Source organism: Benincasa hispida, chromosome 4 (assembly GCF_027475165.1).
Source record: "Benincasa hispida cultivar pf3 chromosome 4, pf3_genome.v1.1, whole genome shotgun sequence".
Lineage (NCBI taxonomy): Eukaryota > Viridiplantae > Streptophyta > Magnoliopsida > Cucurbitales > Cucurbitaceae > Benincasa > Benincasa hispida.
The window spans coordinates 47,040,223-47,112,311 of record NC_143481.1 but is presented as its reverse complement, the minus strand read 5'-3'; the positions used below and the strand labels follow the sequence as shown (position 1 = coordinate 47,112,311).

The 72,089-nt window shown below is 36.3% G+C and overlaps 1 protein-coding gene and 3 pseudogenes across 1 annotated transcript; 1 reads left to right on the top strand and 3 right to left on the bottom strand.

Moving 5' to 3' along the window:
* Positions 1–18,043: 18,043 nt before the first annotated feature.
* Positions 18,044–21,218, bottom strand: LOC120076759 (wall-associated receptor kinase 1-like). The gene is made up of 3 exons (XM_039030661.2): positions 20,123–21,218; positions 19,603–19,767; positions 18,044–19,497 (listed from the first exon to the last, which is right to left on the bottom strand). The coding sequence occupies exons 1-3, from the start codon at positions 20,979–20,981 to the stop codon at positions 18,284–18,286; spliced, it is 2,238 nt and encodes a 745-aa protein (XP_038886589.1). The 5' UTR covers positions 20,982–21,218; the 3' UTR covers positions 18,044–18,283.
* An 18,117-nt stretch (positions 21,219–39,335) lies between these two features.
* Positions 39,336–52,674, bottom strand: LOC120076657 (wall-associated receptor kinase 2 pseudogene; annotated as a pseudogene).
* On the top strand, positions 48,540–49,954 carry LOC150036765 (uncharacterized; annotated as a pseudogene).
* Positions 52,675–58,206: 5,532 nt separating the features above from the next.
* LOC150036764 (secreted RxLR effector protein 161 pseudogene) lies at positions 58,207–58,920 on the bottom strand (annotated as a pseudogene).
* Positions 58,921–72,089: the final 13,169 nt, after the last annotated feature.

Sequence of the window (72,089 nt, the reverse complement as noted above, 5' to 3'; positions counted from 1 at the left end):
AGCTAAACGATCACTGAACTTTATCTAAACGATTGGGCATCGACCTATGCGATAGGTTTCATTCTTCTCCCACTTGCCAAATCAGGTACACAATTGTTCATTCCTCCTTCATCTGCCTCATTCCAAGTCCATACAGAGCCCACCCTTTGGATTGTCACACCGAGAATACCAACGTAACCTTTTTAGTGGTTTCATACTCAACTCGACACCGTTGTGGTTCTGTGGAGGCCATTCGTGTTGCTGGGGAGTTCGTGACCGAGGCTATCATAGAGGACGAGTACACGGTGTTCTTGATGCGGAGCAATCGTGTTGTTCGAGCATTCGAGATTGTTGTGTTCGAGCGTTCGTGAGCAAGGAGCAAGAAGATGAGTCCACAAATGTTCGTAGCATTCTGCTTGTTTATTTGATTGTTCATGCTATAATTTCTGTATTAATTGAATAACTGTATGTTTTGTTTAGGACTGTAATTTGTAATGTTCATTCATGATTGTAATTTGGAATGATCTATTTTTCGCTACTCATGAAAATCTCCGATTTGATTTCCTTCAATTGGTATCAGAGTTAGGTTGTTCTGATATTCCAAATTACAACTCTGTTTTGAACTTCATTTGACAGTCGCGGTGGGTTTCTTCATTTGTGGTTAATTGTTTTCTGCATTTGTGGTTGAGTTGATGAATGTTTTGGGTTTAATTTCCTTTTGTTAAAGCTTTCTGGATTTGCAAAGTGTTACTTAAAAGGGACCCTGTGTTTTTGGGCATAATTAACTTTGCAATCGAGTCTATAATTCAAAAAGTATAAGTTCGACAAGTTGTTCTTAATAAGGTTTCAAAGCATGGAGATACGATTCTCAATGAACAAGAAGACCAAGCGTTGGTCATATCGTGTAGCCTCATGTAAACGATCATGGGGATTTAACTAAGCGATCATTTAGATTTTTCTAGACGATCATGTAATATTTTCTAAACGATCATTTAACTAATGCTAAGCGATGGGTTAAATCGTTTACTGTATCGCGTAGCGTTGGTTGCCCGATCACGTAGGCACTGCAGGTAGACGATCGCAGTGGGAGCATGTGATGCTCATCATTTAGTAAAAGGCGCATGCTACACAATTGTGTAGTTAGCAAGCTTCATCGTTTAGTTACTACGTACACGATCGCTCGTATATGATACGAAGGCACTAGCTAAGCGATCGCTTATCACGGCAACGTAGTTGTTTAGATGATCATCGAAGGCGGGCATTGTGCAGAGCGCACTAAGCGATCGTGTACCTCAAGCTTCATTGCTTAGTAAAGGTACACGATCGTGTAGTAATAGCTAAACAATCGTTTAGATTTTTTCTATACGATCATGTAGTAAATGATAAACGATAATTTAACTCTGGAAGCGCTGGTAAGCAATAGAGCAAAGCGTTTTTTTTATCGTGTAGATGATCGCGGCGTGCTTAGTACACGATGGTTGGAGACGCGATGCTTTGCCCGAGTGGTTCAAGACCCGATTCGCCTGCTTGAAGTAGAGACTCCTTGTCTTTGTAATAGTTAGCTTTATTTTTGTGTTTTTAAGGCAATTTCACTTGGTTCATCAACATTTGTTTATTATGCATGTGATGTATGGTGTATATGCCAAAGTGTTTGACATATAGTTCAAAACCCACCTTAGGTTGTCCGATTATTCATGCATCATGTATTATAATTGTTATAATTGAGCATGAAGAAATTACTTGAAAGCATGCTCATGCATCATGAAATGTAAGAGTTATATTTTGCATGCAGTGAACATTATCATCCATCATCCTTTTCTTATAAGTGTTATATTTTAAGGGTGAATGGCAACATGTTTTACTTGTTTCATTGCTGTTTTTTATAAGTGTTATATAAAAGAAGTAGCAATGAATGGACAATGCATTGAGCATGACACTTAGGTTGTTTCTAATCGTTATGAATGCCTTGCATGTGTTAGCTTTGCATTGTGGTGGTTGCTTCCGTTTATAAGTGTTATAAAGGAAATTAAACCTAAAATCAATAATTCTTACTTGAATTCGGGCTTAGGGTGAACTCAAATTTTTAAAAGGGTTTTAAAATTGAAGTGAGATAGATCTAAGTTCAAATAGTTCTAAAGAGTTTAGTAACCTAGACTAATATTTTAAAATCGGTTTAATAGAATTAAATTGGTTGAAATAAAAGATTAAATTTATTGTAAACCTATATATAAGGGACTTTTTGTCTAAGGCGGGTTCTGGCTAGGCTGAGGTTCTTAAGTTGACGGAAATATAACACCCTTACCTGGGAACCTATCTGGAAAGGTAAATTAGATAGATTTTCAGCAAGCATGTGTCGATTTGGTTAAAGATTCCATTAAAGAGTTTAACGGATGATGATCAAAAGTTATTCAACTATCCAAGGTAAATGTTACTCTTGGGTAAACCTAAAAGTCACTTAGTTAAAATCCTTAGCCGTGTTTTTTCTAAGTAAGCTAAACCCTAGGTTATAAAATACTTAGTGGAAGGAAGAGGCATATCAGATATGTCTATGATGATGGAACACGAGACATACGCAGCGGAATAAGGATCTAATTACACTCTAATTGCTTTTAATTTAAAGGAAAAAAAACATGCAATTGAAGGAAAAATGGTAAATTAAAATTACATTTAAAGCTCCCGAAAACCGCTTTTCCTCACTGAATCTCGACCCGAACTCTTCCGAACCACCTCTAGAGTTGACCTACTATCCTCTGGACTTAGAACCGTGTTGTGGGACCCAATGGATGAAGAACCCGTGAGAGAGAAAAAGATGGAAAAGAAGATGGAATTTTGGGTTAGGTTTGGGTTTTGAATTTGCTCCAAAGTAGTGATTTTTCCAGCCAAAATTCAGAAAACCATTTTGGAAAAATGGAAAAAGTTTTTTCATCCAAATTGAAAGCCCAATTTATAAAAAAAAGCCATGCAACATTTGCATGAAATAAATCCATAAAAACCTAATACCAAAAATCCACTATGTAAGTGGGCTTAATGTCTCCACTATAAGCCAACACCTAGCCCACTATTTTGTTAGTGGAATTATCCAACAAAAGTTTGGATTTTCCCACTAACTATAGTCAAATGGCAAAATAGTCATTTTGTAAAAGTCAAACTTTGACCAAAAAGTCAACATTTTGACTTTTTATTATTTTTTTCGTGTTGACTAATTTTGACCTCCCGAGCATGAATCTGCATACATTTTCTCGAAATTCAAATCAAATTTGAATATAAGGTCGGTCAAAGTTTGACTTTTTAAAGTCAAAAGTAAACTCTTTGACTTTTTACATCTTTGACAATTTCTATTATTTTCGAGCTTTCAAATATGAACGTATTCATATTCTTGATATTTAAATCATATTTAAATATTAAAACTATATCTCTAAACTAAAAAACACGACCACTATATCACATATACTTGTCGGTTTTTCTCTCTTCACCTAATTCGAACAATTCGAATTATTCTATCATACTGTTCTAAATTTATTCCATATGAGCTAGTAGGGGAACCTAATGGACCTATAGATCATGGGCTCCAACGATCCGAGATAGCTGGCTAAAACTCTTTTAGACGGAGCTAATCAACATTTGTTAACTAACAGGTCATTCCACTATAGTCTCGTAGTTGCACTCCCCTCACTATAGATATATTTGTGTCCATTTGGTATAACCATGATTAGTAAGCTAATCCTTCACAGGTTGTTCGTAATCTTGGCTGGGTCATAAAATCTGTTTTACCTCCAAGACTACATCTTGTTCTTTAAGTTCCACAGATCCTCTAATGAACAATTGGTTTAAGGTCCAACCTACAAACCGAACCCCTCTTGGGCCAAGGAGAGGGTGGGGCCCTTGTTCAAGACCTGGATTCAGTACTAAAGGGAACACCTATCTACTATCCCTATAACGGGTAGGAGTGAATTCCATCTTGCACCCTATGTTCCCAACTATCCATCTGATATTACCCTTGAGATGGGAGGCTTATTGGGCCAGCGATAATGAACTATTCTCACCTATGCAGATCTAAGGAAAATTTCGAGTGAACAGGGGTTCATAGTTAGCTCAGGATTAAGATTAAGTTACCTAGGTCATCAATTAACGAAAGAGTCAATTTTTTATACATAAAACGACATTTAGAACGTAAAAAGTGATTATTTCATGGTTCAGTCTTATGTAAACTCTTTACATAGGATACCCTCACTTTCATGTCTCCACATGAACGATTTAGGATCACATCGTTTGTACTAACTACAAAATGGACTGCATCCATAGTGTCCCCAGAATAAGGCGGCCAACCTTATTCATATACTATAGACCATTTTGGCTATATATTTGAACTTGATCCACATCTATATCACTACATAAAGTTCAAACTACATTAAATAGCCTCAGGACCTTAGTTTATTGGATTCAAGATTAAAATTTCAATAACAACTTTATCGAAAAACAAAACAGAATCTGTTTATTAATTACAAACTACGAGTTTTAGGACATAAAATCCAACATATGATTCCACTCATGTTTCTCCCTATATGTTCACACTGTGAGATTCATGCTTGGCCTCATGGTGCCCTAGATGCATCCCCCTTCGGATGGTGTTTTCATGAGTCAATATCAAGATGAACAGAGAGAGTGTTTATAGTAAATGGGTGAAGGGTGTGTGTCAACACGTCCTATGGTCTCTGTCATTGGTTCACACCACGAGATCTCTGTACTCCCTTTCGGATGGGTTTTGTGGAGTTAGTCAAGATCAAGTTGAACCCTAGAAATGGATAGGGTCGCTTTAGGTTTTTCCCCAATCAGATTTTTTCCCTTCGGATTGGCCTTTTGGGACGGACCTCTAGGGCCTAACATGGCGGGTCACATTACGGGATATTGTTAAGCAAGTTAATGATCTCTTGGCCAAATCAATGATGGCTAGTCGTTATAGGAGCAAGAGTTGTTCTGGTATTAATGACTGGTTGAGAACTTCTCAATTTAGAGGAGGAATAACTGACCTCACTTCGGCACCTTTTGTCCTAAACCTTTGAAGCATCATTGTAAAACTAGATGTCACACGGGGTTCATGTTAGTTTTGCTAAAACCTTATTGGATGTTGTTTTATTTTACAATAGGTATTTTTTCAAAACCTAACGTAGGTGAATGTGTTTTTCTTTTCAGCAACTCGTTAGTATTTCCATTTAAAGCTTTTAAAATGACTGATTACTTATAGTGGAAAGAATCGTGTGAAAAAAATTTAGTGGCAAACTACCTTGATCCCACTACTCTCCACAAGAGGAGACAATACAATAAATATGATTGATTGGTCTTAGAGACGTGTCTAGTAGAGAATAATGATTCTGCCTAGATCATAGATTCAGGTAGCACCAATCATGTCAGTTCCTCTTACCAAGGGTTTAGTTCCTGGCAAACATTGCCACAAGGAGAGATAACTCTTCGAATCCGTACTGGTGAGGTTGTTTCAACTGTTGCTGTAGGCAGGCTGAAGTTATTTGTTGACAAGAAATGTTATCTGTTACTGGATAATGTTTTTGTAGTTCCTCATATGAAGAGGAACTTAATCTCGGTTTCTTGTCTCACTAAACAAGGCTATACCGTCTTCTTTTCTGAGAATAAAGTGTTTATTTTCAAGAATTGAATGGAGATTGGTTATGGTTTAGTGGAAAATAACTTATATGTACTAAGGTCGTTAGTCATAAAAGGCTTGTTTAACATTGAAATGTTCAATACGACAACAATAGCTAAAAGACCAAAGGATTTTCCTAAGGAAAACACCCATATTTGGCATCTGAGGTTAGGTCACATTAACCTTAATAGGATTGAGAAGTTGGTGAAAAATGGACTTCTAAAGAGTTTAGAAGAAAACTCCTTGCTGGTATGTGAATTATGCCTCGAAGGCAAGATGACGAAACGACCTTTTACTAGAAAGGGTTAATGAGCCAAGGAAGCCTTGGAGCTTGTACATTCAGACCTCTATGGTCCGGTTAATATTAGAGCTGGAGGTGGGTATGAATATTTCTTCACTTTTATAGATGATGATTATAGGTTTGGGTATCTTTTCCTAATGCAACGTAAGTCTGAAGTCCTTGACAAGTTCAAGGAGTATAAGGCTGAAGTTGAAAACTTGTTAGGTAAGAAGATAAAAACACTACGATCTGATCGTGGTGGAGACTATATGGAACTCCAATTCTAGAACTATATGATAGAACATGGAATTGCATCCCAACTCTCGACCCCTGGTACACCTTAGTAGAATGGTGTATATGAAAGGAGAAACAGAACCTTGTTGGACATGGTTCGATCTATGATGAGTTATGTTCATCTTTCAGACTCGTTTTGGGGTTATGTAGTGTAAAGTGCATATTATATCCTGAACAATGTTCCCTCGAAAAGTGTTTCTGAAATATCTTTTGAGTTATGGAGAGGTCGTAAAGTAGTTTACTCCACTTCAGGATTTAAGGTTGTCGGGCACATGAGCTAGCGACTAACCCAAAGAAGTTGGAACCGCATTCGAAGATTTGCCTCTTTGTAGGCTACCTCAAGGAAATGAGAGGTGGATACTTCTATGATCCGAGTGAGAACAAAGTGTTTGTTTCTACAAATGCTATCTTCTTGGAAGAAGACCACATAAGGGATCATAAGCCACAGAGTGAGCTCGTTTAACGTGAGATCTTAAGTGAGACTGAGACTGCTAAGGGATCAACAAGAGTTGTTGAACAGGCCGACAGATCAACAAGAGTTGTTGAGGTCGGAACGTCTAGTCAACCAGTTCACGAGTTGAGATTGCTTCAACGTAGTGGGAGGGTTATGAACCCATCAGATTGCTACATGGGTTTGAATGAAGCCCAAAACATCATTACGAATGATGGGGTCGACGATCCGTGGTCTTTCAAGAAATCAATGGAGAATGTTGACAAAGATGAATGGCTTAAAACCATGAACCGGGAAATGGAGTCTATGTACTTCAATAATGTCTGGGAGCTTGTTGATCCGCCTGATGGGGTAAGACCTATTAGGTGTAACTGGATTTATAAGCAAAATAGAGGTGTAGATGGAAAGGTTCAAACCTTTAAGGCTAGACTTGTGCTAAAGGGTTATACCCAGGTCGAGGGAGTTGACTATGAGGAAACTTTCTCACCTGTTGTCATGCTGAAGTTTATCGGGATTCTCCTGTCCATAGCCACATTTTATGATTATGAAATATGGCAAATTGTCGTCAAAACTTCCTTTCTTAATGGTAATCTTGAGGAGACCATCTATATGACTCAACCAGAGGGGTTCGTAATTCCAGATTAAGAGCAAAGAGTTTGCAAGCTTAATAGGTCCATTTATAGGCTGAAATAAGAATCTAGATCTTGGAACATCAGATTTGACATTCCTGTCAAGTTGTTTGGCTTTGATCAGAACGTTGATGAGCCTTGTGTTTACAAGAAAATCATCAACAACTCAGTAGATTTCCTAGTACTGTATGTGGATGATATCCTACTAATTGGGAATGATGTATGGTATCTACTGACATTAAGAATTGGCTAGCTGCCCAATTCCAAATGAAGGATTTGGGTGAGGCACAATATGTTATAGGGATCCAGATTATTCGGGATCGCAAGAAAAAACGGTTAGCCCTATTTCAGGGATCGTACATTGATCAAATTTTGATCAGGTATAGGATACAAGATTCCAAAAGGGGTTTATTACCCTTCAAGCATGGAATCGTTTTGTCTATGGATTAATGTCCTAAGACACCTCAAGAGGTTTAATAAATTAGACGGATTCCCTATGCTTCTGTTATAGGAAGCTTGATGTATGCAATGTTGTGTACTAGACCCGACATTTGCTATGCAGTAGGGATTGCTAGTCGCTAACAATCCAATCCAGGATTTGATCACTGGACGGCGGTCAAGACGATCCTCAAGTATCTTCAGAGAACGAGGGACTACATCTTGTGTATGGACATAAGAATCTAATCCTTACAGGATACACAGACTCTGACTTTCAAACCGATAGAGATTCTCGTAAATCGACATCGGGGTCAGTGTTTACTCTGAATGGAGGCGCTGTAGTATGGCGAAGCATCAAGCAAGGATGCATTGTGGACTCCACTATGGAAGCCGAATACGTAGAGGCTTGTGAAGCAGCTAAAGAGGCTGTTTGACTAAGGAAGTTCCTTTCAAATTTGGAAGTTGTTCCAAATATGGATTTGTCAATCACTCTTTATTGTGATAACAGCGGGGTTGTGGAAAATTCGAAGGAGCCTCAGAGTCATCGTCAGGGTAAGCACAACGAACGAAAATATCACCTGATCAAGGAGATTGTGCATTTCGGTGATGTGATAGTCATGAAGATCGCATCAGAGCACAACGTTGTTGATTCCTTTACAAAGGCCTTCACGGCTAAAGTGTTCGAGGGTCACTTGGAGAGTTTGGGTCTGTGGGACATGCGAAATCTTGTCTAGGGGAAGTAGGAGATGATACTGGGGTATGCCCTAGTTTATTATATATTATACATTTTTATATTGTATTGTACATTAGTCTCTCGAGTCATTAGGACAAGTTGGACATTGTTGGAATTGGTATCCTAATTCTTCCAGAGTCTCGTTATTTTGTAAAGATATACATTGTTTAATGAATAAAATAAGTGTTATTTAATTCTAGCATTTACTCATATCCAATAAACAAAGCTTCTTATTATCTTATGTGAACTTAAGCATGTATATGTGATATATAAGTGGATCATGCCTTAAGTCATAACCTAAATAGGTCTATAGTATAAGGATTAAGGTGGGATACCTAATCCTGATGACACTACAGATACGACCCGCTTTGTAGAGGTTTCCAAGTATTGTAAACTACTACAGATGGTAGATCCTGACCATTCATATGGAGACTTGTGAGCAAGGGTGTCCTATATAAAAAGTTTGTATAAGACCTGGAGCATGAGATGATTAGACTCTGTATATAATGCCATTGATACCAGAGACTTGCATCTCACCTAAACGACCATAGGTGACATGACCTCAATCCTGAGTGTTTTGGGAACTCCTATCTTTGACAGCGGTCTTTTGAGTAGTATGGGTGAGAGTGGCCAGATTGCCAACTCAACATGCCTGCCTTTTTCAAGAATTGTCTGATCTGAGAGTTGGGAACTCAATCCACAAGATGAAATTCACTCATTTCCCGAAGCAAGGATAAATAGAGACATTGCTCCCTTAAGGGCTGATTTCGGGCTTGAACATAGTGGCCACAACTTCTCTTTGGAAGAGAAGAATCAGTCATAGTTGGACTATGACTTATGTTCATTAGAGGGATCGGTGGTACTTAAGGAGTTAGATGTAACTATAAGGGCATAACGGTTATTGGCCGAGCTGTACTTATGAGCGATCTGTGAAGGGTTGTCGCACTTCTATGATGACATGCAGAAATGCATGTCATCTTACGCCTTTTGTTTAGAATTATGAGGGCTGTTAAGTAGAATATGTGGCAATTATGTTAGGAATTCATGAGAAAATGAGCTTGTGGCATTTAACATCGAGAATATCGGCTAACCCATTATTATGCGTTATTATGTGTTCAATTGTCTATTTTTTTAGCTAACGCAGGCAATGGATGCAAACGTGGAAGCCAGACTAACACATAGACGACCGCATGTAGAGAAACTCTCCATCGCAAAGGCAAACGCATTTGATCAACGCATGGGTGTTGCGGTAATCAGCCGCATGCGTCGATCACATAGGAGTTGCGATCGTCAAGCGATTGCGGCCATCATGTAGAAGTTACAGTATTAAGCGAATGCGGTCACTGCACGATTGCGGCGAGACGATAATGCATACCAGATGGGATCAACACAAGGTTGGTGAAATGAATGCATCAACGCATATCTCGGGAAAATGAAAAGATGATGTTGACATTTCACCTATCATGCCGTTAGCAGCAGAGATTCAGAAAGTACTAACACGCCACTAATGTCATATCAGAGCAGTCCATAAATGCTGTCGACGATCCAAGCTCTATAAATAGAAGCCGCAGAGCAGAATTTCAACTTATCCAAGGTTTTCGCCTGAGGTTCACCTTAGGGCGAATCCTTGCGATCCAGACAAATGCATGAAAAGAAAGCTTGAGAGTTCTTCATCCCCTTCCTCCATTACGAGTGACGACCGGAGCCTTCGACCGTAGTTAGATCTCGAGAGAGTCAGCTCCACCGCCCTTCCATGGCACCACCGGCAGCCTTGACACACATCTGCTGAAAGTAAGACATTGCTTCCAACTGGTCATTTCATTTTCTCTTCTTTTCTTATATATTATTGTATTACATTTTGGGATTAAGGAATTAATACATTATGTGTTCAATGCATTTTTTTGTTTCCTTCGATTCCACCTCCATCTTTCTTTACTTAGCATCCTTAACTTTCATTGCATCACTTAGTGAGATTGCTAGAGTATCGCATACTTAGTCATGTGGATTAGGGATATATAACATGTAGCAAACCACCGAGAGGTATGCATTGCGTGAGTATGTGAGAAAACCTTATTTGCTTGGTGTGAAGCTGTAGCAACTCCTGTCTATAGGCGGACGCAGTGCTTGTCTATGAGTAAAGTCAGCAACAACTAACTACCCGAGATGGTAAGTGGTTGGTCGCATTAAGCAATGTATGCTATTATTCACTAGAGATAGGAATAATCTTGCGTCAGCCAAGTTTATGTGGTTACCTTGCCTTATGTATGCGTCTATCACACCTTAGAGCTACTCGAGAGAGAGTCTAAAGAAAGAACCTAAGACTTGAGAGAGTTAGGTTAGAATCGATGCTCGAATGAGCTAGATTAAGTTTGCATAAGCAAGAATGGAGACTTAGAAACAAGCTCCGTTTGCCATCACACAGCATATGCACCTTATGGAGAGTTCAATGGCTATGTCCAAGAAGTAGGATATGGTGGCTGTATGCGATCATCTCAACCCTTATGCATACACATCGTAAACGTCCTAGGTTTAGGCTTTTAGTGTGTGTAACATGATAGCATAGCTTGCATTGGCTGAGGTTGCCCTTGCGGTCAATCTTAAGGGTTGCGATGAAGACATCCTCACATTTTATCTATTTTTCCATCCATTTACTTCACGTTAACAATTGTCGTGTCTTTACCTCTCATTCATACTTCTCATTGCGTTGTCTGTTAGTTAGGAGTAGGAGTAGTGTTAGCTTAACAACCCCTCCATCATTCTTTTATTCAACCGTTGCATACACATTACCGCATACATCTAGCTACAAGTTCCTAAGTGCGACCTCAGATCACCCGAGAAACATGCGTTCGCGTTATACTTGGCGTGAGCGCAATAAAACTTATGACAGGAACGCATGGTCATTACATACATTCGTTAACGGATAGTTCATTCCATCGCATGACCACTGACGCATGATAATCAACGCATACATTAAGAACATGCTTCACATATTGCGTTCACCTAATTTTAGTCGTCAAGTAATTGATAACTAATTTTTCGTCATCAAGTTTTTGGCGCCATTGCTGGGGACATGGCAGCTAATTATTTGTTGAGTTTTGTGTCTCTGCAAATAACCTTTTTATCTTGAGAGTATTGTAGCTTGTGCGACCAAGTTGCAACCAATATTGAAGTGTAGGTGATGTGCCGAAAGCCAGTATTGACCCCAAGGTAGAAGGCCAATCAGTCGCATGAGCTGAAGGTAATTCTAAGCATATGGTGGCCAACATGCGCCCAAAAATTGCCAGAAGTTCCAATGGTCAGGACGAGCTTCTTGACCTAAGCAGTTGAGAGAAATCTCCATCATGGGAGACTCCTTGTGGTGACAATACTCCAATTTCTCAAGGGACGTCTTCTACTCTATCTTTCTTAGTTTAGTTTATTTTTATTGTTATTTTGGATATGCGACTTCTTCCTTGGTTGTGGTGTGTTTGCTCCTTGTAGGTGCGGAAAATAATTCTCCTTGGTGCGCAGTACAACAGAAGAATTCCCTCCATTCTTCAGCGCATGGTTTCGATCGCGTGGATTCCAATGCATGATCGCATGCGTTATTCCGCATAAGGTCCTTTCTTGTTATCTTTTATGCATTATCCTTTTGAAATTCTATTTTTCCCCATTACGTTCCTTTGCGATGTTTCTATGATGGTACGTATAATTCACCGCATCTTCTAACTAAGCATCGCAAGGCACACCTTACTTTTATTAGCTCTTCAAATTTTGAAAGTCTTAAGTTTTATTGCGTGCAAACCTTTGCTCAAACATTTATTACCGTATTCCTGTTGAGTTTGTTTTTAGCTTTGCAGTGAGAACACTGCCAACCTCTAAGTTTGGGGGTGACAGCGGTCTCGGAGAATTGCGTTCATGACATTGCAATCATTTCAATGACAAGAAAAAAGAAGGAAAAAAAAAGAAAAAAAATGGTGAAGAGAATTTTTAGAATAATAATTCCACTGTCAACACAATGGGGAAACTCATGCTAATAAGAGTTGAGTTGTGAAGGGTACTTACACGTAGTTGGATGTCCGCATGACACACGTGGGGGCGAGCCAAAACGAAGGTAAGTTGCCAGGATCCACGCATAAACGCAACTCCTCTGTCGGGCACAAGCCAAATCAAGCAAGACAAGAGTTGAGTTGAATATGGAACGCAACCAAAGTTGGATGCTTGCATGACACACGTGGAGGTAAGCCAAAACGAAGAGCGTAACCAGATTCAACATCGCATTCTATAAGTAATCGCAAATTTTTAAGTATTTTTAATGAACGCAATCTCAAAAGCTAAACGCAAAGTTGCGGTGAATGAATAAAAATTTTTTGAGCAAAGGCTTGTCGGATCTAAACTTAGAAAAGGTCTTTTTGAAGAAGTAGCCAAAGTGGACGAGAGCATTACGGCGATGGTTAGAGATATGAGTAAATTATATTCTGAGAAGCTAGTGATCCCAAAGGAAAGCAAGAAGGTGAGTTAATAATTTCTTGAGTATAACGCATGCTTGAGCACAAGCATGATTCTAAGTTTGGGGGTGTGATGACATTCAGAAATGCTTGTCATCTTAGGCCTTTTATTTATAATTATGAGAGCTGTTAAGCAGAATATGCGGCAATTATGTTAGGAATTCATGAGAAAATGAGCTTGCGGCTTTCAACATTGAGAATCTCGGCTAACAAATTATTATGCGTTATTATGTGTTCAATTGTCTATTTTTGTAGCTAACGCAGGAAGTGGACATAAACGCGAAAGCCGGACTATCGCATAGACGACCGCATGCGGAGAAACTCTCCATCGCAAAGGTGAATGCACAAAGTCAATGTGCAAAGTCAAGTAGTAAAGAAAATATCATATATTATACATTACAAACGTTTGTACAAAATGTGTTTACAAACTACAGGACACGAGACTTTAGGGCATCATCCCCAACAATTATGACTTCCGACCTCAACTATCCATTCCAGTTCAAAGGAGCGAACTTCAAACGATGGAAGAAAAAGATGTTGTTCTTTCTTACCATAAAAAAAGTTGATGACACATGTACCAGAGATAAGCCGATCATCCCTTTTGAAGAACCAACTAAACAACAGATAAAAGAAGTTGTTGATTAAGAGGAGAAAGATTTTCTATGTAATTACTTTATATTCAATAGTTTGACTGATGATTTGTATGACTACTACAACGCAATGAAAATAGTGAAGGAGGTATAGGATGCCCTGCAAAAGAAGTATGATATCGAGGAGGCCCGATAGAAGAAATATGTTGTCAGTCGTTATCTCAAGTTTCAGATGAAGGATGACAAATATTTGGAGGCCTATTCCCATGAACTGCAGAAGATGGCCAATGAGATAATTACTGAAGGTGTGCCTCTAGATGACCAATTCTAAGTTATTATTATTGATAAACTGCCCCTCTTGTGGAAGGATTTTAAGAATACTTTGAGGCATATGACAAAGGAGTGTTCCTTGGAGTATCACCCGGCTAAGGATTGAGGAGGAAGCCTGAAAGCAAGACCAGAGGGAGGAGGTGAACGCCATACTTGGGAGAATCGCCTCTGCTGTGGTAAAACGTGACCAAAAATCAAAGAGGACAAAGAGGAAACATCGGAACCATGGCTCCAAAAACTAGAACAAACAGAAAAAGCAGAAACCCACTTCAAGGGAAACGATACAGTTCCTTTGCTTTAATTGTAATAAACCTGGACACATGGCTAGGAACTGTAGGAACAGGCGTTGTCCTGCTGGATAGGCGAACCTGACAGAAGAACCGTTAGTTGCCATGATCACAGAAGTGAATGTGATCGGTGGTTGTGAAGGGTGATGGATAGATACTGGTGTTACGCGCCATGTCTGTCAAAACCTTAGTCTCTTTAAAACATATATTGAAACTAAACATAAGAATATGCTGTTAGGGGATCACCACTCCATGAAAGTTGCTGGAACCGTCAAGGTGGAACTGAAGTTTACCTCCAGGAAGACCCTTACATTGAAGGATGTCCTGCACACTCTAGAGAAAAGAAAGAACTTAGTCTTTGGCTATCTCCTCAACAAAGTCGGGTTTACTCAAACCATAGGGGCAGACTTATATACCATTACCAAAAATAATGAATTTGTAGGGAAAGGGTATGCAACAGAGGGAATGTTTAAATTAAATTTAGACTTTAATAAAATGAAATATTCTGTGTATATGTTGTGTTCTATGATTGTTTGGCATGCTAGACTCTGTCATGTGAATAAGAATCTAATTAGTAACATGAATAGGCTGGAAATGATACCTAAGTTATCCATGAATGAATTTGATAAATGCGAATATTGTAGTCAGGCCAAAATTTCTAAAACTCTGCATAAATCTGTACTTAGGATTTTTGAGACTCTAGATTTGATTCATTATGATTTATATGAATTTGATGGAATCTTGACTAGGAATAGTAAAAGATATTTCGTTACTTTTTTTTATGATTGCTTCGATTTTACCTTTGTATATTTGCTGGAAAAACAAAAGTGATGCTTTTGATGCTTTCAAATTATTTTTTTCTTAAGTGGAGAATCGGTTTAATAGAAAGATTAAAAGACTCCGTAGTGATAGGGGAACTGAGTATGACTCGGACAACTTTAATGAGTTCTTTCGCTCACATGGAATAATACACGAAAAGACCGCAGCTTACCCTTCTAAAATGAACAAAAAAACCAAAAGGATAAATAGAACTTTAACTGAACTAGTATTTGCTATTTTACTTAGTTCAGGAGTCGCGTCTTATTGGTGGGGTGAAATCATCCTTACCGTGTGTTATGTCCTAAATAAAATCCCAAAGTCTAAAAATAGAATTTCACCTTCCAAAATTATCAAGAATAAGAAGCCAAAGTTGTCTTATTTTAGAACATGGGGTTGTCTAGCCTTTGTAAGGATTTCAGAATCGAAAAGGAGAAAGCTAGCTAGTAGAGCCTATGAGTGTGTCTTTATAGATTATGACTTAAATAGTAAAGCCTATAGGTTCTATGATCTAGTAAACCAAGTGATCATTGAGTCAAATGATGCCAACTTCTTTGAGGATAAATTTCCTTTTAAATCAAGGAATAGTGGGGGCTTGGGATCTAGCGGTCTAACCCCAGTTAAAAATCCTTCATCTACAGATGAAACTAACCCAGAACCTAGAAGAAGCAAAAGAGCTAGAACCACCATGGATTTCGGGGATGACTTCTAGACATATAATGTTGAGGAAGATCCTAAAGATATAAAAGTTGTCCTGTCCTCAGTAGATGTCAACCTATGGCAAGAAGCCATAAATGATGAGATAAACTCAATTGAATGAAATAGGATTTGGCACTCAGTAGATCTACCCCCAGGTGGCAAGGCAATAGAGTGCACATGGATCTTAAGGAAGAAACTTAGACCTGATGGAACTGTTGACAAGTTTAAACCCAAGTTAATGGCAAAGGGCTTTAGACAAAGAGAAAATGTAGACTTCTTTGACACATTTTCCCCTGTTGCTAGAATTACCTCAATCAGTGTCCTGTTTTCTCTCACTACCCTTTATAACCTCGTAGTACATCAGGTGGATGTAAAGACTGCCTTCCTAAATAGTGAACTTGAAGAAGAGATTTACATGGAACAACCTGAGGGTTTTGTAGTCTATGGTCAAGAAAATAAGATGTGTAAATTAGAAAAATCTCTCTATGGACTCATGCCTATAGAAAGATGAATAACTATGAGGAAAACCTAACCTGTAGACTAGAGTTTTCAAGAAACAGGTTCAACGGGTAATAACTGATCACAAGTGATATATAGTGAATCATGCTAAACCAAGCACAAAGTTCCATTTCTATGGCTTAAAGTCTAAGCATGATATCCTGAAGCGTAAGAAAGGTTGAACTCAGTTCTTAATGAGATTTATACTTGATGACAAGTGGGTACCTAGCTACAGGAGTACTCTTGATAGACCCACCTATGTGAATATGGAAGTAGGGGTCGCTTCTGATGGAGTTTTTTAGGCAAACTCTCTAGAGCATTCATTAAACCAGGATTCATGTGCTAGGTCTTAAAGCACAGACTTTCAAACTACACCCGAATAACACTTTGTGTGAGATGTTGTTAGAGATAGAGTTTAAAATCAAGGGTTACTCTAGTATATTTTGAATCATCTACACTACGTAAACGTTCAAATCATAAGATATATTTGCTTATACACAATGTTGTATAGACTGAAACTGTTCGATGAAAAACTTTTTTTTCTCTCTTATGTTTAAATTTTCAAATGGAGGATTGTTGGGTGAAAAATTATTTTTTTCAATAATAAGAGGGAACCAACCTTTGGTTGGAGAATCCTACATTGGAGAATTTTGAAAATGAACTCTCCCTTTTGTACTCCAACCTTGGACTATAGGTTTAGGCCACAAGGGATAACCATGTTTTAAAGGGAGTAAAGAGAGAGACTGATATGGGTTCGATGGACGTCCCACACGCGCACCGCCGTCGTCCGATCAGACAGCTGAGCATGGCGAGACGTGTGTATGTGATTATTTTTCTTTAATAAAAATATTAATATTTTTTTAGTTTTTATTTATCTCATAATTTTATTTTTATTTTTTTCTCCTTTTTTTTTAAAAAAAATCTCATTCTTGGTGCGCGTCTTTCGTCCGGTTCTTCCGCACACGCGTCTTCCATCCACATCATTTGCAAGCGTCTTCTGGCCCGCCTTCCGCGCACAAATTCAAAGGCTGACCAACAATTCTTACCTTCCTTCCATCGCTCTCCTCTGCTTACATTCTTTCCCGGCTTTTGTTTTCCAATCATTTAGTCAAAAGGGTGTATGTTCCAGTCGGTAACGGTGCATTTTCAATCGGATTTTCTTTTTGGGCTATTTTATCGTGGAGACGACATGGCAGTATTCCTGACCTGCTTGCACCCTTAGGCAGACCCGCGAAACGTCTTAAAGAGAGCGAGCTCTGCGACTCAGTCTATAGCGAGCTTTTGTTTTGCAGGTTTCGTTCTTTGTCTGATCGTCGTTTCTTGATCGTTTGTTGTTGTTCTGTTCGTCATCTGAGGGTTTTGCCCTTTACAACAAAATGTTTTAACATTCTTTTAATCATAAAATATATGTGAGGCTTAAAAATAAGGGTTGTTTTCAAATATACAAATGAACTAAAATATTTACAAATATAACACTGATAGACTTTAACATTTTGTTATATTTATAAATATTTAGCATTTTTCTATTTAAAATAATTTCCCCAAATATATTAGATAGGAACTCTTCTGAAATTTTTTAGACCCATTTTCCATTTGGGTAAAAAATGGTAAGTTTGAATTTAAATGATAAGTGGTCTAATTTAAAGGATATTTATGTAATTAGATCTATTATATAAACCTGAGTCGACTAACTTATCTATCTTATTAAAAGGAAAAAAAAAGTGCAGATTATCAATCTTCTCTCTTTGTAATCCTCCACTAGGGAAAATTTGCTTTAAAAAAATCATTAAGAACCTAATTGGTAAGATTAATTAAACTTTTATAAAATTAGTTAATAAATAAATAAAAAAATATTTCAAAGTCAAATCATAATAAATTTCAAGCAAATAATTTTATCCAAGTAGATAATCAACCGATTAAGCATACATACAACAACAATATCATGTTTCACAATGATGTGTGGCATTGCACACATTTCTAATCTGGTTACAAACAATATTGCCAAAAAAAGAAAAAAAAATCAGAAAACTATTACAAAAGTAATCTAATAGATTATACATCGATACTTGATTGAACATTTATATTATATTTAAGGAAGCATATAACTAAAATAAAATCATCTTCCATGGTGGATATGTGACAAAATCGAAGCTTTTATGCTATCCCCGACGGTATTATTCATAGTGCCACTCGCAATAAAATGGCTGGAGTCTGAAGCTTCAACATCCAACAAACATACCCTTTCCTCTGCGTTCGACAAACTATTGTTATCAACCCATGAACGTTGAACTTGCATTAATCGAACTCCATCCAACTCCATAGCTACTTCCTTCATGCTAGGTCGCTCCTCCCCTTTAATTCTTAAGCATTTCTTTGCTATCTTAGCTGTTTCTTTTATTTCCTCAAAATTTGTTTCTTTCACCATCATTCCCCTATCTACAACTTCTTCCAACAGATCATCCTTTGTGCAAAGCACGTACATTGCTAGATTCCTCTCTGCTTCTGGCCCATCGAAACACACCGCCTTCTTCCCAGTTATAAGCTCTAACAACACTATTCCAAAACTATACACGTCGCTCTTCTCCGTCAACTCGCTCGTCAACAAGTACTCAGGGTCTAAATACCCTAGAGTCCCTTGCACCATTGTGGATAGCTGTGTTTGATCCATTGGAACCAACTTTGACGCCCCGAAATCAGACACTTTCGCAGTGTAATTATCGTCTAGGAGTATGTTGGTTGTCTTGATATCTCTATGAATAATTGGAATCGAAGCTGAAGAATGCAAATACGCAAGCACACCTGCAGTCTCCAAAGCTATTTTCAAACGAGCTTCCCATGAAAGAGAAGCATGCTTGGTTTTGTCATGGATGTGTTCAAAGAGGGTGCCGTTGGTTACGAACTCATACACCAACAACGGAACTTGTGTCTCTAAACAACACCCCAAGAGCCTAACAACGTTGCGATGGTTGATTTGAGACAGAACAATGACTTCGTTAATGAATTGGTCAGTTTGGGATTGGTCTACAATTTTCGATTTCTTGATTGCCACTGCCAAGCCATCTTCGAAGACTCCTTTGTAAACAGTACCGAACCCACCTTTACCAACAATAGTGCTATTGTCATAGTTGTTTGTGGCCTTCTCCAGCTCTTCTTGGGTGAAAATTCTAACCATTTCATTGGGGGATTGCCATTGAGAAAGTTGCTGTTGAAGTATGAAGCCTCCATTCTCTATGAAAAATTTCTCTTTCCTTTTGATGAACTTCAACTTTTTATAACCCAAGAATATCCATGTGCTACCAATTAGAAAAACTATGAACCCTACTCCAATTCCTACATTTTATACATATTATGTATTATTTATATTCCAAGCATATGGAGAATGAAAACATACAAAAAGAATTGATATATTACAGATTAGAGAACATAAAAACTTACCAATTATTATGGGAATGAAAGCCTTGGAATCTCGAGTGCAACCTTCTCCCCCATGTCTCCCATCTCCTTTAAAGTTTTTAGGACATTTGCACGTGTAGTTTCCTATTGTGTTAATACACTCGTACTTGCACTTATTCAGCTTTTCATCCTTGCATTCATCTATATCTAAAACAATCCCCAAAATTGAACAATATCATAGCATGTCAAAAATAGACAGTATCATAACATCATGGATATTTGAAGCTTTGGAGTGTTGTAGTACCTCTATATCAATTACTTCTTCCCTCTAATTTTTCTTTTTTTTTCTTTTTTTTGTCTTTTTTTCTGTCTCACAAAGCTCTTATTTTCTCTCAAAGAACTCCATTTTTTTTAGGCCCTTCTTTTCTATCTAAAATTTGTAAACTTTTTCCAACCCCCTAATTTTTTTTCTAATTCTCTTTCCATAATTTCCTTTCTATTTTTTTAATCTATTTTTGTGTAATAGATGTGGGAATTAGTGGAGAAGAATAAAAGTTTATACCTTCACATCCTTGAGGGAGATACGGATTTCCCATGAAACCATCCAAACATTCGCAACGATATTGAGATCCATCATCAGAGAAGTTACTAATCCTTTGGCTATTTTGTCTACAAACATTCATTGTTTGGTTTCCAATGGCCCAATCAACCACAACCTCAACTTCCTCATCTTCAAATCTCTGAATATATGTTGAGTCAAACTTGAACCTCTCATCTCCAACCACAAAAGCATAACCACATGGATTATACTTGAGGATATTAGTTTCATTAGGCAACAGTTGACCCACAAACAGACTCAAATTCGTTAACCCCTTTGGAATCTCCAACTCACAGCATCCATTCCCAAAGCAAGACCCATCAACTATAGCACTACCATTTGTACATACCGAAATACACCCACTTAGAAATTCACTTCCCTTTAGCATCCCGCTGAATAAACCAAAAGTATTGCAGCCCGTGGCGATGAACTTGTTTTTGCCATCAGCAATCGGCAACGCCGCCGGCACTGAAAGATTGGTTGCGTTGGGGATAAAAGGATCACTTACTTGCACTTGCTCGTAGCAATATCGAACTATGGGCTGCAATATGTGGAGCTCACCGTGGAGTGATATATTGGTAACGCTAATGTCGGTGTCCATTAGAAACGCCTTCGGAGGGCTATTGGTTTTGTTGCATGTAATTAAGAATGTTTGGTTGAGATGACATCCTTGTTTTACTCCGAATGGATAGGGAATTCGTAAGTCGCCACACCATTCGTCACAGCCGGCTAAGGCTTGTGACGATGCTACTACGGCTGTTGATAATATGGCGATCTTTATGATCAACATGAGACCCACAAGCGTCTTCCTCCAACGCTTCATCTTAAATCTGACACAGAACACAACAATTTCAGTGGGGATTATTGGTGTAATTAAGATATTGGATGAGAATTTAAACTATGTTTAAAGAGATGCTGGGATGATGGAAGCTTTTTCAACGTTAGACCTTTCAAGCTTTAATTTTTCTTATTTCAAATTTTCACATTAAGAAAATAACAAGAGGTATTAGCTACTTGTCGAACACCCAAAACATGGAAAAAGAAAAGTTAGGAGAACATCGTTTTCATTTTTTAAATTCAAAATTTTGTAAAAGATATTAAATCTAAAAACAAAAGTCGATCTCATAGTCTTCAAGTTGACGCACAACCAATGGAGAATTTCGCAGGATGAGGACAAGTTGCCATGGCCCAACCGAATATATCTAGTTAAGGAATATCTTTTTTTTTTTTTTTTAATAAGGTTATAATTCAAATATTTCTTCATCCTTCTCTGTGTTTGATTATAAAATTGAAAAATCTTAAATCCCCGATTAATCTAAAAGTTTAAGTTGATGGGTGCCCTTTATTTGTGAGCTTGAAATATGTATAAGAGCGAAACAAATGAAAATCAATATTAAATGGAGAGAGAATAATAATACAGAAGTTTGAACACATGACATCTTGAACTAACCTACTCTAATACCATCTAAAATCATTATTTGACCTATAAGTTTAAGCTCGTGGATGAAAGTAAATTTAAATATAATATATAACACAGAAAAAAATTATCTAACTTCACAATTGCTTCGTACTTTTCGCTGGCCAACGCATGTGAAAGGAAATAATGAGTAAAGACGTGAAGATGAATTTATTGAAAAGTTGTTTAAAAATATCAATAGCATTTGAGAATTTTCAACCACGTAAACAGACAATGATTGGAGAAAAATATCAAGAAAATTTTAAAGTACTAATTTTTAAATTTAATCAAACATTGTAGGTCTCGATTGGTAACTATTTTGTTTTTTTTTTTTTTTGAAAATTAATCGTATTTCCTTTCTATTTCATACAATGATTTGGATCTTCTTAATTAAATGATAGAATTCTTAGCTAAATTCAAAAAACAAAAACAAAAAGATATCGCCTCATTTGATAACTATTTGGTTTTTTGTTTTTGTTTTTGAAAAATTTAGCTTATAACATCCACATTTCTTATAAACAAAAAACAACTTTTTCAAAACATACTTTTTTTTCGTTATTAAAATTTGGCTTGTTGTTTAAATAATTGATGAAAAGTAGATAAAAAAGAAAGAAATTTGATCCCGAAAATAGTATCAAATCAAGAACAAAAAACAAAATGGTTATCAAGCATGTAATAACTATCAAACTTTAATTAATAATCCAGTAACTATCAAATCCTATATTATTTCCCCCGAGTTTTCAAAGATACACTCTTTCCTCATTATTAATATTTTATTTTACGTCCTCTGTAATCATATCCTAATAGTACATCTTGAATTGAGTAATACTCTTCTACTTAACTAAAATTACATTAAAATGTTTGGGAATGAATAAAGAATAATACATAGATGAAAAAATATACGTTGTAAATACTTCATTGTCAAATTTCAAAATGTGAAAATAAAAAGACAGAAGACCAAGTTGGATTTGATAAGGATATGTGACAACAACTAAATGAATCCATAAATTTCTTTAGCGATAATGACATTGAATAATAGTAATTGAACTTAGAGAGACGTGTTTCATGTAATAAGCAATAGAAGATCAATTCAACGATAATGAGGTATTAAAAAAATAATATAAAAGTCTAAAAAACCTTAAATTTAACAAATTATCTAATTAAGGGATATTTGTGAAATTGCCTGAGTTTGTACTTGAGGACATGTTTGATAAATTTGAGTGAAAAAAACAAAATCCATTCCGAACCATATTGGTAAGATGAATTCAACTTTTACAAAATAATACTTAACAAATAAATAAAATATTTTAAGTCAAACTAAAATAAAATTCAGGTAAATAATTTTATTGACGATATTCATGTAAATCAACCTATTCCGAAGAAGTTTCTTCTACTCATTCTGTTTTCCTTTTTTAGGAGTTCATTAAATCTATGTATAAAATATATTAAAAGATCAAATCTGATAAAGGCCGATCTTATTTATTCTTTGTTTTAATGTCGTTGTTGTGCTTCCACATCAAAGTTAGCTATAGTAATTAATTCTTTTTTCTTTACTTTAATGCCTATTGGTGTTCTAAAAGTACGCTTTCGAAGATCGAGAGAGGAAGATGGATTGTGGGTTGACGTATAGTGCGACTTGTCAGATATATAATTAAGCATATATACACTGCTTTAAAACTATGCTATAATGTTGGTTGAAAATATTCATTAGAGGGTACAATGTCGGTCCTTTTTAATGTCGACTTTTGACCGGCATTGAACACCTTTAGTAACATGTTCTTCGATGTTGGTCCACATGATTAATTGAATATTAAAGGAGTTTGTCTGACATTAAATGTCTGTTTTTTGTGGTAGGTAATGTCTGTCGTTGTTTATTAATTGAAAAATAAAAAACTAATTTTATTGCTGCCACACATGCCCAATAATATGAAACTTTTATACACAACAACTCAACTCAGCAAATACAATATTTAACTAATTCACTCTAATAAAAGTAATATGATTATCCATCCTTCTACAAATTACGTTCAATACAAAGGTAAATAAATTTGCTAACTATAATATGTACAATACTTTAAGACCTTGAAACTACTTGAGCCTTAAATCCTAAGGCTCTATTTGTTTCACAAGTCTTCCCATGAGATTTCAAACAGACATTTAATATCTTCGTTTATTTCACAGAAATTCACTTTTTAAAACCCAAGATATTAATTATTCAGGGAATTTTAAAATCCATCTGACATGAGTTCGATAATACCGTGCAAAATGGTGGGATTTTCATGTCTAGGAGATAATAAATAAATTAATATAAATTATTCATTACTATTAATTTTAATTAATTATTAAAACCTAATAAATTTCAACTAATATCTCCACAATTAATATTTTATGTTATCTTAACTATTTAATATAAATTAATTTTAGCAATTTCAATATTCTAATTAATTTAATTTAATTTAATTTGTAATAATTAATTTAAATATAGCAATATTCATTTTTTTATTTTCATTGATTAAATAGTTAATTAATATCAATGTTCACATGAGATTTCAAGAGAAATTTATTTCGTGGAACTTGAACTTTGTATTTGTATTAATTTTGTGAAAAAGTGAGTACAATCTCTAATACACAGTATTTTGATGCTTTCAAAATAAACTATAAACTTTAAGTTAGTTGATCTTTTTGAACGATCGACCTTTGGGCTTGTTGATCTTCTTGGGTGATCGGTTTTTGGGCTTGTTGATCTTCTTGGATGATCGGTCTTTGGACTTGATGATCTTCTTGGATGATCGACCTTTAGGCTTGTTGATCTTCTTGGAGGATCGGTCTTTGGACTTGTTCATTTTCTTGGATGATCAGCCTTTGGGCTTGTTGATCTTCTTGGATAATCAGCCTTTGGGCTTGTTGACCTTTTTAGAGGATTAGTGTTCGCACGAGGCTTCCGGAGAAACTTGTTTCGTGGAGTTGAACTTGATTTGGTGTTGATGTTGAGGTTGATTTGATGCAATGTGGCTCAATCTCTAGTACTTGATCCTCTGATTCTCTCTCGTTTAGGTGGATGCGCTTGACTTAAAGAAGGAAAGCACCAAACGTTCTTGTAAAAGTCTTGGAAGAGTGTTTGTGTCTTCAAGGGTCTTCTGTCTTCTAGGAGTGCAACTTCAGGAGTCTTGAGAGTCTTCTGCTTGTTGATGAATTCTCTCTGGGCTCTCTGAATGTAGAATTACTTATATCTTCAAAAGGACTTCAGTTTTCAAGCATGGTCAGAATGCTTGTATCTTCAAAGAACTTCAGTCTTCAGGATACTTGCATCTTCAAAGGACTCCAGTCTTCAAAATGCTTATATCTTCGAATCAATCTTTAGACGTGGTCAGCTTCAGGAGTGAAGGAGTCTTCTGACTGTAGAGAATTCCCTATAAGCTCTCTAGAGTATAGAATTGCTGACTTCCACAAATGAGGAGAACTCCTCTATTTATAGAGTTCTTTGTTGGAATTCATGGACTTGGGCTTGGTCGGTCTATGGGCCTGACTAATTGGATTTGGGCCTTATTTGACATTTTGGTCAAATTAAGCTTATTTATGGGCTAAATTGGACTTTTAGCCCAAATAATAATATCAAATTGGACCGAAGTAATTTTATTCAATCCAACGGTTACGAAGGAAACATGTGGCATCGTTGGACTTCGCCAATTTATGTCTTCAACTTCAATTTGGGACAAATGTCAACTTCTAATTAGTCTCGAATTCAATTATTTGGAATTTCGTCCTTAATTTAGTAAATGACGTGATAATTTGCGATCGGTCCAAAATTTCTCATTCAACAAATGCCCCTTTTTGAGATTTATGCACGTATATGGGTGGATGAATCTCGAAAAAAATGTAATTTGAAATCAAAGTATGATTTTGACTCCCTTAATTTTGATTTGAAATTTGTTGCTTGACACACTTTCACCAAGTAAACAAAAGATTTTCATTTGGCATCTTCTCATCGATATTATTGAGATCAACAATAATCTTTTGGAATTCATTCAAGTTATCTTCCAGACCTTTACTATGGTTCATCTTATATATATTATATATATAATCTTAGTCCTTGATTTTCTTGCTCCCAAGTGAACTTTAATTTGAACTAAAGTAGAATTTATGTTCCACTTTAATTTCAAATTTAATTTAATATTCCAAATTCCAACAATCTTTTTTTTTTTTTTTTAGATTTCACTTGAATTTGAAGTAGAATTTGTCATCTTATCTTTCCTTCAATTTTGATTTGGTGGATGCTTGGAGTGTGCCTATATTTTGATTTGAGACAACACTTAGATTATGCCAAGGTCTTGACATTAGGATAAAATTTTGTTGGTACCCAAATCTTGGCTTGAATTTGGAATAGAATTTGAGGTGAAATTGAATCTCAATCAATTTTGGTTTGAGATAAAAATTTGGGATATACCCAAGTTTTAATTCTAAAGGAATTTTATATTACTCTAAATTTAGATGAGGTTGAGATAAAAATTTAGAAGTTGCCCAAATTCAAATTTTACATCAACTTGAAGTTTTATCTTTAATTTAATTTGGCTTTGATGATAGAAGACTAAATTCGGATAGAATTCCGAATCTTGACTTGAATTTGGAATATAATTTTAATTTTTTTCCAATTTTGATTTTGCATAAAATTTGGAGTATGCCAAATTTTGACTTGAAAAAATTTGAATTATAAATATAACTTGTATTCAATCCAAAAATTTGGTTTGGATTTGGATTAACTCCTATCTTTATAAAAAAAAAAAAATGGATTTGGATTAACTCCTATCTTTATAAAAAAAAAAAAAAAAAAAGGTTGGAATATACTTCACAATTCCCAACTTTAAATTTATTTAGCCAATTGGCCTTGAAGCTAAATAATTCTGGACTTGGCTTTTACTTTTGCCTGCAATGATCCCACTTTTTTTTTTTTTTAGTTTCAAATTTATCTAAAACCGAAACTTTGTGAAACTTGGCCTGACTTTAACTTCTTCAAGATTTTATGGAAGATTAAACCCCAATATTAGTTAGGATTTTGTGGAAGGTTAAACCCTAATATTAGTTAGGATTTTATGGAAGGTTAAACCCCAATATTAGTAAGGAATTTTTTTATGATAATTTCTCTAAATCACACTTCTCCTCCTGTAAATTAGGATGGAACTAACCCATTAGAAATCAAGCTTGGCTCTTTAAGCTTTTAATTGCTTTGTTCTTCTTCTTTTCTTTTTTTTTTTTTTTTTTCTATTTTATGGTTAAAAGGGAAAACCCACAATCGTTGGTGTTGAGCGTTGCCATGAATGGCTTCTGCTGCTGCCATAACTTTGTTTAATGCCTCTTTTTTTCTCCATTTTCACAGCACCCAATCGGGGCTTCCTTTTGTGTTTTTGCGCTGGACATTGAGGTCATCATCACATAAGCCTCATCGGAATTGACTTTTCATTCAACATTTTTTTACTATCATGATCCGCAACTCCATGTGGACTCAACATTTCCGACAATCTCATCATAATGGTGGGACATTGATCGGCGGCGAGCAATGCATCGAGAGAGTTGAGAAAGATGAGAGAGAGAGAAAATGAGGGTGAGTGGTGGTACTATGAAGAAAAAAAAAAGTGGAATTTAGGATCTAACTTTTCTTTTCAAAGTTTATTATTCTTGTTGTTTTTTTTTCTGATATTTTTTCAGCCATTTTCCTTTTGTTTTTTTAATTTCTTTTCTTCTCTTTTCTTCTTCTCTGGTCCAAAATTTCTTCTCTTCCTTTTTTTTCTTTTTTTTTTCGATTCTTTTTTCTTTCTTTTTCTTTTTTTTTTCAAAGTTTTTTTTTTTGCTTTCTGTTTTTCGATTGTTTTTTTCTTTCATTCTTTCTTTCTTTCTTTTTTTGTTTTCTTTTCCCTTTTTTTTCAAAGTTTTTTTTTTTTTTTTTTGCTTTCTTTTTCTCTTCTGTTTGCTTTTTTTTTCACACTTTTCTTTTTTCCCACATGTTTTTTTTTCAGAAGTTTCTTTGTTTTTTTTTGCTCTTTATTATTATTATTATTATTATTATTATTATTATACTAACTTATCCCCCTACTATTTTTTTGTAGGAGTTACAGTGCAACCAAAAGAGCACAACAAAAAAAAAAAAAAATTTAATCTCATCGACCCGTCTTTGGTGCGACTTTGGCATGGACTATCTATTGTATCCCTATTTTTACTTCCTGACCGTCATGCGAAAACTTGCAAAGGTGCAGCGCCATTCGTGCATCTTGATCGTCATGTGATGGGCCCCGCAAAGGCTTATAACTCTCACATTCAATCATCCTAGGTGGATTATGAAAAGGTCTACCTTGTAGCACCCTTCGTATATCCTGATCGTCATGGGAAGGGCCCATTCAAATCTTGAAGATGAGAAGAATATGCCATCAAGTTTTTGAGCGGAGTCAGGTTGGCTAGAGGTGATCTCGCGTACAAGACAGAGCCAGACGGACTAGAGTTGTCCTCGCATATGAGGTAGAGCTAGACAAACTAAACTTGATCTCGCATATGAGGTGGAACCACACTCACATTTTTGGAGAGGAAGTGAAGCTACACCAATTTTGGAGAAGAGGTGAAGTTGTACCAATATTTTGGAGAGGAAACGAAACCGCTCCACGACTTTGAAGATGGAGTGAAGTCGCGTCATCAGTTTGGAGATGAAGTGAAACTGCGCCATCAGTTCGGAGATGAAACGAAACCGCACCACGACTTTGGAGATGAAGCGAAATCGCGCCATTAGTTTGGAGATGAAGCGAACCACGCCAGACTTTGGAGATGAAGAGAACCACGCCAGACTTTGGAGATGAAGCGAACCACGCCATACTTTGGAGATGAAGCGAACCACGCCATACTTTGGAGATAAAGTGAAACTGCACCAACAATTTGGAGATGAAGCGAAACCACGCTATCAATTTGGAGATGAAATGAAGCCACGCCACGACTTTGAAGATGAAGTGAAGTCATGTCATCAGTTTGGAGATGAAGCGAACCACACCAGATTTTGGAGATGAAGCGAAGCTGCATCATGATTTTGTAGACCGAGTCATTAAAGATGGAGCCGAGCCATGTACACCGACCTTGACCTTGAAGATGGAGCGGAGTAATGTACACCGACCTGTAACTTAAAGATGGAAGTGGGGCCATGCACGCCAATCTTGAACTTAAAGATGGAGAGGCATCAACGGAGCCTTTGAACTTTCCAATCCTCTACACTTTAGCTTGAAGTATCAGCGAATCCTTCGCATTTAAGTTTGAAATATCGGCGAATCTTCTGTATTTGAGTTTGATGAAGCATCAATAAAGCTTTGGCAGTAGGCTTGACTTTGTGACTTTGAGCATGAAGATAACATCGCAAAACCTCCAGACTTGAGCATGAAGATGAAGCATCGATGAAGCCTCTTAACTTGAAGATTGAGAAGCATCGATGAAGCTCTGAACTTAAAGATGGAGAAGCATCAATGAAGCTCTGAACTTAAAGATGGAGGAGCATCTAAGTTTAATTTTAAAGAGGAAGCGAAGTGCATTCCAAATGTATGCCCTTTATTTACTGTGTTGGCTCCTTACGAGGGATGAACATCTTCAATTCATTATGTTGCCCCCAATAGGGATGAACATCTTCAATCTGAAGTGCCATTCTTTAACGAGGATGATCAACATCAATCTTGTAGTATTATACTTAGGTGGTTATGGTACCTTTTCTGATGGACTAAACTTAAATTTATTTAAGTTCCTTTCGTACCTTTAAAGAAAGGGATCAAATCATGACGTAGTTCAATTTTTTTTTTTCACTGGACTGAACTTGAAGTTTCTTTCAAGCTGCTTACATACCCTTCTTAATGGTAGGGATCAAGTCATAATGTAGTTCGAATTTTTTTTTTTATGCGGAACTAAACTTAAATTTCTTTAAGTTGCCTACGTACCCTTTATAATGAAAGGGATCAAGTCATAACGTAGTTCGTACAATTTTTTTTTTTTTTTGGGCCGTTCACATTTTAAGCTCATGTGGGTTAGGAGCATCATACAGTTTAGGCTCTTGCGATGAGGAGCTTCTTCATTTAAACTTCAGAAGCTCTTATTTCATCATGGTTTTGATTATCCTCTTTATTTGTAGGATTCGTCAATATGATGAGTTTTGGCTTCACTATCAAGAAACCTTATGTACTTATGTCAACAGAAAATTTCCTCTTCATGCATGAAGGGACATGACCGTAAATCTTTTCGTCGTTGTTTTCTTCATGGAATGACGTTGGCTTTAAGATTTTCATCCTTCCTTTATGTTGATCGCTTGTTGTCTTGAGACGATCAAAAGCAGATGCTAGAGGTTGATATTTCTTTAATGTGGATATACTTAGACTTTTGAAGGCTGAAGTTCGAGCAGAAGTAGTCATTGGACATTGGTCTTCTTCTACCGTGGCCATACTCAATCTTTGAAAAACTAAAGATTGAGCACTTGAAGGCTTAATATGATCGAAGACATAAGTTCTTTGCTTCATTTCTTCTGAGTCTTTGACTTCTTCAGCAGTCACATGATTGTTGTCGACTTCCACTATGCTGACAGTGTGACATGCAATAACTTCTGATATTTTCTTTTGATGATTATTGAGAAAGCTTCTTGGGAGAAATTCTGCCGAATTTGCCAGCCGTCAGAATTGAGGGAAGTCTTTGTCTTCTTTCTTAGCAGGCTTAGGCTTCCGTGTCATCTTTTTGCCTTTCTCTTTATGAGTCTTGTTTTTTCTTCTATAGCATCGATAGGAATGCGACTCTTTTTGGGTGGAGTTTAGTTGTTTTCTCTTTCGATGAGTCACTACTATCCACCCTTCGTTTTCATCTTCAACAAGCTCATCTTTCTTTTCGGAATTTGTTGTTTGAATCTCTTGTTAGAACCAAACAACTATAGGCTTGAATTCTCCAAACTGGATCGGACTTTGTCTTTGAGCATGGGACACAGACAGTATTGGAATATTTGAAGTCATCGATATTGGAGCGTGATTTGTCTGAGCTACTTCATCCAAATCTAGCTCAATCTTCTTTTCACGAGCCAACTTCATAATTCGTTCCTTCAACATGAAGCACATTTCAACTGGGTGACTAATGACCTAATGATACTTGCAGTAGTTAGGATCATCTATTTTTCCTTCTTGTTCCGGCCGCTTGCATTCCGGTAGCTGAATAAGTTGCTTCTCTAGTAGTTGCTCCAACATATCTGCCACATCAGAGTCAGGGAATGGATAAACCTTCTCTTGTCGTTTTTTAAGAGTTGGCCGACGCTTCTTGCCCTCATTGTGCCTTCTTTCAAATTTTGTTTGTTTTGCTTTGGAGGAAAATTTCAGTGGGGTCACATGAACGACCATAGATTCTTTTGTGGCACTACCCACGATCTTTTTCATTACTCTTGGCATCATTTTTTTATTTTCTCCCTTCAGAGACTAGGAAATCTTTAGTTCCCCTATTAGCAATGCTTAGCTCCATATCATGAGCGCGTGTTGCCAGCTTCTCAAACGTACACATCTCCACTGCAGATAATTCAGTAAGTCTATCTTTGCAATCTAGACTTAAAGCTCTCAATCGGTTGATGTAATCGATGACTGTTTCTCCCTTCCACTGTTTGGTGTTTGTCAGCTCCATCATGCTAACAATACGCCTTGTACTGTAGAAGCGGTTCAGGAACTCCCTTTTTAGTTGTTCCTAACTGTCAATCACTTCTGGCTCCAAATTAGTATATCAATCGAAAGCATTTCCTTTCAAGGTTCGGACGAATTGATTGATTAGTTGGTGTCCTCTAGTTTCTGCATTTTCACAGGTTTCAATGAAGTGTGCAACATGTTGTTTTGGATTACTCTTTTCATCGAACTGCTGGAACTTTAGAGGTTGATACCGAGCTGGCATTCTGAGGTTGTCGATTTTCTTGGTGTATGGCTTGGAGTACATAAATGAGCTTTGCAACGGTCCTTCGTATTGAGCTCTTATGGAGTTTGTGATCATATCCTGGAGCTGTTGAACTGACAAGAAGGCAACAAAGGTGGATTGTGGTGGCTGACTTTCCTGCAAGACAGTCTTTTCTTTGTCATTGGCTTTTGTAGTTGGGGATTGACTGGATTTACCAGTATCTAAAGCCTATATCTGATCTCTTAAAGTAGCAATTTCATGATCTCGCTTCTTTATAGACTTCATTAGGAAATTTATCTTTACCTCCATCTCTGCCATGGTCGACTCAGTCATTACGTTAGTCATCATGACAGACACTATATCAAAATGTGATTTTTTCTCTGATAGATCAGTAATAGAAGCATAGTTTTCAAACAAGGGATTTTCTCTGATGACGATCCTGTCTTTAGGAAATTCCATCAGCTGGCCTCAGATTTCCTTCGTGATGACAGAGCTTATGTAAGTGTTGCTTGCGACGGTAGCTTTGGATACAACTTTCTTTGGTGCCATTTGTAGATTTGTTGACTCGGATGATGAGAGAGAGATGAGAGGTAAAAAGGTCCCAACGGGCGTGCCAATTTGTTCGCACGAGATTTTAAGAGAAATTTATTTCGTGGAACTTGAACTTTGTATTTGTATTAATTTTGTGGAAAGTGAGTACAATCTCTAATAATATTTTGATGGTTTCAAAATAAACTATAAACTTTAAGCTAGTTGATCTTTTTGAACGATCGGCCTTTGGGCTTGTTGATCTTCTTGGGTGATTGGCCTTTGGGCTTGTTGATCTTCTTGGGTGATCGTCCTTTGGGCTTGTTGATCTTCTTGGATGATCGACCTTTGGGCTTGATGATCTTCTTGGATGATCGACCTTTAGGCTTGTTGATCTTCTTGGAGGATCGGTCTTTGGACTTGTTGATTTTCTTGGATGATCGGCCTTTGGGCTTGTTGATCTTCTTGGATGATCGGCCTTAGGGCTTGTTGATCTTCTTGGAGGATTAGTGTTCGCACGAGGCTTCCGGAGAACTTGTTTCGTGGAGTTGAACTTGATTTGGTATTGATGTTGAGGTTAATTTGATGCGATGTGATTCGATCTCTGGTACTTGATCCTCTGATTCTCTCTCGGTTGGGTGGATGCGCTTGATTTGAAGAAGGAAAGCACCGAACGTTCTTGTAGAAGTCTTGGAAGAGTGTTTGTGTCTTCAAGGGTCTTCTGTCTTCTAGGAGTGCAGCTTCAAAAGTCTTGAGAGTCTTCTGCTTATTAATAAATTCTCTCTAGGCTCTCTGAATGTAGAATTACTTGTATCTTCAAAAGGACTTCAATCTTCAAGCATGGTCAGAATGCTTTCTCCAAAGAACTTCAGTCTTCAGGATACTTGCATCTTCAAAGGACTTCAATCTTCAGAATGCTTGTATCTTCGAAGGACTTCAGTTTTCAGACGTGGTCAGCTTCAAGAGTGAAGGAGTCTTCTGACTGTAGAGAATTCCCTATAAGCTCTCTGGAGTATAGAATTGCTGACCTCCACAAATGAGGAGAACTCCTCTATTTATAGAGTTTTCTACTAGAATTCATGGGCTTGGTTTTGGTCGGTTCATGGGCCTGACTAATTGGATTTGGGCCTTATTTGACATTTTGGTCAAATTAAGCTTATTTATGGGCTAAATTGGACTTTTAGCCCAAATAATAATATCAAATTGGACCGAAGTAATTTTATTCAATCCAACGGTTACGAAGAAAATATGTGGCATCATCGGACTTCGCCAATTTATGTCTTCAACTTCAATTTAGGACAAATGTCAACTTCTAATTAGTCTCGAATTCAATTATTTGGAATTTCGTCCTTAATTTAGTAAATGACGTGACAATTTACGATCGGTCCAAAATTTCTCATTCAACAATAAATTAAATAATGCTAAATTAATTAATGACTACATCAACTGGTCTTTTGCATTTAATTAAGTAATTATTTAATGGTAAATTTAACATATCTATTTAACTTCCATACATTAATTATCGGAAATTTATACTTGATAATACAATTTTGGAAACTATTTGAAAATATAGTACAACTTTAAAATATTTGTAAATATGATAGACATTAACTGACCAACCTGTAATGTTTTTTGAAAATTCCAATCCTGCCCTCATTTGCAACTATTTCCATCTTATTCAATTTATTTTTTTCCCTTTTTTTTCTCCCTGCATATGTGGCTCCCTTTTCTTTCATTTCTTTTTTTTTTTTTTTTAATTCTATTCTATTTTTTTTCTTTCTTCTTTTTTCTCTACGGTTTAGCTTTCTTTTTCTTCTACGGTTTAGCTTTCTTCTTTCTTCTTTCTTCTTTGTTTTTTTTTTTCTACAGTTTAGCTTTTTTTTAATTGCTACGTTGTACTATTCTTCAAGCCCATTGATTGCTACATTCTCTTAAGCCTCTTGATTCAAAATATCTACACAAGCCACTCATATTTATTGATCAACAAGGAGAATTGTTGATCTTAAGATGTAATTGTTGATTTTAATGAATTTATTTAGTGACTTTATTTCATTGATTGATGCTTTCTATTTCTTCTACTAGTGTTTCCCATTTATCATTCTTTGTTAAACTTAGGGCTTATTCAATCACTGATAATGGGTATCGTTGATAAAAAAATGTAAGTGATAGCCGTTGTGACTATCACTGATAGCCACTATTTGTGATAGATTTAGCGATAGATCGGAGGTGGAGTTGTCGATGGAGGAATTTATCGGTGTTTTGGGATAGCAACTGATAGCACATTTCTTAAATTTAAAGCTATCATTGAAAGTAGCTATTAGTGATATTCATTGGTAGCAGTATCACTGATAGCAGTTATCAGTGATAGTAACAAATAACACATTTCTCAAATTGAAAGATATCAATGATAGCAATTGATAGCACATTTCTTAAATTGAAAGTTATCAGTGATAACAACTGATATCACATATCTCAAAATGAAAGTTATCACTGATAGCCATTGATAGCAACTATCAATGACAGCATCACTGATAGTAGCTATCAGTGGTAGCAACTGGTAGTACATTTATCAAATTGAAAACTATCATTGATAGCAACTATTAGTGATAGCTTTCAATTTGAGAAAAACAGGAAGTAGCGCGCAAAATGGTGGTTGGGCATGACTTTTTTGGTCTTTTACCATTTTTGTTCTATGTATGCAATAATTTTATCATTGTACTACACATTCTATTATTTTGGGCTCGAATTCCATTTATGGAGTTAATTCCACAAATAATATAGTTTTTAAAAAAATGACAAAAAGAGTGTAGTGTGAATTTTTTTTCCTAAAAATTATGTGGTAATTGAAATAAATGTTAATAGCCAATTATAGAAATCTATCATTGATAGCCAACTTAGTGAATTTAATTAATAAAGTTGAATCTTGAACTAAAATGTAAGTGGAATGCCTAGAAGTTATCACTAATAGCATGTTTATCAATGATAAAAGCTATCATCGAAAAGAAAAGGGACATATAAATGTTTGGGAAGGACAAGAAAGGGATAAAAAGGTTTTCAATGGCTATAATTGATAGAAGTTGCTGCTGATAGCATGTTACCGCTAATACTAATAGTATGTTATTGATGATAGAAGCTACCCGATAGCACGTTATCGGTGATAAAAGCTACCACTGATAGCACGTTATCGATGATAGAGACCTATCATTGATAGCATGATATCAGAGAGATCATTGATAACATCTTATCGGTGATGTTATCAGTGAAAGAAGTTATCACTGATACCCACAATATGAGTGATGTTAGTGATATCGATGATAAAACTTTGGTAATATCTGTATATCGAGTTTCTTTCAGAGGTGATAACCAGTTATAGAAGTCTATCATTGATAGTCTTAAGTGTTAATATTTCAAGGTTGATTCTAAATGACGAAAGTCTATCATAGCTGCTACCTGTGATAACCCTGATAAAAGATTATTAGTGATAAATACTATGGTAATCAAAGTTGGTCTTCTTTCAAAGTTGATCACTATTTATAAATTTATCATTGATAGCCACTGATGACCTTTAGTAGTAATATTTCAACGTTGATTCCAATTGATGAAAGTGAATCAATGATAGCTAATAACAATTGATAGCAAATTAAAAGTTAATATTTCAAGATTATATTAATTTTTCTAAAATTAAAAGCTATCGCTGGTAACAACTATCATCAATAGCAATTGATAGAAGCTATCAGTGATAGCAGCTGATAGCAACTATCAGTGGTCATCCACTGATAGCTGCTATCAATGATAGCTTTTTTAATTTGAGAAAACCGGGAAGAAGGGAACAAAATGGTGGCTAGGCATGAGTTTTTTAGTCTTTTACCATTTTTTGATCTATATATGCAATTATTTTATCCTTGTATTACATATTCTATTATTTTGGACTTGAATTCTATTTATGCAACTAACCCTTAATTATCCTCCATATCCAAACATAGCAACATTTAAAAGTCAAACATTCAAATCTCAGATATTTAATATTTTTATCCATGAAATAATATCTGCAATTCAAATGGCCGTAAGTGAAGTCGTCATATCCAATTTCATTAGACCTAGCTTTGTTCTTATGAAATTGCCAACTGGCACTCAAGATCAACATACATCCATTTCAATAGAAAATCTAAAAATAAATTAATCATACCTATAAAATAAGTTTAATACAAAATTCATCATCTCTGTACTGACCATAAATTCAAATAAAAATCAGAGGTTGACCAGTTCTAAAACATTCTTCTCTACATTTCGTTTCAACAGACAACAACAACATCCTTTGAGGTTAGCTTCAAAAATAACATTAATGATTGGTGGGACTCCACTAGTCAAATGGGTCATCCTGGGTATTCCTTCATACGCATACTTAAACAATTATCACAGACTATATGCACTTAGTAACACAGGCAGAAAAGAGTGTCAGACGAGGAAAACAAGTCTTGGGCAAAAGAGATTGAAAGAATTAACTTGCTTGAAGGCTGACAATATCTCTGAAAGTGACGGTAATCGTCGAACCGACTTGAAAAGTTCATTTGAGCGTGGAGGCAACCTGAGAAGCTCCGTATTGGGCTTAGAGATATAAGAATTCGTGGCTTCACGAAGGCGATGATCAAAACTCTGCCTTCTTCGACAAAGTATGTACGGTAAGACAACGTAGACGTTTGATCTCTGAAATTCTGGATGACAATGGCTGCAACTGTAACACTAATGACTCTATTGAAAGGGTTATTATTAAACACTTCAATATCATATATGTTGATAATGGCAGAGAGTTATGGTCCATAGAGCATCTCGATTGAAAGCGCATTACAAGGTATCAACAAGATTTGCTTTGTGCTTCATTCACGGAAACTGAGATCAATACAGTTATTCGTTCTTTTAGCAGCAATAAGGCCCCTAGACCTGATGGCTACACTATGGAATTCTTTAAAAAAATCTTGGAACACTTTTAAGCCTTCTATATTGGAATTGTTCCATGATATTTTTAGAAATATTGTGGTGAGAAACAACGTCAATGAAACCTACCTTGCTCTTATTGGAAAAAAGGAGAAGTGTTGTAAAGCCACTGAGCCACTGATTACAGACCTATAAGCCTCACCACCTCTGTATATAAAATAATAGCAAAAACCCTTGCGGAGAGGTTGAAGGTAACTCTCCCCTCTAAAATCTCTGAAAATGCGTTTGTCAAAGGGAGACAGATCACCTATGCTATGTTAATGGCTAACGAGGCTGTTGACTACTGGCGTATTGAAAGGTTTTGTGAATAAATTCCGTGTGGAAAAAGCTTTTGACAAGATTGTAGTCATCTATTTTTGTATCGGCCTTATTTAAAATAAATTTAATTTTTTTTAATTTTGTTAATTTTAATTGGATGATTTTTCACATTTCGTAAAAAAAAAAAAAAAAAAAAAAAAAACTTACTTCCTAATGCATTTGCTTTAGATCTATAGTCGTGGCTGGTTTTATTTTATTTTATTTTCATCGTCTTCCCCTTCTATGTTCTTTCTCTATTTTATTTTATTTTATTTTATTTTTTTGTAAATAAAGTATTAAGTAAAATGTGAGGTATAAAAGAAATGAAGAGTTAAAAGAAAAGGAGAGTAACTAACCTTGGTGGTAGAAGTGGACTTTTTCTTTGTGTTCTAAAATAAATCTATTTTGTTAAAATATAGAAAAAAGAAAAAATTTGTGAAGAGGATTTGAAGAAGAAAAGAGAGAAAATAGATTGGAGGTGTGGGAAAAATTAATTTGAAAGAGTAGAAGAAGAAAAAAAATGAAGGATGTGAATTTTAAAAAGAATTAAAGTAAATATAATTATTAGTTTTAAATTACTATTATTTTAATAAAATGGAAAATGATGTGATGTGCGGGTCAATGACATCCATTACAAATTTACACCAACTTTTTCTTACCTTTTGTTTATTATTATTATTATTATTATATTAATGTTTGTGGGTTTGAAATGGGAGGCAATTTCGCCGCCCATTTTTAACACTTCTTTAATTTTTATATTGTCATCACTACTTAATCTAAAACATTTTTTTATGTACATGTTATTATATTTAATCTGAATTTCTATTTGGTTTTATTTCATTATTTTATGTCATCTTTCTTTATTTTTGCTCATTAATCTTTTTTACATGTTGTATTTAATCACTTTATTGGTTAAACTTTTTATTATGCTCCGATTTTAAGGGATGAAATCAAAGCACAACAAATAGAATATGTTGTACAAGGATAAAATAATTGCATATTTAGAATAAAAAATGGTAAAAAAACTAAAAAAACCCATATCCAACTACCATTTGGCACGTTTATTCCTAATTTTCTCAAATTAAAAGTTATCACTGATAGCTGAGAGCTGTCATTAGTTGTTATGGCGGATAACTGCTATTTGTGGCAACCATTGATAGTTGCTTCTAAACCAAAGAGGGAGAAGTAATGAAAAAGGGAAAGAAAAGGGAAAGAAAAAGGATATGCAACGCAGACCAAACTAGTCTACATAGCAAGTTCCAACATCGATTGGATTTGTTGAATGTTTTGAATTGTTAGTGGTCCCTTACAGGACACTAAGGGAGAAATCTGGGTATACGCTTGAAAATGTGTTTTATGTTGCATCTGGTACATCTGTTATCTGTGAGAGAATTCAAGTCAACATGAAAATTTGTTAGAATGTCATGAATCTTAATCATAGTTGGTTTAGGAGATGTTTAATTATTTATTCAATTTTTTTTCTTTTCCACCTTGGATTTAGAGAAATGCATTATATAGACACTTTAACTCTTGAAGCATCATTTGTTCTGGATTTTCTACAATATTTTCTAAAAAAAAATTGTTCTTCCTCTATGCTATGGACGTAGTTAATACATCGTTAGTGAACTACAAAAATTCGTGTGTCGATCTTCTCTTTTTTTTTTTTTTTTTTGTATTCTTTAGGTGTCAAATTCATAATAGACAAAAATGAAAAGCTTAAAACATATAACAAGAGCATTGACTTGATTGATTAACAAACAGCAATAATCAAGGTTCACAATAATGAGGCGCACACACACATTTTTAATCTGATTATATTGGGAAAAAAATAAACAAATTATTAAAAACCAAATCTAAAATCTAATTACGTTATTGTCAAATGCATTTCGTATTGTTTTTCTAGATTCTAAAACATGTTTAAGCGATTAACAAATGCATAATAGTACACATCATTTTTTACTAAACATTTATGTTATACTTAAGGAAACATATAAACAAAATAAAATCATCTTCCATGGTGGATGTGTGACAAAATTGAAGCTTTTATGCTATCCCCGACGGTAGTATTCATAGTGCCACTAACAATAAAATGGCCGGAGTCTGAAGCTTCAACATCCAATAAACATACCATTTCCTCTTCGTTGGACAAATTGTTGTTATTCACCCATGAATGCTGAACTTGCTTCAATCGCACTCCCTCCAACTCCATAGCCACTTCCTTCATGCTGGGTCGCTCCTCCCCTTTAATTCTTAAGCATTTCTTTGCTACCTGAGCCGCTTCTTTTATTTCCTCAAAATTTATCTCTTTCGCCATCATTCCCCTTTCTACAACTTCTTCCAACCGACCATCCTTCATTGCACAAAGCACATACATCGCTAGATTCCTCTCCGCTTCTGGTCCATCAAAACACACCGCCTTCTTCCCAGTTATAAGCTCTAACAACACTATTCCAAAGCTATACACGTCACTCTTTTCTGTCAACTCACTCGTCAACAAGTACTCAGGGTCTAAATACCCTAGAGTCCCTTGCACCATCGTGGATAGCTGTGTTTGATCCATTGGAACCAACTTTGATGCCCCGAAATCAGACACTTTCGCGGTGTAATTATCGTCTAGGAGTATGTTGGTCGTCTTGATATCTCTATGAATAATTGGAATCGAAGCTGATGAATGCAAATACGAAAGCACACCTGCAGTCTCCAAAGCTATTTTCAAACGAGCTTCCCATGAAAGAGAAGCATGCTTGGTTTTGTCATGGATGTGTTCAAAGAGGGTGCCATTGGTTACGAACTCGTACACCAACAACGGAACTTGTGTCTCTAAACAACACCCCAAGAGCCTAACAACATTGCGATGGTTGATTTGAGACAAAACAATGACTTCGTTAATGAATTGGTCAGTTTGAGATTGGTCTACAATTTTTGATTTCTTGATTGCCACTACCAAGCCATCTTCTAAGACTCCTTTGTAAACGGTACCGTACCCACCTTTACCAACAATAGTGCTATTGTCATAGTTATTTGTGGCCTTCTCCAACTCTTCTTGGGTGAAAATTCTAACCATTTCATTGGGGGATTGCCATTGAGAAAGTTGTTGTTGAAGTATGAAGCCTCCATTTTCTATGAAAAATTTCTCTTTCCTTTTGATGAACTTCCACTTTTTATAACCCAAGAATATCCATGTGCTACCAATTAGAAAAACTGTGAACCCTACTCCAATTCCTACATTTTATACACATTATGTATTATTTATATTCCAACCATATGGAGAATGAAAACATACAAAAAAAAATTGATATGTTAAATTAGAGAACATAAAAACATACCGATTATTATGGGAATGAAAGCCTTGGAATCTCGAGTGCAACCTTCTCCTCCATATCTTGCATCTCCTTTGTAGTTTGTAGGACAATTGCACGTATAGTTTCCTATTGTGTTAACACACTTGTTCTTGTACTTACAATGATTCAGTGTTTCATCCTTGCATTCATCTATATCTAAGAAAAGATCCCAAAATTGGACAATAAAGTCATTATAAACCCTATTAGATTAGGTCGCATTTGATCACTAGAAGAATTTTGAACTTTAATGTCGGTTGACAACCGACATTAAAGATAGTGTTATTAAAGTCCTTTAATGTCGGTTGTCTAATGTCGGTTTTTTTTTAAGTTTTTAATTTTTCAATTTTTTGTTTGTTTTATTACGACCTTATTACCATGGTTTTCATTTTTCCTAACTAAAACACCTTAATTCTTAGCTAAATTCAAATAACAAAAATAAAATTTTTAAAACCATTTTTTCCATTCTCACAACTTTGTTTTTTTCAAAAACACTCGTAAAAGAGTAGATAATAAATTTTTAAAAAAATATATTAATAGGTGAGAATAGTGTTTATAAACATACTTTTCAAAAATCAAAACCCAAACGAAAATGGTTATAAGCTTTTGTTTATTCTACTCTAATTTGTTAATTTCATTAAATAGAAATTCAAACTTGAATTGAAGTATTTTCACACTATTCATAAGGTGAAAATAATGTTTATTCTACTCTAATTTGTTAATTTCATTAAATAGAAATTCAAACTTGAATTAAAGTGAATACAGAATGTTGATTTAACAAATAAAGAAAAAAGAAAAAAAAATGATATTTGCCTTATATGGAATGTGTCTGGTATGAAATTTATAAATCTTTTTCTTTTTTGCCAAGATATTCTATTAAAAGCATAGGAAAATTTATGAAACTGGAAAGAAAGATGAAATTACAATGAGTTTTGTAAAGTGTTTAACAAGGTATATTTATTGAACTTGAATTTTGCTGGGAATGAAGAGGTTTAACAACCATTTGATTTTTTATTTTTAGTTTTTGAAAGTTAAGCCCCTATAAAACACCGCTTCTATTTTTAAATTTCTTGTTTTGTTATTTACTTCTTATCAAGATTTTCTAAAATCAAGCCAAAATTTGAAAAAACTAAAAAAAAATAGTTTTTAAAGATTTGTTTTTATTTTATTTAAATTGGGCTAAGAATACAACTGCAAATTATGGTAAGAAGTTGAAAGCAAATGGACTTAATTTCAAAAACCAAAAACCAGAAAAGAAATATGGTTATTAAGATGTCATAGTTTTTAAGAACTTTTGTTTTTCGAACTTGACTAAGAAATTTACTCTTTTTAGTTTAAAAATATGAAAGAAAAAAAAAAAGAATGAAATTATGTTTAATTTTTAAAAATAAAGAAATAAAAAATAAAATGGTAATCCAATGGACACTCAGTCATCTGGGAACAATTTTTTGTCAAATAGAAATTACGGATATTGAATTGGTTTATAGTTTGATTATTATTTTTCTTCTCAAAAAAGAAAAACAAAAATGAATGACTATTATTTTATATTCCATAAATATCCCATTTCATCCTTTCATTTGTACCTTAAAATTTTGAGAGATGACGACTTTTTCTGTTCCTCTTTCTCTCTCTCAGTTTATTTACCTCTTAATAATTTTTGAAGTTTTTACCTCACTTTTTATCTCTATGATATTTTTTTTTCCCTTTTAGACCTTCTTCTCTACAAAAATTTGTAAAACTATGTTTAGATGCATTCGAGGCATACCCATCTTTTTACCTTTGCTATGTGTTATTAGAATATAATACACTAAATTGAGTACATATGGGAAATACCCGAATATTGCTCATTTTCTATCTCCTAAATTTTCTCTATATTTCTTTCTAACTTTTTTCATTCTCTAAAATTTAGGTCATGTTTGGGATTGTATTTTGGGGAGGATTGTGGAAGAATCTTAATCATTTAGGTCGATCTAATTATTTATCAATTTATGTAAAATCACCCGTTACTTTTATGTTCAAAACTATGCTCACAACAACTTTTGGATTTAGCTTCTGTAAAAATTTATGTCTTCTCTAAGGAATTTCTAAAAAATTACAAATATATTCTCCCTTTCATGTCTATTCACTTTTCACTTTTTAATAACAATTGTGTTAAACATTTATCAAATAATTTAGATGGAAATAAAGTTTATTTTTAATTTAAAGCACATAAGATTAAAATAATTATCTTAGAGTAAGTTTCATATAAAATATCGATATATAAATGAAATAATATATGTCTACTTTAATCATTACAACTAAATTATAACAATTTTGTATTAACTTTATTCAAATTAATGTCCTTTTAGAGTTTCAAATTGAAATTTACGAAACAAAATAATTTTACTTCATGTCATAACTGATTTTTTCCTAGCAATTATTTTGAAAATTATGGCAACCTCAAACTTAGCCTTATCCCTCATCTATCCCTTATTTCTCTCTCTAAATTTTTTAAAACCTTTTTTTTTTGTCTCTTCATATAATTTTTGTAAAACCTTTTTATTTCTTTCTATTATAAGTGATCATGGAGCAATACATGGGTGCGTCTTACTCTAACCTAAAATAAATAAATATTTTTTGTAAAAAAAAAGTCACTACAAGAAAAAGGAGTTCTCCCGACGCCTAAATAGAGCGTCGGGAGTTAGGTCGTCGGGAGAGACAGCCTCTCTCGACGATGTAAATGCCCGTCGGGGGAACTCTCGACGCCGTAAAGGCCCATCGAGAGTTTCCGGAAACTCCCGACGGATCTCCCAACGGCCGTCGGGTGTCGGGAGAACCAGACCCCTTCTTCTTCCCCACTCCCCCATTTTTTCCCCATTTTCATAAAACCCTAACTCCAATCTCCTCCCCCTTCCCCCCACCCCCATTTTCTTCCTCTCCCTCTCAAATTTTTCCCTCCTTCTCCCATTTTCCTCATTTTTCTTCACCATTCTCCTTCCCTCTCCCCATTTTCTCCATTTTTCCCATCCAATTTTTCTTCCATTTTTCTCATCCCATATTTCTCCCATTTCTCCCTTTACAATATAAAAAGTGTTTTTCCACCAACTCTTTTCCCTCCCTCTCCCATTTTCTCCCATTTTTCTTTTATTTTTCATCCATTTTTCGTCTATCACTGCTCCTCCCTTCGGTTAGCAGCTGCAATCAATTGCCCGCCGCCACCATCGACTCCTTGCCGGTAATTTTCTCATTTTATTTTATCTTTTATATTTATTTAAATCATATGTGAAATACCCATTAAAATGTGTTTCAATATTGTATTCGCTTTTGTTAATTCTTTGAAATTGTTATACAAATCATGTCCATTAATATCATGCCCATTAAAATGTGTTTCAATATTGTAGTCACTTTTGTTAATTCTCTGAAATTGTTGTACAAATCATGTCCATTAAAATCATGCCCATTAATATCATGCCCATTAAAATCTTGTCTGAATTTTTTTTTGTACAAATCATGCCCATTAATATCTCGTCAATTTTGCAGAATATATTTGTTTTACAATTCTCTAAAATTGTTGAGAGTAATTTTATAATGAACATGTCATATAATGTTGGTTATTTGGAGCCTAAGCATGCATGATTTAACCTTTCGAAGATGTTGAATAAATGAAAGGCCTATATTAATCAAAAAATATAAAATAAATCTTTAAACCTCGAATTTGGTACTTAACACATTTAATATTTTAAAAAAGTTAAAAAAATCTACTAGACATAAAACTAAATTTTGTGTCTAATAGAAAATTGAATTTTAAATTTTGTGCCCAATAGGCTTGTAAATTTTAGAAGATGTTGAATAGTTGAAAGGTCTATATTAGACACAAAATTAAAGCTTGGAGACGTATCAAATAAAACATTTGAAATTTGTTAAGACAATTTAAATGGTCTAGGGACCTATGTGTTTATTTTGCCTTAAAAAATGAAAATTATGGAACTCAATACTTAATAATACTTTGTACTTTGTCCTCTAATCCAGGTTCTTATTTTAGATTACAAGTTGGTCAGAAAATATTTATTTTTAAGGATGAATAAAGAATGGTTTAAACTAAGGAATAAGTTATCAGTGGAGTATAGAGAAGGAGTATCACAGTTCTTAGATATGGCAAGGTTTCATGTTAATGATTCCGGACGAATAAGATGTCCATGCAAGAATTGTATGAATTCAATTTGGGAAAAGATAGATATTGTGGAACGACATCTATTAACATATGGAATATCTCCTTCATATTATGAATGGGTATATCATGAAGAGCCAATAAACTTATCTCGAAGTCATACTGGATGATTGATGTAAATGAGATTTACATTAAGTACCATGGAATAGAAAAAGAACTATGGTTTATATGTTTCATGAGATGAAATATTAAAACTATAGGTTATAAATGTAGTATGATAAGTTGGTTATCATTTATATTTATAATAATATTAAGTCATTCAATACAGGATGTTGAAGTAGATAGTATAGAGAGTAATGTTGTCGAAGAAAATGTGATGTTGAATCTTATAAACAATTTACAAGTTCTAATTGAAAACAAAAATGCAAATGAAGGAATGATTGAGAATGAAATGTCCTTTAATGGTCAAGAAACAGATACCACGAACTTATTCGAGGATTTAATGACCGAAGCACATAATGAATTATACCCTAGGTGTTCGCAATTTTCGTCCTTGAACTTTTTAGTGAAGTTGATGCATATCAAAGTTCTGAACGGCTGGAGTAACAAATCGTTTGACATGTTGCTAGAATCGTTAAAAGCAGCGTTTCCAGCTGACACCTCTATACCTACTTCCTTTTATGAAGCCAAGCAAAAATTGCGTTATTTGGGCCTAGGTTATGAGTCTATTCATGCGTGCAAATATGATTGTGTATTGTATTGGAAAGAGTTTGCAACTTTGCAACAATGCCTTGTTTGTGGTGAGTCTCGGTACAAAGTTAATGATGGCAAGGGTAAAAAAATACCACATAAGGTATTGCGTCATTTTTCGTTGATACCGAGATTAAAACGATTGTTTGCATCAAAAGAAGGCGTTTCTGACATGAGATGGCATAAAGATAAGGGAGTTGAAACGGAAGATGTATTGCGACATCCAGCTGATGCGGAAGGGTGGAAACATTTTGATCGTGAATTCCCTCATTTCACTTTAGATACTCGAAATGTTCGTTTCGGATTAGCTTCAGATGGCTTCAATTTGTTTGGAAATATGAGCACTTCTTATAGTATGTGGCCTGTGGTGATAATTCCTTAAAATTTGCCCCCTTGGAAATGCATGAAGGAAAAAAAATTCTTCATGTCTTTGCTCATACCTAGTCCAAAATCTCCTGGAAAGGAAATTGATGTTTACTTGCAACCGTTGATTGAAGAGTTGAAAGAGTTGTGGACAATTGGTGTATGAACTTATGATTCTATTGCTTGTGAGTTTTTTTCAACTATATGCTACCTTATTATGGACGATTAATGACTTCCTTGTGTACGATGACTTATCTGGGTGGAGTACAAAAGGTTATCAAGCATGTCCAATATGCTAAGAAGATAACTCGTCCTTCGAGATAATAGGGAAAATATTATTTATGGGACATCGACGTTATCTTCCAGAGAATCATAGTTGGCGTCGAAGTAGACAACATGATGGAAAAGTTGAACTAGACCTACACCAGTCGTAATGATTGGAGAAGAGATATTACAACAAATAAATACGCTGAACTTTTTTGTGCTTAGCAAACATCCATCGAAGTAAGATAAAAAAAGAAAACGAACTCTAAACTGGACTAAAAAAAAGTATTTTTTTCCAACTTCCATATTGGTCCAGACTATTGTTACGATATAAATTGGATATAATGCATATTGAAAAAAAAACATATGCAACAATTTGGTGGGCACATTGTTAAATATTGAAGGAAAGACAAAGGATATAACGAACGCTCGATTAAACTTATAAGATTTGAAGATAAGAAAGGACCTACACTTGATATAGGTCGATAATAGATTTGTAAGACTATACGCAGCATATACATTAACAAATTGTGAACGGATTTCATTTTGTAAGTATTTGAAATCAGTGAAATTCCCTAATGGATTTGTATCTAACATATCACAATGTGTCAATTATAAAGATAGAAAAATATCGGAGCTGAAAACACACGACTGTCATGTGTTGCTTCACAGACTACTCCCTATTGGTATTTGAGCATACCTACCGAAGAACGTATCCACTGCTATTGTTGAGTTGTGTACATTCTTCCACGACTTATGTGCAAAGACAATATGTGTAAGTGATTTGAACAGACTACAAGCAGACATCATAGTCATACTTTGTAAATTGGAGAGAATATTCCCACTTGCCTTTTTCGATGTAATGGTACACCTTGCAGTTCATCTATCGTATGAAACCAAAGTGGTAGGTCCAGTTAGTTACGATTGGATGTATCCTATTGAAAGTAGTTTACGAACATTAAAACAATTTGTACGGAACAAAGCACATCCCGAGGGGTCTATAACGGAAGCATATGCAATGAATGAATCATGGAACTTCTGCTCGCGATATCTAAGTGGGATTGAAATGAGATTCCATAGATATGAGTGAAATGATGATAGCATTCCCGATCACGAGATATTTGGTGAATTTGAATTATTTAGGCAGAGGGTATGACCATTAGGGGCGTCAACTTTACGGATGCTATCAGCGGAGGAAAAACGTATTGCACATTGGTACATTTTCAACAATTGTAAAGAAATAACAGACTATCGCAAGTACGTTTCAAAATTTTTCCTTTTCTAAATTCTAGGGTATCTCCTTTGATAACATTTAAATGATTAATTTTGTAGGCAACATTTGAGGTTAATTCGTCATGAAGCTCAAAACGCCTCTGACTTATATATAAAACATCAACGCAAATTTCTCGATTGGTTCAAATCTCAGGTATACATAGTCATTTTGTAGGCAATAGTTGAGGGATGATTCATTTTTCATAGTCATTTTTAATGTATAATTAATTATCAAGTTCTACAACGGCGTGAGAGGGAAGATATCTCCGATGATTTCTTTTCACTTGCAATGGGACCTTCGTATGAGGTGCGCTCTTACAATGGATGCATTGTTAATGGGGTACGATTTCACACTATAGAGCGTGATAATCATCGAGCTACACAAAATAGTGGAGTCCTAGTGGCCAGAGAGATCAGTGAGAACACAAGTGTGGATAACAATTTCTACGATGTTGTAGGAGAAGTATTAGATTTCCAATATGTGAATAGAAGACACGTTTTCTTGTTGAAGTGTAGATGGTTTGACACAAATAACAACAAAAGTAATAGGACACATGTGGATTTAGGATACAAATCGATCAATACATCACACTTTTTGTATGTCGATGAGCCTTTCATCTTTGCTATCCAAGCACAATAAGTCTTTTACATTGATGACATCAAACATGGTACCAATTAGAAAGTTGTTCAAGTAGTCTAAAATAAACGAATATGGGATGTACCGGAAGTGGATGATGTTGAAAACGAATATGGGATTTACTAGAAATTGTTGGTTGCGTCTGAGTGGATAAAATCATTGAGGAGGTTACTTTATGCAGAGTTGAAGTTGATCCTACAGTTGTGGAAAGACCAATTATTGTACATGGCGATCATGACTTCATAAACGATGATGATGAAGAACAATTATCTCCCAATAATAGTTCAAGTGCTGATGAATAATTTGAATTAGATTACAATGATGAGTAATGATGTATCTACTCAATTCTCTTTTTCTCTAGCTTACACATATTTATTGTTAATTTAATATTGTTTTCTCTTTTTTGTGTTTATATAGATACGATGTCAACCCCTAATAGGCAACGGGAGGCTGATGAAGAATTTCAAGAGTTATATCTAGGCAACACAGTATCTTTTATGGGTGATACTATAGGTTAGTATATTTTGAAATATATTCTGTTAACTGAAATACATCATAAATTGTTTTAAATTTTTTATTCTTCAGATAGTAGCTCAGCATCCAATCGGAAGAAACGAGAGCATTCGCGGAACATTGAGTTGGAAAAATACTTCCAAAACATGGGAGAATTACAATCGTGATAAATGAGGGGGAGACGAAACCGATATCTCAACATTCGGTACGATTTAGTAATGTGATCAGCGTCGCTGTGAGATCTACATTTCCAGTACATTGTCGTACTTTTGCTGAGGTTCCAAACGAGTTCATAGAATTGGCTAAAAGTCAATTATTGGTAAGTAATTATAAGTTTATTCTTTTACCGTCATGAACATCATCTATGCTAATTCTTCCCTCCCTCTTTTGTAAGCTCATTTCGAACTTGATCTGTCCAGTCAACGACTTAACCGTTTTGTAGAACATCAAATGCAAAACTCCTTCAAAGAATTTAGAGCAGATTTGCATAGACATTACAGAAAATGTGGAGATCCTCATCAAGCATGTGCCAATTTGCCTAGTTGGCTTAAAAATAGGCTAGAAGATTGGTACTTTTTGTGTGACCGCTTCGAGAGTGAAGCGTTTCAGGTAGAATATTTACGGCATGTATCATTTGCTACATTTACTAATACATCACACTATTGACATATTTATTTTCTTCAAATGTAGGAAATGTCTGTGACGAACAGAAAGAATAGAGAGAAATTACCGTTCGACCACATAGGTGGATCAAAGTCATTCCTGCAAATTCAGGCAGAGTTGCAGGCAAAGGATGGTCGAAAAATAGGACGTGTTGACCTATTTAGGGAAACACACTCTAAAGGTGGCAAGTTTGTGAACGAGACAGCTGAAAATGCACATGTAACATTTTTTTTCTTTACTATTGTGTTTTTTTTTTTCACTTTTAACTTTAGTCGCTCATTCTTACCCATTTAATTATTATGTCTAGCATCAAATGTTGGAATTATAATCTAGCCCCACTCTAGAAGGTTCTCAACCACTAACAAGGGATGAAATCTGTGAAACGATTTTGGGTAGACGACCCGAATATTCAAAAGGCCTAGGTTGGGGTCCTAAGCCTAAGTCAAGAAGGAGTAGCATCTCATCAAGCTCGTCATCTACTCAAGGAACGGAGGCAGGAATGGAGGAATTGAGAGCCAATTTTCAACAGTCTCAGCTGAGGATTAAGGAACTTGAAGACGTTCAGAAAAAAATACAAGAGAATCATGCAAGACAAATGGAAGAAATTAAAAAAATGATTGAAGATATGGTACAATCACATAGAGGAGACCCATCAAATTAGGTATGATTACTACATTATTTTGTTGTTTAATATGTTTCTATCCTGCAGTTATGGTAGCAAAGTTTAGTTATGCCTTAAGTAGCTTTATGATAATTAAAGAATTGTTGGCTATCCTACAGTTATGGTAGCCAAACAACTGGATTTTGATGTGTTTTTTGTTGGCTATCTTGTGTATTTATGAATATTTACGAAGTTTAATGTGTTGTGAGGGGGGAGGGGATTGAGATTGGGTTAAACCATTTTGGGGACAAATTTGAGTTTTATGTGTGTTGGTCATTGTTTACTCATTTTGTATGTTTTTTATGTTCGGGAGGTTCCATGTTTGTCGTTGAGGGTGGGTAGAATTTCATTACACCCGTCTTGTCCTTGAAATTGGCTATCTTGTGTATTTATGAATGTTTACGAAGTTTAATGTGTGGTGATGGGGGGGGGGGGGGGGTGAGATAAATTATTTTGGGGACGAATTTGAGTTTTATGTGTGTTGGTCATTGTTTACTCGTTTTGTGTATTTTTGATGTTCGGGAGGTTCCGTGTTTGTCGTGGGGGGTGGGTAAAATTTTATTACACCCATCTTATCCTTGAACTTGGCTATCTTCTTTATTTATGAATGTTTACGAAGTTTAATGTATTGTGGGAGGGGGGATTGAGATAAACCATTTTGGGGACAAATTTGAGTTTTATGTGTGTTGGTCATTCTTGAGGCGTTTTGTGTGTTTTTTATGTTCGAGAGGTTACATATTTGTCGTCGGGGTGGGTAGAGTTTCATTACCACCCGTATTGAAGTTTGAACGTGTTGTGGATGTTTATCGATATAACATTTCAATGTTTTTGTTTTATTGTAGAATGCTGTTCGGAGATGAGCTGGGACAATTGTTGAAGATGTTGTGTTCGAGAAATGTTCTAGATGTTGTTTTGATTTTACTTCTTTTATGTATTTGTGATATGAATGTTTATCGACTTCGTTTGGATATTGTAATTTTTTATTTACTTGTTATAATATGAACTTCATTTTCGTTTTTTTAGTTATGTGAATATTTATTTGGTTTAATATGTTTTACAGGTTTTCATATCAAATTTTAAAAAATTACAAACGATATATTAAAATTTAATACTCCCCACGCATATAGGATCTCCCGACGCACTTTAAAACGACGTCGGGAGTTATGGTAAAACTTCCGACACACATATGGTGTCGGGGGTTATGGGGGAACTCGGCGTCCGGAGTTAGGGGGAACTTCTTCATAACTCCCAACGCCGTTTAATAGTGCGTCGGGAGATCCTCTCTCGACGGGTTTCTCCCAACCAAACTCCCGACTACCGTTTATGCGTCGGGAGAGGCTCTCCTGACGAATTTTCCACAATTTCCCGACGAAATGTGACGTCGGGAGAAGTCAGATTTCTTGTAGTGAGTAAAAAGAGATTGTCATGATTAGATAATTGGTTGAAATGCACAGAGATGGATATAACGAAAATTAAAGTTGAAGTTTACCAAACACAATTGATACTTCATGCCACTGTTGATTTTTCTCAAGTTACAACTAGAAGTTAATTTGAACACCCACATCCATCCCAAACTAAGTCCTTTCTTTTCTTTTTTTTCTTTGGAAAATCCTAAATTAAGCCTTAATTCCTCGTTTATGGCTTATTTCTTTCTCTCTAACTTTTTTAAAACCTTTTTTCTCTCATATTATTTTCGTAAAACCTTTTTCTCTCTCAATAATTAATAAAAAATAAAAAAAATAGAAAGAATTATTTACGATTAAAACTTAATCGAAAAACACAAAGATGAATGTAACCGATGCACGACATAGCCATAAGGAAAATAATGGAATCCATAGAAGAGATGAATAAGTTTTCTTACCTTGACAACCTTGAGGAAGATATGGATTCCCTTCAAAACCATCCAAGCATTGGCAACGAAATTCAGCTCTATCATGAGAGAAACTGCTATTCCTTTCACTGTTTAATCCACACACATAATTACTGTCATTTCCAATAGCCCAACCAACCACAACCTCAACCTTCACATCTTCAAAACTTCTAATATACCTTGACTCAAACTCAAACCCCTCATCTCCAACCACAAAAGCATACCCACAAGGATTAAAATTCTTCACCAAAGTATGATTAAAAAAACTCCCCACTAACAAAGTCAAATTCCTCAACCCATTAGGAATCTCCATTTGACAACACCCATTACCAAAACACGAATCATTACCAATCGTACTCTCATTTAAACACATGGAAATACACCCACTTACATAGCCACTCCCATTTAACACCCCACCAATTAAACCATAAGTATCGCAACCAATGGCTATGAACTTGTTTTTGCCATCAGCAATTGGGAACATCGCCGGTGCCAAAAGATTGGTTGTGTTAGGGACAAAAGGACCATTTTCTTGCACTTGGTTGTAGCAATCTCGCACTATGGGCTGCAATATGTGGAGCTCACCGTGGAGTGATATATTAGTAACACTAATATTGGTGTTCATTAGAAACGCTTTTGGAGGGCCATTGGTTTTGTTGCACGTAATTAAGAAGGTTTTGTTGAGATAGCACCCTTCTTTTACTCCGAATGGATATGGAATTTGCAAGTCTCCACACCATTCGTCACAGCCGGCTAAGGCTTGTGACGAAGCTATTACTATGACGGTTGAGGTTGTTGATAACATAATCATCATAATTTTAATTACCAACGTCTTCGTCCAATGTCTCATTATTTTGTGTGAATGAAGAGATTTAGAAGAGAATTATTGGAATTGCATTTATGAATGAAGTTGGATGAAGGCGAAGGATTCAATTTTTCCATCTATCTCAAAGTCTTAACCAAAGTTGTTTATGTTAATCTCGTTATTTGTCACATTCACATTAGGTAGGCTTATATATGTGTATATAAAAGTCAACCTTGAAAATTAACTTTCGTCCAAGAAGAAAAGAACAAAAGTAGTGAGATCATTGTTTTTCAATTTTAAATTTTCAAATTTATGAAATGTCATTGGTATTTTTTTATTAGTAATAATAGTCAATTATTTAAATGTATGATAAGCAACCCATATGTATGTCTTTAGTCGCTCTTTGATAAACTAAATCAAAGTATTTTAACAATTACGATGTGATGGGTGCAAAAACACCTAATTAATTGCAATGTATAGATATAGTTTTAATATAATGTAAGCATATTAGGAATAATATCATCCTTTACATTGAGTTTCAAACTCATCATTTATAGTACCGTGAATACTCATTTTTTATTTTATCTAGAGAAAAATATATGATGTTATAACGGGTTAAAATTAATATAAGTGAGAAAAATCAATGAAAAGCATGACTTAAGTCAAGATTATAATATCTTAACCCAGTCCATCTATGTTTAATTAGTTATATATATATATATATTTTTTTTTTTTTAAAAAAAAAATTGTAATGATGGAAAATCCAAAATGTATACTTAAGGATGCCTTCATTATATGAAAAATTATAAATTTGAAATTCTCAAATTTAAATTTTTGTTTATTCTGTATTCTAATTTTGCACATTTAGCAAATTCACGGTTTTTTGATATATCAGTCAGTTAATATATTACATTTAAAGTATATCAATTGTATATTTTTTTCCATTAATTTGTATACTTTTTTGAAATATAAATTAAAATTTTCAAGAAAATAATATATATATATATTCTTTTAATAAATCGTAAAGAATTGATGCATTAAAACTATTAATTCATTAATAAATTATATATGTAGCTAACTAATTATCATTACAGTTAATATTTTATGAGATTATTTTTTAATAATTATAATTAGATTATCATCAATTAATCTAATTATAATCATTAATTTTTAATCACAAAATATTATATTTATTTTCTCAAACTAATTTAGATTATTTTATTAATTAATAAATTATAACTATATAAATTCATCAAATTGTTCCATCAAATTATGTAATCATGTAAATTTAGTTATAAAATACTCATTTTTATAAATTTGTAATTTATAATTTAATTAATATTATTATTTGATTATTGAATAATTAATTTTGCTCAAATTTTTTAATTGAATTTATTATTTACCAATTAAAGTTTTATAGAGGTGTCATGATTAATTTTATAAATTAAATACAAAAATAATTTGTTCCTATAAAAGTTTTAATAGCATTCCATGCACAATCAAATAAAATCATAATTGATTACTAGCAATCTTATTTTGATGCTTTTTATTTCCAGAACTCCTTAATTTTTTTTAATCTATAAAACTAAAACCAAACCGCCTTGTAGAGATGAGAAGAAATTCATATAGTTTGGGAAACTGTCGGGTTATCCATATTGGAGACTCAGAACAATTATATTATTGTAATGACATAAGTAATGTCGACGCATAAAATACTAGGTACTTCGTCTTGGTCTTTCTAGGAAGATAGGAATTAATTGTTGATTTATACATTTACATTAAAAATAAGTCAACAATGAGAACTCATTCAACCTCCTGAAATTTAATTATAAACATAAGCCCTAATCGCCCACTGATTATTTGAAATAATTGCAATAGCTTTCTTGTGGTTGGTTGATAATGCATAATTCAACTAATTAATCGAATGATGCTTAACATTAATTTTACTTTTCTCTTTTTAACAAAATACTAGATATATGGATTAAGGGATGTGTCAAGATATCTTAACTAGGTTGACACTATCTTTAACATCCTCATCATACCTTAGGCCCAATATTATTGCATTCATACCAAAAGCAAGAGTTATGCTCATGGATAGCAAAAACCAAAAGAAAGCTAACGAAGGACTCGAGAAAAGCCTTCTAATTTAGCACAATAGATGAAGCAACATTAATTTACTTATGAGCATGCCAATCTTTAAAATGTGGTCTTTTTGGAATTTATAAATATAATGTTGTAAAAATTATTGCTCCTTAAAGATGGTAGATTTATAATCTTGCCCAAGTTTCAACTAAGGTTACATCTATTGATCCGTAATGAAAATTGGTGTAATAGTATTATATTCATGTATCTTGTAATAGGCCTGAATGCAAATGTAATTGGATTGCTTTTTATTGAGTTGACATAGAATAATGAATATGTTACATATTTATTGTTATTGTTACTGTTTGACCCTAAAAGTAAAGGTAATGGTAACAATAACAATAATGGTAAGTGTAATAGTAAATATAATAGATTCAGAATTCTCATAGTGTTATAGTAATAATATTTGTAACAGTAATAGTAACAATAATAGAAAGGTAGTAAGTCCCACATAATTTTCAAGCATAGTCAGATTGATCACCCTCCGTTCCTCAATTAGATTTGCGTCTTGATTTCAAATTTGGAGACAACTCCACAGTTCATTACGATTATGGAACACAGGTAAACAACAACAAACTTAATCAACTAGAGCTCACTTTTTAGATTATCATTGATTGATCACATTTCACCTAGGGTAATTTGACCTAAAATACTAAAAGTAAATTACGTTCAAAGGAAAAAAAAAAAAAAGGTTGTTGTAAAACAATGTATTTCCTCAAGTTATCTTTGTACAGAGAAGTAATAAAGGTATAAATATAGCTTTATAAGGCTAAGAATAGCCACTAGAGAAATTCAACCAATTCCTAAAGGCTTTCTAACCTTTCTAAATGAAGGAATCCCAATTTTATAGAATTCTAATTTTACAGATCAAAAAGAAAAATTATGCATTCACCAAAGAATACCAAGGCCAATTGGTCACCACCACGTGTGTGTGTGCATGCATGCGTGCTTATTTGTGTGCGCGTGCATGTGTGCGCATGCGTGCGTGTGCATATACGTGTGTGCACGTGCATGCGCGCATGTGCGTGTGTATGTACGTGTGCGTGCTTGTGTGTGTGTATGTGTGTGTGTGTGTGTGCGTGCGTGCGTGTGTGCTTGTGTGTGTGCGTGCGTGCGTGTGTGCTTGTGTGTGTGCGTCTGTGTGTGTGTGTGTATGCGTGTGTGCATGCGTGCGTGCGTGCATGTGTGTGCGTGTGTGTGTGTGTGCGCGTGTGCATGCATGCGTGTACGTGTGCGTGTGTATGTGTGTGTGTACGTGTGTGTGCATGTGCGTGCGTGCGTGTATGTGTGCGTGTGTGTATGCGTGTGTGTGTACGCACGTGTGTGCATGTGCGTGTGTGTGTGTGTGCGTGCATGCGTGGACGCGTTTGCATGTGCGTGTGTGCGTGCGTGTGTGTGTGCGTGCGTGCGTGTGTGTGCGTGTGTGTATGTGCGTGTGTGTGTGTGTACGTGTGTGTACGTGTGCGTGCGTGCGTGTACGTGTTCGCATGTGTATGTGCGTGCGTGCGTGTGTGTGCGTGCGTGCGTGTGTGTGCGTGTGTGTGTGTGTGCACGTGTGTGCGTGCGTGTGTGTGTGTGTGTGTGTCTGTGTGTGCGTGTGTGTGCGTGTGTGTGTGTGCGGGCGCGCGCGTGCGTGTGCGTGTTTGTGTGTGCGTGTGTGTGTGTGTGCATTCGTGTGCGCGTGTGTGTATGTGGGCGCGTATGTGACCGTGTGTTTGTGTGTGTGTGTGCGAGCGTGGGGGTGTCTTTGTGTATGTGTGTGTGTGTGCATTCGTGTGCGCGTGTGTGTATGTGGGCGCGTATGTGACCGTGTGTTTGTGTGTGTGTGTGCGAGCGTGGGGGTGTCTTTGTGTATGTGCGCGCGCGTGCATGCGTGCGTGCTTGTGTGTGTGTGTGCGTGCGTATATGTGTGTGTGTGTTTGCGTGCGTGTGTGTACGTGTTTGTGTGTATATGTATGTGGGTGTGCGTGCATATGTGTGGGTGTGCGTGTGTGTGTTGTGTGTGTGTGTATGCGTGTGTGCATGTGCGTTTGCGTTTGTGTGGGTGCATGTGTGTGTGTGTTTACGCGTGTGTGTGGGCACGTGCGTGTGTGCGTGTGTGTATGTTTGTGTGTGTGTGCTTGCATGCGTGCATGTGTGCATTCGTGTGTGTGTGTGGGGGGGCGGGGGGGGGGGGGGGGGGGAGTGGGTGTGTATGTGTGTGCACGTGTGTGCGTGTGTGTGTGTTTGTGTGCGCGTGTGCATCTGTGTTAGTTTGTGCGTGTCGCGGGATGTCATGAACCTATAGCTTAAAATTTCCTATGGTACGTGAATAATTAATTAAACTATTCACCATCCATTAACTGTCAGGCACTCCACTAAAGACCGACAGCTGCATGCTTTGCACTATAGATATATTTCTATGTCCATTGGATATAATCTATCAATAATACGATGACCCTTCACAAATTACTTGTAAGTACAGCTGGGCCAAAATTATTGATTGTCCCCTGTAGTTACATCTAACTCCTTAAGTACCACTGATCCCTCTAATGAATAATAAATCATAGTTCGACTATGATTAAATCCATTTCAGGCCAGGAGAAGGTGTGACGCCACATTGTTCAAGCACTGGAATCAGCCCTTAAGGGAACAATTTATTTATTTTCCTCGACATTAGGGAATGAGTGAATTCCTTCTTGTTAGTTGTGTTCTCAGCTCCCTAATTAGAAGAATCCCCAAAATTGTAGGCTTGTTGAGTCGGTGATCTGGTCACTCTCACCCATACAAATCAAAGATCCAACCTCATAGGCAGGAGTTTACAACTCACTCAGGATTCAAGTCATGTTACCTATGGTCACCCTAGTGAAATGTAAGTCTCTAATATGAACGGCGGACTAAACAATTCGTTGTTTGGTCTTATAAAAACTTCTTTTTATATAATATCCCCACTCACATATTTTCACATGAATGATCAAGATCAAATCATTTGTAGCACTTTACAACAATTGTAACAGTTATAAAATGGCCATACTCATAGTGTCACCAGGATAAGGTATTCAGCCTTATCCATCTACTACAGACCATTTAAGTTAGCACTTAAACATGATCCACCCGTATGTCTCTACATACATGTTTAAGCTATAAGATAATTATTGATGTTAGTTTATTGGTTTGTGGTAATGCAACTAATTTCGAAATAAAACATCAAATGTTTTGTTACATAAATAAAATATTTGTACATTACAATTACAAACTAAAGAACCCTACGCGATTTAGGGCATCAACCCCAGCACTAACCACATAGACTAAAAATATAGAGATTATTAACACCCTTCCTTAAACTCAAGGGGGTAAAGTAGAAACCAACTTGAGTTTGTTAAGTAGCAGATTGAAGTGCCCAGGGGATAAGGCTTTGGGGAAAATATCAGCATGCTCCTCAGTAGTGGAAACAACTCATAAAAGAAAAGTTTTACTCTGAATATGATGTCGAATAAAATGACAGCCATTCTCAATATGCTTGGTGCGTTCATGAAAAAAATCATCGTGAGAAATCTGGATGGCACTACGATTGTCACAATGAAGGATAGTGGCATATGGCTGAGGAACTCCTATATCAGAAAAAAGCCAGCGAAGCCATAATAACTCGGACGTAGCATCAGCTAGGGCGCAATATTCAGACTCTATACTAGAACGAGAAACAAGACTTTGTTTCTTACTCCTCCAAGAAATAAGAGAGTCACCGAGATAGAAACAGTAACCTAAGGTAAAACGCCAATCAGTAGGATCACCGACCCAATCAGCATTAGAGTAGCCAGATAAGACCAAGGATGACTGGGATGAAAATTGAAGGCCATGTCCCAGAGTCCCTTTAAAATAGCAAAGAATATGGAGAACGGTAGTAAAATGAATGGTTTGAAGAGTAGCCATGAACTTACTTACGATGTGAAAAACATATGCAATGTTAGAATGAGTCAGTATTAGATAAATAAGGTTGCCAACAAGTTGACAGTAGAGAATGGAATCTTTTAGTGGAACGTCATCAAATGAAGTCAAGTGAACATTAAGGTCGAGTGGTGACGGGGTTGTAGCAGAGTCAGTGATCCCGAAGCGCACCAATAAGTCAGAAGCATACTTCGCTTGAGACAATGAGTAGCTAGCAGAGCTCATTGACACTTTAAGACTAAGAAAGTAACTAAGTGACCCCAAATCTTGTTGGGATTTGTGTCCTAATTCTCCTGGTAGTCTCGTTGTTTGTAAACATTTTTTGAACATATTGTTATGAATAAAATAAGTGTTATTTTATAAGCATTTACTCGATCCAATAAACTAAGATCTGTGGTTATTTCATGTAACTTAAGCATGTATGTGGAGACATACAAGTGAATCATGCCTTAAGTAATAACCTAAATGGTCTATAGTATAAGGATAAAGGAGGGATACCGTATCCTGGTGACACTATGGATACGGCCAACTTTGTAGATGTTACAAGTGTTATAAAGTGCTACAAATGGTCTAATCCTGACCATTCATGTAGAAATATGTGAGCGGGGGAATCCTATACAAAGAGTTTGTATAAGACTGGACCACGAGATGATTAGTCTCTTTATATAACTCCATTCATATTTAAGACTTACATTTCACTAACATGACCATAGGTGACATGATCTTCATCTTGAGTGAGTTGGGAACTCTTGCTCATGAGGGCGGTCCTTTGATTTGTATGGGTGAGAGTGGCCAGATTGCAACCTCAACAAGCCTATCATTCTGGGGATTCGTCTGATTGGGGAGCTGGGAACTCAGCTATACAAGACGAAATTCCCTCTTTCTCTTAAGCATGGGTAAGTATATAAACTAATCCCTTAAAGGCTGATTACGGATCTTGAACATAGTGGCCACACCCTCTCTTGGAAAGAGAGTACTAAGTGATAGTAGGACCATGACTTATTGTTTATTAGAGGAATCAGTGGTACTTAAGATTATTTGGGATGATGCCCTAAACTCTTATTGGGTTCTGTAGTTTGTAAACAGTGTATTGAACAAACGCTTGTGGTGTAATAATATATGATATTTTCTTCACTATTGCCTATGAAACATGAAATGTTTTATTTACTTTACTACAGATCAATAAACTAAGATCCATGGTTGTCATTGTAACTTACGCATGTATGTAGGGACATAGAGGTGGATCATGCCTTAAGTGATAACCAAAATGATCTGTAGTATATAGATATAGGAGGGCTAATTCCGGGGCTTGAACAATGTGGCGCCATACACCTTTTCATGGCCCGAGAGGTGTCCACACATAGTAAGACTATGTTGTATTATTCATTAGTGGGATCAGTGGTACTTAAGGAGTTAGATGTAACTATAGGGGCAAAGTGGTAAATTGGCCATTGGTTATTTTCGATGGACACAGAAATATATCTGTGGTGAGAAGAGTGTACTGTCGGTCTTTAGTTGAATGCTTGGCAGTTAACGGATGGTGGATGTCGTGGCTAAAGAGTTTAGTCAGCTATTCACGTACCGTTGGAGCTTCAAGCCACAAGTCCATAAGGTCCCCTTGGTAGCTCAATGGATTCAATAAGGATTTGATCCTTATTGGATACACGGACTCTAACTTTCAGACTGATAAAGATTCTCGAAAATCCACTTTAGGCTCAGTGTTCACTCTTAACAGAGGAGCAGTAGTGTGGCGAATCACTAAGTAGGGGTGTACCACCGACTCCACGATGGAGGCTGAATATGTAGTGGCTTGTGAAGCTGCTAAGGAAGCCGTTTAGCTCAGGAAGTTCCTGACTGATCTAGATGTTGTTCCAGACATGTCTAGGCCCAACACTCTCTATTATGACAATAGTGGAGCTGTGGCGAACTCTAGGGAGCCCAAGAGTCACAAGCGCGACAAACATATAGAGCGGAAGTATCATCTCATTCTTGAGATAGTGCATCGAGGGGACGTGATAGTCACGAAGATCACTTTGGAGCACAACGTTACTGACCCATTTACAAAGGCTCTCATGATTATACTTTTTTAGGGTCACTTTCAGAGCATGGGTCTACGGGACTGCCCGCAGCTGGACTAGGGCAATTGGGAGATTTTTGTTTTTGGCCTTAGTGCCCTAGTTTATTGTTTTGTACTTATTGTATTGTACACTCCACTCGCTTTAGGACAAGTGGAAGATTGTTAGGGACGATGCCCTAGACTCTCGTTTGGTCCTATAATTTGTAAACACTGTATTGAACAAACGCTTGTGATGTAATAATATATGATATTTTCTTCACTATTGTCTTTGAAACATGAGATGTTTTATTTGCTTTACCACAAACCAATAAACTAAAATCCCTGGTTGTCGTTCTAACTTAAGCATGTATGTGGAGACATACAGGTGGATCATGCCATAAGTGATAATCAAAATGGTCTGTATTATATGGATATAGGAGGGAAACCTTATCCCGGTGACACAATGGATGCGACCCACTTTGTAGAGAGTTACAAGTGTTGTGACTTACTATAGATTGTCTGATCCTGATCATTCATGTGGAGACATTCGAGCGGGGGCGTCTTATACAAAGGAGTTTGTATAAGACTAGACCACATTGAAGGATCTCATATCTAAGAGTTCCATGAGCGTGTTCGGATCGCTCTGATCTCACAATGACTGAAATACAAATATATACATTCAACACATACAATTATGCAAATAAATCTCAATTAACGTCATGCTACGAACAAGATAAATAACAAGGGAGAGAGTTCCATACCAGTTGAAGACAGTCTTCACACTTCGGAACTCCAACGCAGCGGAAAACCTCCATGCATCTACCAATTCCTAGCGAAAACGTCGATTGCAGCAGCACGGACAACGTGAACTCACGATCGGAACGAGGACGACACCACCACTAAAGAGCCCTGGGTATTCTCAGAGTGAAAACCCAAAGGGTGGGCTTTGGTGAATTTGGTAAAAGAAGGAGGAAACATGAATCATGTAGGAGATAAGCAACTTGGACGGAAAAAGCCGCTATCGCATAGTCGACTGCTTATCGTTTAGGAGAAGCTACACGATCATGTAGAATTTACTGAACGATCGTTTAGGAAAAGGGTACACTATCGTTTAGTAAAATCGGCACACTATACGATCGTTTAGAGAAGCTATCCGATCATGTAGGCGATAGTGTGCGATCGTTTAGCGCGAGGTGGACGATCATTTAGGTGGAGAAGAGCTATCATATAGTCTTTCGATTCTTTAAGCGACTACTTAGAATTCTCCAACGCACGCTTCACGAATTCTTTTTGGGCGATTGACGGACTGCAATTCAAAATGAAAACCTTTTTTATTTTAACCGACGTTTCCCTACTAAACCACGTCCAAACGTGATATTAGGATTAATTATCATATAATTAATCAATTAAAAAATTAAAAAAATATAATCATATTATATTTTTACCCTATAGTTTGATATCACATATCTACTATAGTATTTTCCCCTCTACTTGATATAAATCATATTTATATCTAATTTGCTTCAAAATAATGTATCTCATACATTTGCCAATTATATCATATATAATCGAACTTCCTCTTGTCAATTTGAACATTTCAAATTAACCCAAATACTGGTTCTCGACTTTATCCAAGCTAACCAGGGGACCTAATGGACCTGTGGCTCGAAGCTTTAATGGTACGTGAATAGCTGACTAAACTCTTTAGCCACGAGATCCACCATCCGTTAACTGTCAGGTATTCCACTAAAGACCAACAACTGAACTCTTCTTACCACAAATATATTTTTGTATCCATCGAATATAACCAATCATGGGTACGATGACCCTTCATAGATGCTCGTAAGTACAGCTGAGCCAAATTACCATTATGCCCCTGTAGTTACATCTCACTCCTTAAGTACCACTCATTCCTCTAATGAATAATACAACATAGTTCAACTATGTGTGAATACCTATCGAGCCAAGAAAAGGTGTGTGGCGCCACATCGTTCAAGCCCCGAAATCAGCCCTTAAGGGAGCTATCTATCTACTTACCTCTGCTTCGAGGAAGGAGTGAATTCCATCTTGTGTAGCTGAGATCCCAACTCCCAAATCAGACGAATCCCCAAAATGGTAGGTTTGAATCGGCAACCTGGCCACTCGCACCCATACAAATCAAAGGACAACCCTCAATGGCAGGAGTTCCCAACTCACTCAAGATTAAGGTCATGTTACCTATGGTCATCCTAGTAAAGTGAAGTCTCTGTCATGAACGGTGTTATATAACGAGACGTTAACACTTCGTGGTCAGGTCTTACACAAACTCTTTGTATAGGACGCCTCCGCTCGCATGTACCCAACACGAATGATCAGGATCAGATCATCTGTGACAAGTCACAACACTTGTGACCATTCCACAAAGCGGATCACATCCGTAGCGTTACCAGGATAAGGTTTCCCTCCTATATCCATATGCTACAGACCATTTTTGTTATCACTCAAGACATGATCCACTTGTATGTCAGCACATACATGCTTGAGTGACATACAGATAACTAGGGATTTTATTTTTATTAGTTCATGGTAAAGAAAATAAAACAAGCAACTGAGCAAAAATACAAGATGTGAAGTAAATATCATATATTAACAACACAAGTGTTCGTACATACTGTTTACAAACTATAGGACACGAGACTTTAGCGCATCAACCCCTACAATCTCCCACTTGTCCTAAAGCGAAGTGGGGTGTAGAAAAAACTTAGTACAAAACAATAAACTAGGGCATAAAAGCCCAGTACAAGAAAATCTCCCACTTCCCTAGTCCAACTGCGGGCTATCCTGTAGACCCATGCTCCGTAGGTGACCCTCAAACACTACAGCCATGAGAGCCTTCGTAAATGGGTTAGCAACATTAAAATGGCCTGGGATAGACTGATCCGTCTCATCTCCTCAACCTCTTGAGGTGTCTTAGGACCCCATGCTTGAACAGCAGTAGGCCCCTCCTGAAGTTCTACATCGAGTACTTGAGCAACAACTTGTCAATGTACAATGCCTGAGACAGTGCTAGCACTTTGTTCTTACGATACCGAAAGATCTGTATATATAGAACAAACTGAGCCTCTCCCAAATCTTTCATTTGGAATTGGGTCGCTAGCCAGTTCTTAAGTGCAGTTAATAGACCTACATCATTCCCAATGAGTAAGATATCGTCTACATACAACACTTAGAAGACTACTGAAGCATTGATGATCTTCTTGTAGATCCATTCATCCTGGTCAAGATCCTTCATTGCCTTCTTATAAGACAACGGATCCTGAACGTTACCATTTGTTATCATAAGTAAGGATTTCCGTGAAACCCAGATAGTGAACAGGTGGGTTCGCAACCCTCTCACTACGTCGAGGTTCCCTCAACTCTTGAGGTGGAACCGACCTACTAGATGAACTCCCATCAAAAGCTCTTGCTGATGTAGCAAACTCTTCAACAACTCTTGTTGAAGTTTCAGTAGTTTCATTGGAAAGCTCACACAACATGACTTTGCTTCATGGACTGTGCTCCCTTTTATGATCCTACTCCAGGAAAGTAGCATTTGCTGTAACAAACACCCTATTTTCCGTCGGATCATAAAATAACCCCCTCGTGTTCCTTTAGGGTAGCCTACAAAGAGGCATAACCTCGAACATGGTTCCAACTTCTTGGGATTAGCCTCAAGCACATGTGCAGGGAAACCCCAAATGCGGAAGTAACGTAAACTAGCTTTACGCCCGTTCGAAAACTTCAGAGGTGTTCTCGCAACACACTTGGAGGGAACACAGTTGAGTATGTATACCGCAGTCTCCACTACAAAACCCCAAAACGAGTCCGGTAAGGAAGCGTATCTCATTATCAAGCGAACCATGTCTAACAAAGTTCTATTTTTCCTCTCCACTACACCATTCTGTTGAGGTGTACCCGACGCTGAGAGTTGGGAAACGTTTCCATGTACTATCAAATAGTCCTGGTATGCCGAGTCCAAAATTTCTCCACCTCGATCCGATCGAAGTGTTTTAATCCGTCTATCCAATGCATTTTAAACATCGGCCTTGAACTCTTTGAACTTTTCAAAGGATTCAGACTTCTGTTGAATAAGATAAACATACTCGTACCTGGAGTAAGCATCAGTGAAACTGATAAAATACTCATAGCCATCTCGGCCTTGCACATTCATAGGACCACAAAGATCAGAATGTGCTAACTCAAGAGACTTCTTGGCTCTATAACCTTTTCCAGTAAAAGGTCGTTTAGTCATCTTACCCTCAAGGCAAGATTCGCACATTGGTAATGAATTTTCTTCTAACTCACTTAGAAGTCCATTTTTCATCAATCTCTCAATCCTATTGAGATTAATGTGTGATAACTGGCAGAAATGCTAGTTATTATAAGCCTTTTATTTAGAATTATGAGGGTTAACAGGTAGAAAACGCAGTGATAATACTTAGAATTTGTGAAAAATTGAGTTTTGCGTCGATAAGTACCAAAAACCTCACTGACCCAATATTATGCGTTATTTCATGCCAAAATGTCTTTTTTTGTAGCTATCGCAGGAATCAAACGCATGCGTTTGTAATAAGCAATCACAGACAAACGCATGTGCTGAAGCCAGGCGACCGCAAAAGACAAACACAGACGGCAACACCATGTGTCTAACGCATGGGAGTTGCAGTAATCGCATGCGTCCAACGCATGGAGAAAACGTGAACAAATAGAGATTGCGGCCACGGATTGACAGCCATAATAGAAGATCGCAAGATGGGTAGAACGCATTGATAACTTCAGCTAAATTCAGCTCGGACGTATACCTTGGGGGTATCAACAAGATAAGGCGATATGACAATGCCCATACCGCGACAAAAGCAGCTGTGAGCCATACCTTCATCATTACAGCTGTCAGCGTCCTAATTCTATAAATAGCCCTTGAGACCTTCATTTTGAGACATCCGAGCTTCCACCTCAAGGCAGAAGTTTGTGATCACAGACGAGAGCTTGAAAGAGACTTCCAGCGAGAATTCTTCATCTTCACAACCTAGACCGAGTGACGATCGGAGCATTCGTCAGAGATAGAGCTCGAGAGAGACATCTCCATCATTTAACCATGGCACCATTGATAGCCTTAACGCAGAGTACTTCATTTCCTGCTAATCTTTGTATTGTATTACATTTTAGCTTGAGATATTAAGATATTTTGTGATCAATGCAAATCTTAATTCCTTCATTACCATCTTCTTCATCATCTTCATCTCTATCATAGTTTATCTTCAGCGTTTATTTATCAAAGTCAATCACACGCTTAATTGTGTAGCCTAGAGATAGGACGCATGTAGAAACCCACCGAGAGGTGTACGTTGTGCAAGTATAGTGAGTTAATCCTCTTTGCTTGGTGAAAGGTTGTGGCAACGCCTGTTTATAGAATGATGCATTGCTTGTCTATAAGCTAAGTAGCCACGTTTAATTGCCTGAGAAGGTAAGGGATGGAATGCACTAAGCAAGGTTCGTATTGTTCCTAGAGATAGGAACAATCTTATACTCGACGCAACCATGCACTATAGAGATATAGTCATGCGGCTGACCACCGAGAGGTGTGATGCATTAGTGCAACGAGCTGGGATTACTAGGGCAATTTAAGATAGTAAACGTTACTATGCGTTATTGGTTGTTGTGTCTATACTTATTCTCATTGCAAGTCTTCTATTGCTCAATCTGTTTAGTTAGGAGTAGGAGTAGTGTATAAAACATTTAAACCTTCTTTTCTTTATTTTTATTCTTATTCATTGCCTCAAACGCATCACTTCACAAATATTATTGAGTGACAAGTCCCCGTGTTCGACCTTGGATTACCTGAGAAACTTTCATTTATGTTATATTTGGCGCAAGCGTAAGAAAACTTGTGATAGGAACGTATGACCATTGCATGCTAAGATTAACGCATCATCATTCCGACGCATGACCTCAGTCGCATGGGAGAAAATGCATTAGTTATGTCTAACGCATGATTTCATGTTCAAACCCATCCGTCCTTAAATGATAAAAATAATACAAAACAAAACGCTTCCCTAAATTATCCCAACAAGTTTTTGGCACCGTTGCCTGCCACTTGGCAGTTAATGTTTTGTGAAGTTTTTTTGTGTTTTCACATGCACCCTTTCAATCTTAGGTGTATTGTATATTGTGCGACCAAGCTGCAAACAATATTTTAAGTATAGGCGATGCGTCGAAAGTCAAATATTGACCCCGAGATAGAAAGGCTATCTGTCGCATGAGCTGGAAGCAGTCTTAGACACATGTCAACCATCATGCATCCAACAATTGCTGGAAGCTCCAATGGTCAGGGCGAACCCTTGACTCAAGCAATTTAGAGCCATCTTCTATATGGGAGACTCCTTGTGGTGACAACACTCCAATTTCTCCAGGGACGTCTTCTACTTTATCTTTTACATTGATTTCCTAGTTTAGTTTATTATTTTTATTTATTATTATTTTGGATATACGACTGCTTCCTTGGTTGTGGTGCGTTTGCTCTTTGTAGTGCAATAATATCCCTCCTCGGTGTGCAGGAAGAATTCTCCACATCCTTCAACGCATGGCTTCAATCGCATGAACTCCAATGCATTGTCGCATGCATTCTTTTACTTAAGGTTCTTTTTTTGTTATCTTTTATGCATTATCATTTTGAAATTCTCCTTGTCTGACTGCGATTCTTTGCGATGCGTCTATAATGGTACAAATAATTCACTGCATTCTTTAATTAGTATCGCAAGGCACCCCTTACTTTTAATAGGCTCTTCAAATTGTGAAAGTCTATAGTTTTATTATGTGCAAACCTTCGCTCAAGCATTTGTTATCACATTCCTGTTGAGTTTTCTTTTAGCTTGCAGTGAGAATGTTACCACCCTCTAAGTTTGGGGGGTGGCAGATATCTCGGAGAATTGCATTCATCACATTGCGGTCATTTCCTTAAAAAAAAAAACTTTAGAAAATAACAACTCCACTGTCAATGCAATGGGGAAATCCATGTTGATAAGAGTTAAGTTGTGAAAGGCATTTACCCGTAGTTGGATGTCCGCATGACACCTGTGGGGGCAAGCCAAAACGAAGGTAAATCGCCAAGATCGACGCATCAGCGAACTCCCTTGTCTGGCGTAAGCCAACTTAAGTAAGACATGAGTTGAGTTGAATATGGAACCCAACCGAAGTTGGATGCCCTCATGACACACATGGGGGTAAGCCAAAACGAAGAATGTAACCAGGTTCAACACCGCATTCAAATAAGTAAACACATAAGCTTGAATTGTTTTAAACGAACGCATTCTCATGAGTTGAACGCAAAGTTGTGGAGAATGAATAAAAAATTTTTGAGCAAGGGCTTGCCAAATTTCAACTTAGAAAAGATCTCTTTGAAGAAGCAACCAAGGTAGAGGAGAGCATTGCAGCCTTGGTTAGAGGTACGAGTTAATTATATTCTGAAAAGTTGATCATCGCAAAGGAACGCCAAAAGGTGAGTTAAGAATTTCTTGAGTGTAACGCATGCTTGAGGACAAGCATGATTCTAAGTTTGGGGGGGTGATAACTGGCAGAAATGCCAGTTATTATAAGTCTTTTATTTAGAATTATGGGGAGTAACAGGTAGAAAATGCAATGATAATACTTAGAATTTATGAAAAAATTGTGTTTTGCATCAATAACCACCTAAAACCTCACTGACCCAATATTATGCGTTATTCTGTGCCAAAGTGTCTATTTTTGTAGCTATCAAAGGAATCAAACACATGCGTTTGTAATAAGCAATCACAGACAAATGCATGCGCTGAAGCCAGGCGACCACAAAAGACGAACGCAGATGGTAACCCCATGCATCCAATGCATGGAAGTTGCAGTAATCACATGCGTCCAACGCATGGAGAATGCGGTGAACAAATAGAGACTGCGGCCATAGATTGACAACCATAATAGAAGATCGCAAGATGGATAGAACGCGTTGATAACTTCAGCTAATGTCAACTTGAACGCATACCTTGGGAGTATTAGCAAGATAAGGTGATGTGACAATGGCCATTCCGCGACAAAAGCAGCAGTGAGCCATATCTTCATCATTATAGCTGTCGGTGTCCTAATTCTATAAATAGCCCTTGAGACCTTCATTTTGAGACATCTGAGCTTCTGCCTCAAGGCAGAAGTTTGTGATCATAGATGAGAGCTTGAAAGAGATTTCCAGTGAGAATTCTTCATCTCCACAACCCAGACTGAGTGACGATCAGAGCATTCGCCGGAGATAGAGTTCGAGAGAGACATCTCCACCCTTCAACCATGGCACCACCGGCAGCCTTGACGCAGAGTCCTTCATCTCCCTTCTAATCTCTGTATTGTATTACATTTTAGCTTGAGATATTAAGATATTTTTTTATCAATGTAAATCTTAATTTCTTCATTACCGTCTTCTTTATCATCTTCATCTCTATCATAGTTTATCTTCAGCGTTTATTTATCAAAGTTAATTGCATGCTTAATCGTGTAGCCTAGAGATAGGACGCATGTAACAACCCACCGAGAGCTGTGCATTGTGCGAGTATAGTGAGTTACCGAGAGCTGTGTATTGTGCGAGTATAGTGAGTTAATCCTCTTTACTTGGTGAAAGGTTGTGGCAATGCCTGTCTATGGGATGTCTTCTACTCTATCTTTTACATTACTTTCCGAGTTTAGTCTATTATTTTTATTTATTGTTATTTTGGATATACGGCTGCTACCTTGGTTGTGGTGCGTTTGCTCCTTGTAGGTGCGATAATAACCCTCCTCGGTGCGCAGTTACAATGGAAGAATCCTCCACATCCTTCAATGCATGGCTTCAATCGCATGAACTCCAACGCATTGTCGCATGCGTACTTCTACTTAAGGTTCTTTTCTTGTTATCTTTTATGCATTATCCTTTTGAAATTCTCCTTGTCTGATTGCGGTTCTTTGCGATGCGTCTATAATGAGGTTGTTTTTTAGTTCAGGAACTATATATACATGTAAAACACGAAACCTATTCTGTAAAGCTAACTGGAGTCCTCCCACTACCACAGCTGAGACAACATGCCCGGTGCCTACTCGCATCGTCATCTCACCAGCCTCTAAATGTCGCCAAGATCTAATCCCTTAAAAAGAAGAAGAAACATAGTTAGTGGCGCCTGAATCAATTATCCAGGCAGAATCATCGTTCTCCACTAAACAAGTTTCAAGCACAAATAAATCACATTTACCTTTATCGGCCTTGGCTTTACCCTTGGCTGCTTTATTCTTTTTTAGATATCAAGGACAGTTCCTCTTCCAGTGTCCATCTTGGTTGCAGTGGAAGCACTTTCCCTTAGCAACCTGTGGATGCCTATTTGGGGTGACAGGCGGTGGGTTAGCAGGTGCCTTCCCTTTCCCTTACCACCCTTCTTCTTCTTCCTCTTTACAGAGTTAGAAGTAGAAGGTGTAGACTTCGTTCGTGAGGTCGAACCTTTATGGAACGTCCTGAAGGATAAAGATACATTTGCCTCACCCTTCTGCCTCGCCTTACTTTTCAGTAAAGATTGTAAGGTTATATTTCACTTTGTTAAGAATCACATTACTAACAAAGTGTAGGAAGCTCTCCGGCAATGAATACAGGATTATGCTAACCTGGCTGCCCTCATCGATGGTAGACCCATTCAACTCTGTCACATTAAAATGGACCATCATGTTTAGCACATGTTCACGAACAGAGGTGCCTTCTTCCATTTTTGAGTTGAATATGTATTTAAGAGCCTCATGCATAAGGTGTTCAGACGGTTGTTCAAACATCCCCCGCAAGGACTCTATGATCTCACGTGCTGAGACCATAGGTTCATGTTTCTTGGCCAAGACTTCAGAAAGACTTGCCAAGATGTAGGCTCGGGCCTTCTCATTCGCCTTTTTCCATTGCTCGTATGCCTCCCAACATTTTGAGCGGCATTCAGAGTTGGAATAGGAGGACAAACCTCTGTGAGAAAGAACATAAGATCCTCGATGATTAGGATCATCATGATCATATGTTTCCATATTACGAAATTATCGTCAGTAAGTTTTTCGGCGCTTAGCAATGCTAACGTGGCTGTTGCCATTTTGAAAATGTTGCTGAAAATACGAACAAAACTTTATTATATTTTTCTAAACCACTTTTAAACCAATCAATTTTGAAAAATAGTTTCAAGTACCCTAAGTTATAGACTCCTATTTGCAATGATGCCCCAGTGAGGCAGGACAAATGCCACTGGTGGGGTGATTAATTGTCCCTTCACTGGGATGAGACATTCTCAACCATTAGGCAGAACCAACTCTTAAGTGTAACCCCTCGCTTTCGGTGCCAGAGTCCCGCCCTAATGAGCCTACCGTAGGGAAGAAGCAGATTAGGATAAGAGACTAAGTTACCTTATCCTGTTATAGAAGATCAAATAAAGAAATGTGCAAAACTGCCATCCTTTAAGGGGACATTCCTAAGGTTCCTCGAGGCGATACGCAGTAACTTTATTCAACCTAATGAGGGAGACCGAGGGATATGCTATCGCACTTCCCGCTCCCACTTACTATGAACACTCTCTCCATCCACCATGATATTGACCTACCTAAACACCATTTGTTGAGGGGACACGCCAAAGGTGTCGCGAGGCCAAGGATAGATCTCATGATGTAGACTATTTAGGAGAAGTGTGAAAGGTTTAAGTGAAGCATCTTATGCCCCAAGTACCTCCCACTGAATGTTCTACCTAGGGATTCATTAACCTAGACAATACGACTACTGATTTTAGTCTAAATCGTCTTTTTAAACTCTGATCATAAATAATGTTTGTCTATGAAATATGAACAAGTTCAAGTAGTCACATTTAAACACTTTAATGGACTGTCCTTAACTTGCATGCATGCATCAAATCTATCTAATTCACCTTTCCAGGTAAGTTCCCAAGTAGGAGTATTATGTTTCCGTCAACTTAAATACCCTAGCCTAGACAGAACCCACCTTAGACAAAAGGTCCCTTATAAATAGATTTGCTACACTTTAACCTTTTATTAGCCAATTTAATCCCATTAAACTGATTAAAAGATTAAAGCTTTAGGGTTGTTAATCGTATTAGAACCGTGATCTTAGGTCTATGTGATCCAAATTTTAAACACTTTAAAACCATGAATTAAACCTAAGTGAGCACGCATGTCTTTCTTATTTCTTTTAGTTCTAATTTCTCTTTAACATTTAAAAAGAAACAACTAAAACCATTGCGCACAATGAGGCATTTATAACATTTATAAAATAACCTGTGTCATGCTTCATGCAATGTCCAGTCATTAC

What these genes read in the sequence shown, in the direction of transcription:
- LOC120076759 (XM_039030661.2), bottom strand. Translation starts at nt 20,981, where the DNA reads ATGAAGCGTTGGAGGAAGACGCTTGTGGGTCTCATGTTGATCATAAAG. An exon ending in TCTCCCTCAAGGATGTGAAG is followed by an intron (nt 19,768 to 20,122) that starts GTATAAACTTTT and finishes GGATTGTTTTAG; the next exon opens with ATATAGATGAATGCAAGGAT. An exon ending in TTTCATTCCCATAATAATTG is followed by an intron (nt 19,498 to 19,602) that starts GTAAGTTTTTAT and finishes TATAAAATGTAG; the next exon opens with GAATTGGAGTAGGGTTCATA.